Here is a 53,830-nt window from a genome sequence, read left to right as displayed (position 1 = left end):
GAGAACACCTTTAGGGAATTTCTACAATCTTAATACAAACATTCAATTAGACCCAAAGAAGAACTGGTTCGATTTTGGTAGACAGAGGTCAGAGGTCAAGGTCGCTGATACCTGACAAAACATATCTTTGGTTTTGTGAACACCACGGCTCAGATAGACCTTGGAGAAATTTCTTCAGATTTGACACAAACCTTTTCTTACACTCACAGATGAGAACTGAATAGATTTCAGTGGGCAAAGGTCACAGTGACCTTATATGAATCAGGAATAAATGTATGCAAACTGTGCTGGTTGGCAGAGGCATATTCTAGTTTTTTAACATAATTACGTGATACTTTACATTTTGCTGTGGATATCGCTTTTAATTTTTACTGAAGTAAAATTTTAAATGTTATATTTTTTGCTTGTGATGGAGAATTTTACATGATGGTATTGCAACTTTTACTCTACATATCTCTATACTTCCTCCACCACTCCGCAATATCAACTGAAACAGTAAAAATAAATTTGACAAGAAACCAGAAGCCACCCTCAGATCCTGAGCATTTTAATTTATGATGTGCATCAATTTATTTCCTTTGAATAATGATAAAGAAAACGGATTCATCACATCACCAAAAAGTCTTGGACCTCCTCTAAGTTTTTCTCTCCACAGGCGCCTCTGCTTTCCCATTGTGGAAACTGTTGTGTTTCTCTATAATGTTTGAAGGCCTCAACCTTAAGTACCTTGAGGAAATGTATGCCGTGATTTGGCGCTATTCACATACAAGGAAATTGAAATTGAACTGAATTATGAAAGCCTAGTGTTAGGTGGGGCGTCTGATGTGCAGTGGCTCTGCAGCCCTTACTGGGTGTCACCGTTTTCCAATACATGTCTGAAATATATTTAACAAGGGTCTTGTGCAGGTGTCGGTCAGCACTCCATCATGTGCAGTGTTGGTGCTAGATTAGTGTGAAGAGCAAAGCCTGAGGCACATGCATTGTAAGGGTGTTTCTGCATGCGTTTACCATGTTGTGCGTTAATGTACGTATGTAGTGGGGTGTCAGGATAGGTGAGACTGACAGTGACAGTGGTGGTGAGAGCAAAACATTTTAACCCCCACTGCTGGTGGTGGAGCATCTGAGCACCACCTTATTAGTTTCTTACAACAGTCTCACAAAGGGGGGGTGGGGGTGGGGTGCTTTTCATTAAGTGAGATTAATCAAATTAAATGCTTCAACATCATGTCCTAGAGCCAACCCCCCCCCCCCCAAACATACACACGCACACCCCAGAGCCACACTTTAAAAATAGACAAATACATTTCAGAAAAGATTTGATCTCTTTGTTGGTGGCGGTGGTGACAACCTGCTTTAATGCTCCAGCAGCATGACTGGGATGTCACAGCGTGTGGGAACAAGAGGACATGTAAGGCGATGGTCTTGGACGTTGCCCTTTTCTTGATTCGACACCCACCTCCCCTTCACCAGCTCGCGACATGTTCTGAAGCAGTGCTGCTATGCACCCGTCACGGCCGATCACCGGCCGAGAAGGGCTGAATATGGCACCCTGGGATCTGCAGTGACAGCCTAGAGCTACGGTGGACAACGTTTCGCTTTGAGTAAAAAACAACAGGACAACATCAATTCCAAAGAAAAATAAGAAAGAAAAAAATAGGTCTATTGTGATATCTTGTCCGCGAGCACTGTTGCATAAGTGAGGCTAAACATAAAGAGAGAGGCAAGTTAAATATTCAGTTCATAAATTAGATTTATTTTGATACAGTATGTAGTTATACTCATTCAAAATGTTTATTATTTCAAAGCTGAAATTAAATGTCTTTCTGAAACAAACATCCGTCTTGAGGAAAAACCCTGAAGCACCAACATTTTCTAGCTTCTAGTATGTACAATTACATAAAGTCATTATTATTATTTTTGCTTACAGTAATTTATACTGTACATAAATATTCCACAGGTTCCTCTTTGCATTTGACTCTGCATGTTTTTCTTCTCACCATGCACAGGTTTCTTAAACCTTAGCATAGGCACTGAGTTTGTCTTTATTTCAAAATGAAAACAACAAACCTCTAGACTGTGATGCATATGTTTAACCCTTTCCCTTACACTGTTTTGGCAAAAATCCAACAATCAAAAAAAAAAATGTTTCATCTAAAATATTTTCATAGAAAAAGACGAACAGTTCATGAGACAGACATTTCAAGAATAGGCAATACATTCATGAGAACATTAACCCATGCACATGACATCAAAGGTGATTTTCTAGTACGGCTTGAAGCCTTTTATATGTATATTTGTTTTTGCTCAACCTTATTGATAATATTAGGGAATAAAGAGTCAGTGTTGCAGTGCTGACTCTTTTGTCGGGCTTCTTAATGGGTTTGTGTGTGCGCCCACAGAGTTACAGTAGAGCTGAAATACAATGGAAGGCAAACAAGGTGCTTTGTTGGGCTGATGAGCATCGGGCGTGTTTGTCGGTGCAGCAACACTAAACAATCAGAGATACTGATTGAAAGAACTACTGCTAACAAAACTCTGGCTGAAGTAAACACCTCACGTTTGGTTTGGATTTTCTGCTCTAACGTGCAGCCGCAAAAACTCGTCTTTGGCAAATGTAACTGACTGATAGTCTTACATTCATACATTCTGATGAAAAATAGAACAATCCATTTAAAGTAGGCTGTAAAATAACTGTTGTGCTACTCTTTAAAAAGGAGCTGTGTGCAGCTATTTCAGGATGTAAAGTAAACTACTGTGAGATGTTATTAACTTGTGTCCTGTTTGTTTATTATCTAACGACTTATCAATTTTACGTTCAGATTTTGCAATGCTCAGATATTTTGTTGCTTGCACTCAGATCAGCCTTCAGCTCTTCTCCTTGCACTCACGCTGCCTCTGTGACGGGTCAAACGTCTGCTCTCGGATATTTCCTCTGCTCTCTGGTTTTGTCTTCTGTTCTTGGATTTTTTTTGTGCAACAAGTCTGTCAAAATTCCCCAACCAACAGAGCACCAGGTGTAGTAATGACAAATGAAATTGTTCCACCCTCGTTGTTGGTGAGTAAATAAAGCCATGGAGGGCGGCAGTGCATGAACTTATGAATGTATGTATGGGACTCTCAAAGACATAAAGCTAACACACCCACAACGATGGCAGCACAATAAAATCAGCCAAGCTGTCCAAGAGCTGAGGAGAAATCCGAGAGCAGACGTTTCATGCGTGAACAGAAGCAGCGTGAGCACAAGGAAGAGAGCTGAAGCTGGAGCTTGGGAAATCTGTCCAAGCAACAAAATATATGAGTGCAAGCGCAGTTTGAGCACAAGCAAAGCAAATACCAGCACAAGCAGGGGCTATTTGAGTGTGAGCGGAGGGTATTGAGTGAGAGCATTACAAAATCTAAACGTGAAATCAAAGTCCTGCTCTCAAACTTAAAGACCACACTCTTAAATAGAGATAGGCTGAAAGAAACCCAGATACTAAACCCATTTCCACCAAACTTGGTGGACGGATGGGACCTGGTCCTGAAAAGAAACAATAAAATGTCAGCGGATGCAAATTAAGGGCGATTTAGGTTTTCAGACCACTTCCCTGTGTCTTTATTATTTCTACTATAAGAAATTGATTATCATGTGTAGGATTGTTCAGCCTTGGCAGAGGTATGGACTCTCCTAGTTAGCAGTGGAGTTTCTTAAATGTATGATTATAAACTCTGTCATGACTGATATTACTACTTGTCCTTGTGTCTTTACTGTAAAGGAACAGAACATGTCTGAATTCATTGTTCTGCCGTTTCTTACTGACCATTATCTATTATTAAAATATACAATCAAGCCTGTTTGTCACCAAGTCGTAGCCAGTGCCTTCTTTTATGACATTTTTTGTGTAGAGCTCTGACACAGGAGCCAATCTTTATTACACTGGTCCTGAGTTTTAATATTAATAATACCAAGTATGCCAATTTAACCTGGCAGTCATATACTGATTAGAAAATGCTACACACAGCACCTTAAAACTACATTCTCCTGTCTCTCCCTCACCCACACACGTGTATGTGCATACACTCGCACATATATACACACACACACACACACTATATTGACATCAACTAGTCAGTGCTGAAGACAGTTTAGCATGCAATAACTGCTTATGTCCTGTTAGGTACTGTAGCATTCATGCAGTTTCTATCTCAGGCACATGATTGTGGCCTAGAGACGATAAAGACGGACAAAGACGATAATGCTAGCTCAGGTTCAATAATCTTATTTTTCCTCTTATCCAACCTTCTTATAAAAGGGTAGCATTTTTCATTATAGAAACAAATGAAAATCAGGACTATGTCAAAGCAGAAAACAATAATTTCAACATCTGTTGTTCATCTTTTATATATCTATTTTGTTTGGATATGGTACAATAGCTATTCTTCTTCTGTAAGAAAAGTGAGTGTACAGTGAAGCCTTTCCCTTTTCGTCCCTCCACCCACTCACAGGAACAGTAAGAGGAGTTGTACAGGCTGTACCAAAAAAAAAAACAATACAAAGTAAAATATTTTTATGGACAACTGCTTTTGTTGGTCACATTACAGCATTTCCTCATAAAAGAGCAAGTATGCCTGAGAGTTGAGTACCCTTGACTCTGGTACTGTTTGAACGGTGGTATCACTGACGTACACCCACTGGCCCTGGGAGCTGCCGCTGGCCTCCCTCGCACCTGAAAAATACACAATGTGTCAGTGTCAATGTCATGGAGCAAAAGCTTCCACCAATGAGAGAACACTAAATTGGCATTGTGTGTGTCTTGAAGTTGGGATGTCATGGAAAAATATTGGAAAAAAAACAAGACAAAAAAACATCAAGTAGTATTGCACATATTGTTTGGCAATCGTGGTTATACAATCCTGTTCACAGAACAGAGACGTGCAAAACACAGCAAAGCAACAGAAACTTTAAACCAAACCTCACAAGTGTTCTGTCGATGTGTGAGTGTGTGTATGTGGATTAGGTGAGCTGGCAGAGAGCATGGAATCAGCTAAAGAACTGTGTGCTGTCACTAGGCTGGGAGTGAGGTTTGGCAGCTTCTTGCTGGGCTTCAACAAAAAACACACTGAAATTCTTTGTACACATTTTTGCATCACCAATTGAGGTAAATGAGACCTGAGTACTTTGGGTAAGATGCTACTGTGGATATAAATTTGCCACCCTTGCTCATTAACAGACCTGATAGTTCTGCATTTTATTGGCTTCAACATAATGTTGAACTGAGGTGAAGATTTTATTAAACCTAGTCAGCCTGTCAGGAGTTATTATAACATGTCTGAACTTTCTGTCAGCACCAACCAATGGTTTCAATTATAATGTGTCAAGTCTGACAGTAGCTTGTTAGTAGCAACTGCATCCTGGATTTTTCCAACTACCTTCCAGCTCTATTCTGTAAATCTGGACACTCTGAAGAGAAAAAGAAAAACAACATGGATCTATAGAACACAAAACCCTGTATTCATTGTGCCCTTTGACATCTTCAAGCTTATAAGAAGTGAGGCCTCTGACTGCTTTCATCAACTTTACACAAACGTGCGGATGCAGAAAACAAATAAAAGTTCTTAAAAGAGCTCAGGAGAGCTGAACCCTGACCTGATAGGTTTCTGAGGTGCTGATCTGTTTTCCTCTGGGTAGAGCGCACTTTTACATATGCAGTGTAGTGCCCCCCCCTCATCGAGCCACTATGTTCCACAATCCCATACAGACTGTAGAGGACACGCTCACCAGCCGCCAGGTTCTAAAAGAAATGTAAAAAAAGGATGAGAAAAAAAAGAGCTTAAAAAGGAACAGAGAATGACATCTCCAGAAACAGCACCAACCGAGGACATTTATTATAAACTGGAATGGCAGACAGCTTTAGCATGTTAAAAGTGAAATATATGGTAACTGGATGAGAGAGTTTAAAAACCAAGATCCATTCACTTTTGAATTTGTTGCTTAATACCTTGCAGGATGCTGAACAGAACGGAGCCAGATCCAAGACCAGAGGGAAGTCAACATGACGATTGACCTTTCGTAGGTTCATCCCTGCCTTGAAAAACAAACACAAAACAGTGCACACTTGGGCTTGAAGACCAAAACACAAGCCTCTATATCATTGTGTAGGATAAGTAAACAAACAAAACAAAAAAAACATGGATAACTGCATCAAATACTTTTAACAGCATTTGAATATCTGCTTGCTAAATTGGCAAGTGATGAAAAGGCTGTGTGTGGCTACTAACCTGGTGGAAGCGTTTAAGATGCAATGTGATGACTGGAGACAGCGAGGATATCAGCATTTGCTTCCTGGCACTGGTGTATATCTTCTCCAACTTCTTATCTATGCAAACAAGAAAAAACACACGGGAATGACGGGTTAAACCTTTAAAACATCAATTCTGTTTTGTCCAAACAATCAAAGTGATGAATCTTTTTTTTAAAGAACAAATAATAATCACAGGATCATAGAAACTAGGTCGATTTCACGTTTCCCACAGCTGCAGTGCTCCATGAAGGTTAAAACTACTTTACGCAGCCAAAAATCAAGCCTAAAGATTATGATATCTTGATATTTAAAAGATGGATTTTGGGTGAAGTATCACTTTGTAGTTTCCTATAGAAAGCCTGTGATGTAATAATCAGATGTGCAGTGTAAAATAACTAACAATGGTATTACATGAAACATCAGTCATTTACAGGTAGACGACACTGACCCTGTTTATACCTGATATTAACATCCATTCTGAGTGGTCAGATCACAAGTGGTCAGTGCCAAGTGGCCACATTCTTTTCACTGTGTGAACGCAAATACATCCTGTCCATTGATTTGTTTTTAGCCACTGCCACAATATCAACACCCATCACCACACAATTATTAATACTTTCCTTAAATTGGTAAAATCTTTCTTCATAGCTGCTCGTATTCATTCAGTCATCCATTCAGTCCCTCCTGACTCAGCTTTCCCTTTCTCTGACCACTTCTCTCAGGACAAATGTCAATACCAGGCCTAAATAGGACCACTGACTGTTCATCCCCATAGTTCTGCACCGTGGTTCCGGATGTTCGGTCTTACCAGCTGAGCTACTCTTCCGCAGCTGTTTCTGTCTGCGTTCAGTGCAGCTCTCACACAGCAGCTTGTTGTTGCCCATCAGCAGCTCCACAGAGGTGAACTGGTGGAGGCAGGACTGGATGGAGCACTCCTTGGAGCTAGGGGTGTAACTGTGGGACAGCGACTGGAAGGCCCCCTGGTGGTGCTGGTGATGGTGTAGGTTATCTCGGGACTGTGCCTCTCCCTGCTCCTCTGGAGAACATTGCATGGTGGAAGGTGAGCAGTCCCCAGAGCCGAAGCCCAGGTTGACTTTAGACACTGCAGTAACTAGCTGCTCCACAGTGCCACCCTGCCTCGTGGAGTACGATGATAAGGGGGAGGAGGCAGAGACGGGTGTAGGGGATGGAGTGAGGGTGGAAGTGGACGATGGGGTGGACGCGTGCCCGTGCCCGTGGCTGGAGGAGAAGGTGTGTGGGGCCCACTCACTCTCTGAGGCCTCACTGTCAGCGTCATTACTACTGTCCTGAGCAACGGAGTCTCTTTCACTGCTGTCTGATAGGCTGCCGGCAGTGGCCATCTTGCAAACTGTGACACTTTGGGCTGATCCACCAGCGACCCCCTCCTCCTCTGGTCGCTCCGCACCACAGCCTGCTCCCTTCTCCTCCACAGAGCTCGATGCCCTTCTGGTCTGCTGCTTCTGAGGAAAGGAGAACAGGCACATTAGCCTTTTTCAGAGATAGCAGACTGCCAAATTTACTTGTTGGCCTCATATTTAAGAAAGATATTGATTTATTTTGCCATGAAAGTTGTTTTGGTCACCTACTGACACAAGACTTTTGTACACAATTTTTGACACAGCTCAAATGTGTAGAAAAGCTCCCACACTGAAAGTATTTTCACAAAAGAAGAGGAAGGGTTGTTTTAAATACTATGTCTTACAAAAATCCCTTTACAAATCACTACAAATCTACAGTCTACTGTGAGCGCCACTAAGGATGAAGAATCTATCAATGAAGAATCTATATAAAGCTGCTTTCAGACAGGCACTGAAGTCCGGACATTGTCTTGAAACTTTCTGGAGACATGCAAATGTCCAAGAAGTCAGTTGTTCCTGACATTTTCCCAAACTTTTCCCGCCCTTTGTAAAATGTGGGAGTGAGCCCATGTGAGAATGCAGCTGGAAAATGTCTGCAAAATTCCTCACAAGCGAGTGGCCATGTTAATGACATTTCTAACAGGTGACGGATGCAAAACTTAAAAGAAACAAACAAACAAAAAAATTGAATACAAATTTCTAATGACGAAAAAGAGGTGTCACAGAAGTCGCACAGAACACTGACGCTAGTGTTTATGTGCCATAAACAAAAACACATGGTTTCAGAAGCGGAATGTAAATGTTATGTCCGGCCTCCTGCATGTTCTACTCAGACACCACCCCTTGCCTGATTATTTCAGACATGTTCCTGTTGTTGTGAATGCATCTGATCTGGAGAATCTCCTTCTGCATTCTTCATATGTGAAAGGCAAAACACAGAAAATGTGCAGACCCAATTTTCCTGACATTGTCTTGAGTTCATGTCTGAAAACAGCTTCTCACAAAGATAGAAAAAGACAGCTTGGTAAAACAAACAAATCTCCTTCTTGTAATTATTCTATGTTGCTCAGTCTGATGTGTCATATGTCAAATATATGTGCAGTTTAAATCCATGTGGAAACTGGAAATAACCATGGATGTGAAATACTTCAGAGGTTAAATATCACATTTGATAAATATTTACAAATAAGATGGGGTACTAACTTACCACTACCAACACCATGGTTTATTTGACACCATGTTTTTATTATTACAAATAAAATGTCACTTTAAAGCTTTGTATGAAGTAAGATGCACAAAGAGATGAACAACAGATCTAACAGGCAAACCAACAAGATAAGAAGCCTGACTGTGAATAGAAAAGATACAAACATTTTCATGAAAAAAGGGTGCACAGCAACTAGTGCACCAGTACATACTATACACACTCTGACCTGTCCACTAAGCTTCCTGGTGTTTCGGTTGGAAGAGTGAGCTGCAGAAAGAAGCTGGTCAGCGTGAGCCGAGTGGGCGTCCTGCTCTTTGCTGCCCTTACCCAGCCTGCCAGGATTGGATGGTTTTGACATCTGAACACAACAAAAACGCATTATCTGTGAAAACACTGCACACATCCAATTCTACTGTTTATTCTTGAAAGCAGTTTTGACAGCTCACCCTCTCCTCTATGATGGGTAAGGAGATGTCTATGAAAGCCTCCTTCACTGTGGAGATCTGGAAAAAGAATTGCATCTTAAGTCAGTGTATGCATATATTATCTTTCTTAAAAGTCAGAAATTATAGGCAGCAAAACGTCTGCTGCACATTTTCAACAGGTCTAAGAAGAAATGTGGGAAGCAGCTGTTTCTCTGCTTTTTCCTCTCCAGCTCCACACCTGGTACTCTCTACCTTCAAGGATATTCTAGTTTGCATAGTGCTTTGTTAACAACCCACAGCTCAGACATTTCATTGTAAACGCCTGCTGCAAACAGTTGGTGTTTGAGCTGGTCCTTGAAGTGCTTCTTTTTTTTTTCTTCTGTTTATTTCTGTTCAGTTCTCTCTGACAGATTTCTTGTTGTTTTTTTCTGGTCTGCGTCAATGTGAGAAATGGAAACTTAATGTTAGTTGTATTAAAATATGCACAAATTTAAGACTATAATGGAGAATGCCAGTGCATCTATACACACACACACACACACACACACACACACACAGATATTTACGTACATACTGCACCGAAACAAGAGACTTATCGACCCTGCTGTGTTCCATAGACAACAATACTGACTTTTCAGATGCTTTGTTATAATTCACCCATACATACTTACATGCTCACACTCTTCACACATAATTGTGTTGGTCAGCTCGCCTACAAAGATGCGGTCAACAAAGTTCATCTTCACACCTTCCTTCCCGTATGCTGGTGGAAAAGAAAGACAGTTATAGATTAATCATAAATGTGAACAATGGTTGACTACTAATTATATGTTACCAATTTTACTTGTTGTTCTATGATCATCAAACACTATAATTTAACCGACAATGTGACCATTCTTTCCACGAAATGCTGTGAATCAGTGGCATTTACCAAGTCAAGACTAAACAATGTTGATGTAGGACTACTTTTTTTTAAAAATTGTGATCACAAAGATTTACAAAATAAATCGTTTTAATTCGTAGGTATGTTAAAAGCAAAAAACAGGCCAAAAGTCAAAGTTCATCAGGCATTAAGCAGGGTTATACACAGATTTTCCTTGATTATTCATTTTAAAAATTAGCATGTACAAGTCAAAAGATCATCTAACAGACTGTACTGTTCTCTTCTCCTCCTCCATTAAAACCTATCCTCTGCCCGATCAATCTCTGAGCTGTATTTACATTCACTGCCACAAGGTGGAACTGTTGATCTTGGTTATCAGTGGAGTGCAGAATGCATGTGAACCTTTGACTTGGCGTTTGGTCTCATCGTCTGCTGTCTTCTCTGTGGGATTGTTGAAGGCCTTCAGAATGCCTGCCCTCACCCGCTGGACAAAGAAAACACACAAAAAACGGCGCAGGGTTTAAGTGACATTCATTAATGCAAAAAATAATTATATAAATTAAAGGAAATTTCACTCTGCAGGTTTTACTGCATCTCTATAGAATTCTCTCTATTACATCCATTACTGACATATCACAGTATGGCCGATATCTGAGACTGACAGGTTTACCTATAATAAGCATCATTTGTGTAAAATAATTATTGTGCTGTCTAAAGACATTAACATGTAAATCTAATAATTAACTGTGCATGTTTGTGTGTGTGTAGAAGTTCTTGACAGGGCCTACTTATTGAAGGTGACATGGTCAGTGAGTGTGTTGGTGAGGGAGCTGTGAAGAGGCACAGCCACAGTAAATCACCAATCAATAGATAATTGGCCATGGTCTGTGTCTGCGGTCGAAACCAGTCAGCCCCATTGTCCCGGGACCCACGCACTGGACTGGCTATTTAGGTCAAAAAGCCCTGTTAATCCCAGCCCGGCCAGTCTGCACCCCACTCAGTCAGCACAGCCAAAACCAGGCGGAGGCTCTCCCACTAATTAATTACCAGTAACCCCCACGCTGCCCCTTTTCTCCCCCTTCCCCAAAGTAGCACTGTGCACTGCCCCACACAGGATGGGCTGTGGGGTTGGGGGAGGGTGGATAGGGTTGCTGGTATAAGGGTGCAGGGGTGGAAACTAAAATTAAGACGGGTGAAGAAGGACAGTCCATGCCCTGAGAGAGTAAGACCTACCGTCTCAGCTAATTGGTGATAATTGACTGGGGCCATATTAGCATATTTAGATCTCTGATACTAATGGCCAATCAACACAAACACTTAGGGCATCTAAAAGGTTGTTACCACCCAGTCTCTCTATCTGGCGATCACATACACACACACTAATACACACAGCCCAGTGTGAGTATATTCATTTTTCTGCATTTGTTTTACTTCATGATTCTATTCATGATCATAGTCTTTTTTTTTTTTTCAAGCTTGCAAGTTGGATGAATTGATGCAGGCTTGAATACAACATGGTTGTGTCAGGTTTGCTTAATGCTTGAGTGGAAACTTTTTTAATAAAAATGATGTGTTCATTAAAAAAAATAATCATCACTGTATCTAAAATGTGACTGTATCTCTGAATGTGCTTGGTTGTATAAATTAATTTCTGAGTGAATGAATAGGGAAGGCCGTACCCCCTCCCTCTTCACCTTCTTGATTGGATTGGGAGACAGGCTGATGAGTATGTGCGCGTGTGTTTTTGTGTGTGTACAGGAGGGGGCTGTGGGTGACCCTCAAGCACAATGGGACAGCCCTGGAGCTCATTCAGCAGCTGTGGGTTTCCCAAGATCACACAATGATGCCGGTCGTGCCACTTGCAAGTCCTCTAAGTGGCACAACTGTCAGCGTTCACAAGTTTGAATGGAAGAGGCGAGCCCAGCCTGCGGCCCCTCCTGGGCCTGCGGCTGACCACTAAACACACCCGCTAACTTCTCCTCCTTGGTTCACGTAGCCACTGGTGGGGCCACAGGGGCCAGCTCTGCTGTGGGGTCTCCTAATTGCCCTGTGAAGGGTCGGGGTGGGGGGTGGTTGCTCTCTGTGCTTGCCAAAAAACATGGCACCATAAGGTTGAAACACAAAAACTGGCAAGCCGTGTAAAAAAGAGCCACTGGGCTGTGTGAGTGCACACAGCCACCCACAAACACGCAGTCGCACGTCTTACATTATGATATTAAATGGCTTTTAATGTTTAAGGGACAATACGATCTTGACTGATCTTCAAAAACATATAAATTGTCAAAATTGAGGGTTGATGAGACTAAAAATGTCAGTGATAAGAATCACAGCTGAGATTACTGGCTTTGAAAAAAGATTATACAGAAAAATAGATATACAGTCTGTATATGTTTGATAATTCTGCCAATTCATTATTGGTGCCTGGTCAATGTAGTCCATAATAAACATGATGCTTTGGCATGGCTAAAAAATGAAAGCAAGTTCAGTTCTAAAACCCTGGACTGCCTCATGTTTATAATGACCTGACTTTGCATGTACAGCACATACAGTATCCTCTTTAAATGTATCTGCAAAGAAACTTCAAATACCATGAAACAAGAGAACCTAAAGGATCTCTCTGTCACAAAGAATGAAAGATTAGCAAACACCTCAAAGATTTTAAAAGGTGTCGAAAGATCCCGGGCAAGTTTGAGATGTCATCATATCAGACATGCAGTGTGTGTAAATTGTGCACTGGATGTATGCTCACTTTAGTTTCCTCTACTCGTATGGAGTCCAGTAAGTAATGCAGAAGCTCCTGGCTGTCTTGTTGCTGGTAGCCCTTGAAACGCGGAGCTCTAAAACAACAAAAGAAAAACAGATGAAAGCCAAGAACGAGAGATGCAGCAATTCTTGAAATGAGAAGGAGAGGAATCTGACCATGTAAATCTCTGTGCAGGGAGGAGACATAAATGTGCAATAATGTACTCATGCTATCATTCTCCATGCACAGCACGTACGTATATTGTTGGGATTTTACAAAAAGAGCAAAATTCAATAAACATACTTAAGAACAAAATGATTATGAATAGCCTTTGTTCCAGGCTGACAATATAAGGGTTCAATACAAAGACAGAACACAGACAGGAATAATCAATAGTTAAATCACAGCTCTCCCATGCTCCTTATCAGCATTTATTTCCATGATCACTTGCTGAGCAATTTGTCAGGGTTGGATCTCCATCCTGTACATGAATGCCAGGGTGGTTAGAGGGGAGGCTCTCCTTGGGTCCGTCCCCTGGCCGTCCACGCTGAAGCAGATGTGAGGACAGATGCCAGGGCCAGATGGGCAGCCAAGGCTAGAGCCACCGCAACCTGTTGGGCCAAGCCAGCCACATAACCACAGGACAGGTTGGTCCGACAGGCACAGTACACAGTGAAGGACCACGTTTGTGGTTAGAGGAGCCATCAGTCAAATGTTGATGATGTTGGGAGGGGAGGGGGGAGGGGGGGTTAACTCCATCTAACAGCTCTATGGAGGTCCTTTACTGGTACTTCATGACCAGTGGTCTTCAGGGTCCACAATTAATGGATCGTCAGTCATCTTGGCAAGGAAAACACTATCCTCTTTGGTTTGACAGGACAGTTGTAAAAGGGAATTCTGATGACCCATTCTTTGACATAGCAGAAGACTGGTAGCAATCAATCGATATATTCGTTTTTTTGTCCATGATGTCTTTTCTGAACAATTAATATTGGTGGGTAAACAAAAAGTAACTGACTTTTGCTGTAAATTTATTTCTCCATGTCCCTGTTTGTTTGTTAATTAGCAGGATGGCACAAAAACTACTGGACAGATTACCACAAACTTGGAGGGATGAGGTATGGGTCAGGTAAGAACCCATTCAATTTTGGTGTGGAGCCGCATCAGGGGTGGATCCATGAATTTCTTTATCCATTTCTTTAACATCGAGATGTTAAAATTAAAAATTACATTGACTGATTTTGTTAATAAAACTCTTATAACAGAACTTTCATTTTAAGCATTCTAACACAATGTATATGCATAGCTTAAATTAGGGCCAAAAATTGTATCAAGAGAAATATTTTAATTCAATATCGATAATTATCAGGATAAATATCAAGTTATTATTTCTTTTCAAGTTTCAAGTAAGATTTTTGCTCCTCCTGACTGACGGTTGTGCATTTAAACTCTTATTTACGAGAGGAGAATGATAAATACTCAATTAACACCAAAACAATTTGCAGATTTGAGGTAGATCAATTATGCGTTATCCCTCCTCACTGTGCTTACAAAATACCGAAGCAATATATCGATATATAGTGAACCGTTGTTATATTTCTATCTGTGAAAGTTATATATTGATTATCATTGAAAATGTCCAACCTTAGGATAAATATATTAGTTGTCTTTTTATATGACGGTTTGGATGCAGTGTTTTGTAGCCAAATAATTTCATTCTTAAGCCTACTTATGAAATATAATTCATATAAAATGAATCCAGTCTTTGAGACAAGCTGACTTGTGGCCCAAGAATGGACATCCGAGGCTCGGGGAGAGACGGCCAACCACCTGCCCTCAACACAGGTTATAACCAGGAGGTCTGGAGGAGCCTAATGCCCCCCCCCCCCCTACATGCTGACACGATCTCCGACTCTTATGCCCTGTTCGTGCAGACACATGGAGAGGGTTGGATGGAGGGGTGGGGAGCACATATGCCATTTATTCGCCGGCTCTAAAAATTAACAGCATGTGAAGGAATGTCTCCCTCTTGTTCCGCTGACTAGTCGTCTATTTCCCAAGAAAGAGACACTCACACACACACAGACTTATAAAGGAAACAGAGATGAAATGAGTGAAACGGGGGAAAAAAGGAAAAACAGACACAGAATGAATGAAAAATCTTGGTTGGGATCAGTGGGAATGAGGAGGTCTGGAAGCTCATCCCCGTGGAGAGAAGCAGAAGGGCCCTGTAGCGCTGCTCGCAATCTGGCCAATGCAAACAGCTGCGGTGTTAACACAATTAATAGCCGGATGAGTTAGTACCAGACACAAGACCACACAAGCCCCTCCTCAAAAACACACACGGATGAACAAAACACTGTACCCGCACAACAGTTCACAAAAATAAATTCATCCAACATTTACTCACTTACAGCCATGAACTATAAAAATGTGACTCAAACAATATGTTCATAAAAATATTTTTGGGATAAATAGTGGCATGTGCTGGGCATATCTGACTTAGTCTGCATATCAATATGTAAATAGAAAAAAAATGCACGCAAAGTAGTTTATTAATTTCTTCTTTTAACTAAATCCAAAAACAAAACACTGTTAACCGCTGTTACATTTTTTTTTTTTTTAAATAACATTTACCATCAATAAAAACATTACAACTGTGAAGAGTGTGAGTGAGTTGGTGATCAGCAGAAAAAAACATGAAACATCAGACATATCTAAATGTTTGAATTTGAGTCATTAGAAATGACATTGGTAACCAATGACTACATCAGTAACCAGTGACCTCATTTGTGTCTCACCCAAGGGAGACATGCCAGGAAATAAATAAAAGATGATGAATAGTAAAAGGTGTAACAATAGGGATTTCATGACACCAGAAATGACAGCACACATGCACACACATAAGTTTCGGCGACCTGTTGCTGCATCCAGACTTCCACCCATCCATTATTTACACTGCTTATCCTTTTGAGGGCTGCAGCGGGGCTGGAGCCAATTCCAAATCTCCAGCACTTACAACATCCGACGGAAGTTAAATGACTTAGTACTTTTTAAAAATGTATTTGTTTTCACAGGTTTTATTTTTCCTCATCAGCAGACTGGCCCTACCTCGGTGTGTGCATGTTATCTGTATTTATGTAGGTATGTGCCAGCATACCTTTCATTTTTTGTAATATACAAGTCCAGTGGCCGTCCTAATAATTAATCAGTTCTTGAGAGTAATATGTCAATGTATACATTTGACATGCATGGAGAGCACAAATAATTAATTTACCTAATATAGACAACCTGTACGAGACTATGAACCCTGACTTCCTGTTCCTATAGGTGGAAAATTATTTGACCCTGTAATTAAATGATGTTTTCCCCAGATGAGCTTAGACTGCAGACCGGGACCCTCCCTGGCACCAGATAGAGAGTGTGGTGCTGACCATCCAACCCACATAGCTTGGCACGAGTGTGAGCACAGACCAGACCACTTCCGCAGGCCAGAGGAGCAGAGGAGGCAGGCTGTGGGGTACTCAGCTGGTTGAGGTCAAACACATGTGCACACACACATGGGGAAACACACATACACTTGCACAAAACTGGGCTCGATCAGGCTCCAGTGTTGCACATAAACACTCAGACTGACCCTGATCTGAGCCAAAAAAGCTTTCATTAACCTGCCTGCCAGCACAAACACACTGGATTACACAGTAAAAGAGAAATGGAAAAGCGCTGTCGCTTTCCTCGGGTCAAGGGCGGACCCAACCCTCTTGGAGCGACAAGAGCTAGCGGTGACAAGTAAAGATGACAGGCTACATTTACAGAGTGCAGCCATCTTAAAGGTCACTACAACGGAGAGAAATGTCCCAGTCCACAGGAGCAGTTCTTGACCCTGTCATTTCAACACAAAGCTTTAGACATGACTGAATGTGGACTAGCTGCTGTGTGGAGGAGTCTAAAAGAGAAACATGGAAAAGCTCAGCCTCGTTCAGAATGCAGCTGTAATCACTCACACTGTGTGGATGTTAGTATATGAGTGAATGAGACCTTGAGAGACGTACTTTCGTAAACTGAACTTTCAAAATACACAGCTTTCCCAGCTTTCACAGTCCTGTTAAAACTGAAGAGCCAATCATTGTTACAGAGAGGTAATAAAAACAAACTGAATGGTCAAAGCTGTCATATTTATATTTAATCTAAAGATCAATATTAACGCATGCATTGATTTAGTAACATGCAAGAAAATATTCCAGCCTAAAAGTTATTAGAGATGCCAGAATTCATCCAAATTGTTATAACAAGCAGAATTGATTGAAACAGTATCACTAGTAAAAAAAAATTAAAGCCAAGATTTTGTGAGGTTTTTCATCTTAAAGTACACTGTCACTCAGCAGAGAGCATACCTCCACCAACAGCTCCCTTATGAAACCACATTTAATTAAGTCAGATCAAATTAGACCAAATTATACACACTCAAAAATATCAAAATATTATGATGATGATAATGCTCTACAGTACAGTTTATTGCCATTCACACATACATTCATACAGTAAATCTGTGGGCAGCACTTTTTCTTTGAGGGGCAATTCCGGGTTCAGTATCTGGCCAAAGGAGAATTCAGCATGCAGATGGAGTAAACCGGAATCAAACCGCCGACCTTCTGCTTCAAGATTTCATGTTTTTTTTCTAAATCTCAAAGAGAATTAACAATCATGTAAAAATAAGACATTTTTGAATAGCTTTTGCAAATAACAGTCTATTCGAGAACCCAGTAACCCAACACATTGTCCATCCAGATTTTGAGGTACTTTCACAGTGAAAAATTACTATTTTTTTTCCCCTGCTGCTCTTTTCCTCCTCAGCGCTGCTCTCTCGATAAAACTACACTTTTCAGGAAACAAACAAGGTCAAAGAGAAACACTCACCACTGATGAATTTTTGGCAAAAGATGCTAAATGAATTGTACCACCCGATATTGACTTGGATGTTTGCCGCTCCAGTGAATAACTGAAGATTAAAGTTTAAAAAATGTTTTGTCGATCATCATTATCAAACCAGCTCTATATCTGTGACATCAACTTTAGGAAAATGCTGAAAAAATATTAAAAGGGCGTGTATCAAATGTTTGAGTTAATTCTGAAAACTGTTCTTTTTTCTTCAGCATATTAAGTCTTGATTTTTACATTTACTGTAAGGAGGATCTACAAAATGGCCCTAACAATTGGTCACTTGTGGTACCATATGGGTAATAGTCACATCTCTATTCAAATGCATGTCAGTGGAATAGATTAACCCTACTTGAAATACCACGCGTGAGTGCTTAAAGGTGTGTGCGATGCTTGCTGTCTGAATGCACAATTGCCTGCATGTGTTCTGTACGCTGAGGTGGTACCAGGTGAGGTGGCAGCGCGCGCGCACACACACACACACACACACACACACACACACACACACACACACACACACACACACACACACACACACACACACACACACACACACACACACACACACACACACACACACACACACACACACAGAGAGAGAGAGAGAGAGATAAAAGCTCGGTACCAGAATAACTTTCAAAGCCATACCAGAGATGTACCCAGTCATCCAACATTAAATGCCCTGCTCACCCACCTGCACTTCAACAGTGCACAACACCCCCACCAACCCACTATCTCACATACACACACAAAGGGTGGACCCAACCAGCAGTGCACCATGCTCAAAGAAGAACCCAGCCGACCAAACATTCACACTGTTCATAAAAGAGAGAAAACCAACTGCCCAGTACACAAAAGTGGAGCCATGATTCTGCCTGTCACACAGCCTGTTAGACCTTGTGCTGGATCAAACATGACACAGGTGGTACAGCAGTGTGGCAAGTAGCAGAAAGAACTACAAATACCTAGCTGCTGCTCAGCATTTACCATGGTCCACTGCTGTATGTTGAGATTAAAGTGTGTGAAAGGCATTCAGCTTGCGACCAGGTGCTTCCTGGGTCTGGCTGGTTGAAATGGTCACTGCCACAGTGAGGGGGTGTTAAGCTGTGGCTCCGCTATTATGTGTTGCTGTTGTTATTATGGGGAACTGCAATGGCACAGTTTGACGACTTCACTGACCCTGAGGTCAAATATCTGCATACAGATTCAGGGCTTTCTGAATCTGAATTCTGAATCAACCAGCCACTGGGGTCCGGGGGCATGACCCTCCAGAGAAAAAAATGAATGCCACTATTCTTCATATACACTGATGTTAATTATGACATGTGTAAACATGCAGTGAATTATTTCAAAGGAAAATGCCTCTATACTGCTCCTGTGGTGTCATCCAAGTGTCGGCAAGGCTTAAAACTCGGTGTAAATGACCGTGTTTCGAGTCGAATATGAATGTCGGGGCTTGCAGACACTTTGGATGACACCACACAAGCAGTTTGAAGGCATGTTGTGTTTTTTCTGTTTTATTACGTCTGAATTCTAGGTCACCATTGACTTCAATTGTATTGGACTCTGCTTCAATAAAGTTTACCCCTGAGAGTCCAGAAATGTTTTGTGGACTCAAACGCTTCACCCACCCCTCCATCGGCATAGTGGTGAGTAGATGAGTGAGTGAATTTTCATTTTTCGGTGAACTATACCTTTAGGTAGTCTTGAGATATCACAATCAAAAGGCCAAAACATGTTTTTTGAGTCCACCGTGACATTTACCTTTGCATCACATTCACACCAACGTGAGGTCACTGTGACTTTGAACCTCTTACAACCAAAATCAAATGAGTTCATCCTCTTGAAGAAATTTCCTCTTGAAAGATTTGAGATATTGCATTCATGAGAATGGGAAGGAACAACCCCAAAACATAATGCCTTCAGCCAAGGGCTGTCGCCGGAGGCATAGAAACAGTTTTATATTAATAAAAAAAAAAACTGTTGACTTCCTACTGTTTAACCCTTCCCAATTAATGCCGCAGGTATCATCCACACTTAAGCTATGCATTAGGATACCCAAACATTTTCATTGCATGAGCACTTACAAATAAGTTGATCTATGGTGAAAGGAAGATAAGGAGTAGTGCCTTACTTCTGACAGAGCTGGTTGAAAAGGATCTTGGGATTGACGTGGCTTTTCCCTGGTTCTTTCATGGTCTGGAGGAAGAGAAACATGGCTGCCGTCAGGGGCTCTGGATTGGGCAGCGTTACTGTCAAGAGACTCTGGAAGACGTGGAGACAAAATTAAGAAAAATTTACTTCTAAATTGGATATTATGGCAGGAATGACAAACAATTAAGCATGGCTTCTACGACTCCTTTCCACACAACTGGACGAAGACCCCTCCTCAGCCTACAATCAAAAGAACGGAGAAAACGGACTCTTCTCAACTTAGAGAAAGTTTCTACAGTAGAAATCTACAACTTGGAAAATATGCAACGAGCAGAAAATCTTTAAAATAAAGAAATAGCCAACAAGCTTGAAGATTACAATTGAACTCTTTAAAAGAAGAATTTTGTACTGAGTTTGGAATTTTCAACAAAATAAGGTTCTGGTTGGAAAAGGGTGTCGGCTACTTCTCACTAAATTTATGCTAGTTCTCTTAAAGCTGAAGTATATATAATCATAATTACTGTTTTTATTAATTTAACTTTTTACTCCTTTATACATTTTTACTTTTTACTATTTTTAGTACTTTTTACTCTTTTAAATGTTTTACTTTTTAATAATTTAGTTTTAACTTTTTTCATTAAATTGTACTTTTGAGATTTTAATCATTGCTGTATGCTTGCACATGCTAATTAAATGCAACACATAAGAAATTCAGATTCAATTAACAAGTTGTGGACGTTAGTTTTATGCTTTCAGTGTGATAGTAAATGGGGAACTTGGATGTTTTATAACAACTTACTGATTCTTAAAGGTTACTCTAGCCAAATATTTTAACAGATCCTTGGGGCTTACAAAGCCACTAAATAATTCCCTAGCACCTACCAAGTGCACTGATCATGAGAGGAGAGCTGCCATGATGGAGAGGGAGAAATTGTGGCAGGAGTTGGTGATTGATTTGGGGCCAATGAGGATTTTCAGATTTGACGCTGTTGAGTGTGAGAAAGTTATCTTGCATTCAGGTCTTTATATCTGTGAGGCAGTTTGTGAGGGTGGAGTAAGTGGTGGGTGTGATGGATTTGGTGGAGATGTAGAGTTGGGTGTCGTCAGCATAGCTATTCAGTATAATACTTTTCCAGTGGAAGTAGGGTAGATGTTTGGATGAAGGCAGTTAGAAGCTAGGTGTGTCTCCTACCAATCAGGTTAAATGGAGCGACGCCGGCGAGCTAGTTCTGGCAGGCAACTCGAGCTGCACTGTTTCAATCGTGTGACACTCATCATGTGACATACATCATGTGACACACTTCATGTGACATACATCATGTGACATACTTCACTCGCCACTACCATCTACAGTACTCATCCACCTCATTAGGCGGTCTATTTAAGCAGAGGGAATTCCCATCCCTCTCTCTGCTTCCTAACTACTACGCAGTATCACAGACAATTGTCTCAGCCCCTCCACCACCCCAGCATCCACCTGTAGGCTCCGACGGGGGGTTACAGTATTAGCTCATCACTCCCATCATTCCTGTGTATCATATGGGGGAGTGATTAAGTCGGAGCCTAGACGCCAAACACTAAACCTGTTCTACTGTTGAATAAACAAACATTCAAACGTGAGTTGTCTGACTGAAATAAGTTACAGTGAAATTCTAATTGGGTAAATTCCTCTAGAGCCAGCAATTAGGACCCTTATAACAGAGAGCTGATCAGGAACCCCTGTACTGGGGGACACTGGGATCTAACACTGGGCACTGCAGAAGTGGCACCCTACACTAAATAATTAGTGTTTGCCCTCTCTGTGGTCTGGCTAAATAAGACTAAACTTTGAGAGGAAAACAATACATTCTAGAAAAATGTACCAGATTGGCGTCCACAGCGGGGCAGATCCTCAGCTTGTACCCTTTCTCCTTCACTTCCTGGATGAGCTCAATCAGCATGTGCGTCTGGGATAAATTCTGTGGGGATAGAATACTATTATTTTCACCATGTCACATAAAACTTAATTATGAATTAACAATGAATTGAATGGCATTGGGAAAAGGTATTCAGGTATGATAAGACACTGAAGTTGAAAATCATTATGAAATCAGTGGAGCATAAGACTGGTCATATCTTACTATTTATCAAATAAAAAGTGCCATCAACAATATCTTAGACAAGTAAAATACAAACACTGGTACTACAAAAAAACGTTTATAATCCTTCAAAGATAAGAAACCGTTACCACACGTAGTTTGTGGCAATTCAATGGTCAATTAAAATATCCTTGTTGAGAGTTACCTACATTTTAGTCGGAATTAAAAATCGTGTGGTGAGTTCATTACTCTGAAAGAGGCTTTCAAATCTGTCTAGGATCTGTGAGTTTGAAACGTAGAGATCCTTGGTGAGGAGGTAGCCTGAAGCAGCCATTGTCCCTTCATGTTAGAGGAGCATCTTTTCCTTCGCTTTCAAGAGATATTTGTTTTGTCACATCCTGGCAATGAAGACAGTTGCTATGGAAAACACACAATGGAGCTGGCATTGTGAATGCAGACACAACTCATCCTTTGACAATTATGTGTTTTCACCAGAAAGATTGCAATTTTCAAGGAAACAATACAAACAGACAGGGTGAGGGAGGGAAAAGCATGTAAAGCGCGCTCACTCGAATTTCAATCAACGAGGAAGGCCCTGAGGGTGATTAACAAAATGGAGGGAAAAAACAGCTTCATTGTTGAAGAGGCACGTCAGTTTGCAGTCACCATGACACGACCAGAGAAAGACTGGGGAGGCTCTATAGCTGTGTTGTATGTGAACATGCTCTGCACCAACTGAGTGCCACTCATGCATGGGCAGGTGAATGTGTCCAAGCCAGCACTGCTTTTACTGCTGCATTGAATATACTCCAAAATGATCTCAAGGTCTAACCTGTTTACAATCAGTCATTGTGAGAACGTAATCTGGTTCGTATTGGCCAGACTCCTCAGAAGCACTGTGTGGGATGTGTTTATGCTTTGTAAAGGCAAACATATGCATATTGTCATGTTAGAATGGAAATCCCTGTGACTCATTAGGCTATCACAAAGTCCATTGAGATAAAGCAACGACTGAGAAGCAGGTTATCTTCAGTAAGAGATCCACTTAAAAATAATGAGATCATGCAGAAGATTTATAATGACAGATACAAGCAATCATACCTACTTATGTTATTTCATAAGGTACTGGGTCTAACCTAATGGTGTTGTACTATGCAGCATCTATCTGCCAATCCACAGTATGTAGTTAATGCAGAAATCTCTCTGTATGTGCCTCGCATATCGAGAGAACTGTTCATCTTATCAGCTTTACACTCGCCATGTGTATTGTGCATGTGGCCTGAGGAAGTGGTGCTGATCTCCGTCATGTCAGCTAGTATTTAGAAAAGTTGTGAGCTCGGATCTGAAGACTGTCATTTCCTTATAGCCGACATGCAATGTAAAAGAAAAACACCAGTTAAGTATATTATTCAAACTTATATCTAAACCACAGAAATTAATAAAAAGCTCTGCACAAAATGTACAGCAAACAAACACTAAAAAGTGACAGTATGTTGTAGAACTGATTGAGGAGAACTCACTCATGACAAGGAATCATTCTGAAGTAGCTCAGCAACAGTACCACAGGCCATGCGAACAGTACATCCCAAACCATCAGATTCAGAACAGTCACTGCACTAGTATTTCATCATACATGACAAAAATATGTATGTTGTTTTTTCCCCGTTACTGTTCCTTTTTTATAAATTATAGCAGACGAACACAACCAGGAAATTATAATGTGAGTTAGTAATACCAACCTGCATGACAGCATTGAAGAAGCAGGTGTTGCCAAGGTTATTGATGCCTTTGACAGGAACCAAGGTGCTGTTGATGGTTGGATTCTTGCCTCTGGCTGGCTCAGAATAATCTGATGCTTCCTCTCGCAGCTTGATGATCTTGGGTGATGCTGCTAGAACACAGTAGCAGGTTCTCATAAACCATGTATAATGGTAAAATGCAGCAAAAGACGACAGTGTAGCCTGCAAGTTAGAGAAACGTTTTGAGGTTAAGGTGTGAGGGAAATCTCTGCAACTGACAAATGATTCAATTTCTAAACCCTGTTTTCAATTGTATAGTTATTTTTGTGCCACGACTTGGCAGCCGAGCCTGAAGCTGCAGCTGAGATGGTGGCTGGGTTGTCAATTTGGTTGAGATTGAGGGTGAAAGTCGACCTTGCAGCTTGAAAAATTTCAGCTTCCCTTAAAAATGGGATTGCAGCTCGACGCAGAGAGAAAAAAAAAAAGGGCTTGGCCTTGAAGCGAGACAGGGGCTGGGAGCAGGCTGCTGGGATGGCAGCTGGAAGGAAAGCTGGGTCATTTGGGGAAGCAGATGACAGCTGTAGAAGTTTCCGCTGGTTAGTGAGGGAGGGGTGGGGGAAGGGGATGGAGAGAAGATTCTCCAGAGCCAGCTGTTTGTCCCGATCACCAATGAAAACTAACCTTAAACAGCAAATAAGACACAGATGGTCCAAAGCTAACGGTGTCATACAGTGTGCTGGGGCAGACTAGAGTAGGTACTGTAGCTGTGTGATGGCGTGCCAGCAGCTAACAACAAAGCTAACACCACAATGACGCAATAACAATAATTCTTTAGTACCATGTGATAGCAACTACTGATTCCAAGAAATGGACATTAGATTAGAAGAGGTTAAAGCTTTCATGCAGTCTGTTTAGTTAAAAAGAATGGAGTGTATTCTGTCTACAGCCTGAACTATCAGCATGTATAAAGCCAGGTTTGGATAAGACAGACACTGAACCTTTGTGGCAGATAACAGATACTTTAATTTTCCTACACCTTGCATTATGCCATAAGAACAGATAAGATCTAATGAAGCTTTGAGCACTGTTATAACATGCAAACAAATATTATAGATTAGATAGAGCTGATTTTTCATCTGACCCCAGAGTAATTTAATAATGAGTAGGCATACTAAAAAACACAGCACTTAAAGTACAACTGAGTTTGGAAAACAACAGCAGATTCCAAACAATGTAATTACCTGCAAAAAGGAGGTTATGTTTCGTATGCGTTTGTTTGTTTGATATTTAGCAGGATTAAGAAAAAACTACAGGACAGATTACTCAGAAGCTTGGTGGAAGAACATGATATGTATCAGGAAAGAATCCATTTTAAGATCAGCACCACTACTACTCATGTTGTATATAACATGTCTAATAAAGCAAATATCTCTATGTGTTAAGCTGAGAACTGTTTTTTTCTCTTTGACCGCGAAAACTGGATGATATCTTCATTTAGAGGAAGAAAAGCATTTGGCTAATGTGCTGGCAAAATAAAGTAATTTGGTTTCTACTTTTGTGAACTGTGGCTGTTCTGGTTTTCAAGATAAAAAAGAAAGTAAGTTTGCAAATATGGATGATGCACACAGACTGAGTTGCCTGTTTACACATGAAACATATAAATTAGACAGTTATCTGGAAAAAGCCTGAACGAGAAGAAAAAAACTCTTTATGGAGTCCACACATAGATTTGTAATAGTTATACATTAGATTTTTTGTGTGCTTTTCTATTCTATTTCTATTTATCAAAAACTGAGTCTGTTAGTTAGCAGGATTACAAAAAAACTACAGGATGGATTACCACGAAACTTGGTGGAAGGGTGTGGGATAGGACAGGGAAGAAGTCTAATTCGGATCAGGGGGCGGATCCAGCAATTTTTTCCATTTTCTTTAACATTACAAGATGTTTTTAGAGGAATTTTTAAACATTTTCCTGGATTAAACAATAATTCATGAATATTGATTCTAAAAATTAGGCATTTATGAGTGTGTGTGTAGTTTGTTCCAGATCCAAATAGAAACTGGATAGTTAATATATATGTGGTTTCATAAGGTGACTTGGGCCTTGGCAGAAGAATACATCTCTGAGTGCCTTTCTCGTTACTATCTGACTGATTTGACTTAATTGGTAGGAGGGGATTTTATTTGATTAAGGATGCAACATTGTGTACTCTTGTTAATATTGAATAGAAGTAATTTTTTCAGAGCAAAGTAGTAAGCAGAGCCTTTATTATGTTTATGTGATGTAGGTTACAACACTATTCACACTTCACCTTGAATTATTATTGTTTACATGGGAAATTGATTTTTCTCAGCAGCAATCTCCAAACTATCGCATGTTGGGGCATCCTTGAATACACAAGCATGCGAGTTTACACTGTGTAGCTGCTCCATTGCAACAAGATACCTAAGTCACTATGAATGCCTATGGTTCTTTAATAAACTAAAGAAAATGGCAAGTCAGTCATGGTAATACACGTACAATGATAAAAATGCTATCATTGTCTTAAAGAATACAATGAGGTTTGTACTATATAGTAAATAAATTGTAATATTAATACTTTTTATTAATATGTATTATTTTCTGATTTCCAATTTTACTGGGCATGTATTGATGCCCTAGGCCCATCCGACTGGTAAACAATCATATTTTCCTTGAGCACTTCACCCACACAAGCCAGTCAAGAGAGCAGGCTGGCAGAGAGATCACTGGCCAGGACCCACTTATGTCCGAGCCAAAGAAATTCAATTGACCCATAAACCATCACAATCATCATAACAACCTGCACTTTTACTCTCACCATTCTTCTCCTGAGCACAAAAATGACCTTGTCTTCGCACATATTCCATTCACAAAGCTACTCCTTGTGCATAACACATTCATTGAAAAAGCAATCCAACCTACAGCTTTTCCTCCTCAAGGCCAAGGACATCAGCAGGATTGCCCAAGCCACAGTCGGTGGAATGTGAACCTTGGGCTTTTCACTCGTGGCCTGGTAATTTACATGTTATACATTTATACATTTTCTTTCAACCAACTTCCACTCAAAAAAGGTGTAAAAGTGTAACTTTTCTGTCAAACTGAGTAATTTTGCCTTGAATTGAAATTTCTTTGATGACATGTGGAGAGAGCATTGTCCTGACGGTTGTGTTCTAGTTTTGGGATCGAGGAGGCAAGGGCGAGGTTCAGCTTGCCGGGACAACATGCCGTTGTGGCACTCCACCCAGTGGTGCTAAATACATCTGGCCCTCCATGCTGGCAACATCTGGAGGCCTATTTCCATCCTCAATATGTAGCCATAAGGGAGTTCCCATATGTCAACACACACAATGCATGGACAAGTGGAGAAGGGGAAAAGACTGTAACCCCCCCCCAAAAAAAAAAATCAGGAAAAAACAAACTGTGTATTATCAGATTTGGTGTGAGTCTGGGAAGGTGTGAAAACATGTGTCTACGCAAGTGTGGACAACTGAGCCAAAGAGAAAGTAACCGAGAGAAAGACTGAGTGCGTTCATGAATGAGTCTGTTTACTTGTTGTGGTGTTTTTGAGCAGAGACCCAAAATCAACAGACTTAATGCAACTCAAGTCGGAGAGCTACAACTGACACTCAAGTTAAGAGGCAGCAGAGGAATGAGGAAACTAACTGGGCGGAATGGGGATGCCGACGGACACACTCTGCATCTGGGACCGTCACCCAAGGTAAACAATGTTCAGGGAGCCATCTGGTTAAGAACGGGGAAAGGGGGGGCTTAAGAGGGCAGTGGAGGGGGGATGCAGTGGGTGGAGGGAAGGGTTGCAACGAGCACAAGCATATGGAAAAACAGATTTTTCCTCTCCCTGCAGCAGTCAGTGAAGGCAAATGTCAGCATGCGCTGCGTCCACGCTTGACTGTGCTGCACTCGGCACCACCACCTGGCCCTCCTTGCTCAGCCACCGAGTATGGGCAGCAGTGACACTGCGGAGCCTTTCCCCAGGGTAGGAGGAAAAGCATCACGGTGCTCAGGCTCATCCCCATGCATGCATGTACACCAACACCTCCTGCACTCCCTGCTCTTTTTCACACAAGAGATACACAAAGAAACGTGGGACTTGTTTACTTTCACTGAGAACAGAACTCGAGCACTTCAGAAAGACAAAAACAAGCAAGTTTAGCTATATTATAGATTATTCTGTCTTGCTTGTGTTTTTTGTCTTTCTGTCAAGCTGACGCAAGGCCAACACCAGACTTCATGAAACGTCATAAACAAAATGCATTCTTTTCAAGTTTGTTTTGTTTTACAATCTAATGCAATGGTGTTTTGTAGTTTACCGGCTGCTTGTTGTAAAAAAAAAAAAAACTTTACTGATATAATCAACACAAAAACAAGGATGAGATAGAATACACTTTTATAGCCCTCTTCATGTGGTTCACAGTTGGGCTGAGAGAGTATGAAATTGTATGGCCAGTGGGCAGTGCAGCAATGTGGAGGGTCAGCTCCCTTCATGCAGAGCAGGCAGTCAAGAGGAAGGCCAGGCAACACCAAATGTCTTATTAATTCGCTAATTTGTTGTGACTGCAGGGCATGAAAAGCCTGTTTCCTTGCCATCTGAGGCCAAGAGAACCCAGTGCCATGTTACTTAGAGACACACACACACACACACAAACACACTAATGTACACACACAGCTTTTGCTACCCACTATCTGGCCTACTTTCTTGTGCGGTGGTGGGAATTAAGACGAAATCACCCTTGATTACCTCCACGAACGCACCACCAGGGGACAAGCAGCTTCCTGGCTACTGACTCAGCTAAGCTAAACTGACAGTATACTAAAGACTGTGGTTTCCAAAAAAAAAAAAAAACCAGAGGCAAGAAACCAGGTGAGTAAAAGTGTAATGATGATACAACACTATATCCTCCACTTCAGCCTTTCACCCAGGTCTCTAAGAGGAAAAGTCTACAGAGATGTCAGTCCTGGAAATATTGAGCCCAGGAGCAAACAAGACACAGGGTTCACCCAACCAACGTTTTCTGTCCCGATACTGATACCTGATCTATTATCAGATATTACTGATTTACTGAGTAAAGATCATATACAAGAGTTTGATTGATCAGAAAAAAAAAAACTTTGCTAACTTGGTAAAAATAAATGTAACAATTCAAATAATATAATAGTCTCCCCACTGTATATATTCTTTAAATTTAAACAAATTTATTATTAGAATATATAGTGCACAATCATCTTAACATAAAATGTATTATTGAGTATAGATTTATTTCATTTCAGAGGATTACTGAGTCCGACTGATGACAGTGGTGCAGATAACCAACTTGAGTAGGGATTAATTTGTATCCATATGATTCATAATTTTTCATCTTTAAATTATCAATATTTATTTAGAATGGGGGATAAATAGTTTACAGATTTACGTTGTGTTCTCTATCTCTCCATCTCTAAGACTAGTGAGGTCAACCCTCACCAAAATGACACTACTTTGTCGCATGGGGCGCCCTCTCCTTTAAGGGAAGGACAAAAGTTAAAAAAATGTCTGGTTGGTCAAGCCCTGCCACCACACATGCACACAGTACATCTCAATCCTTCCCCATTCCAATATGACCCAGGCTCATCTTGTCACCCAAATACCAAACGCACACCTTCACCCTCCCTGTGCAATGGACATTTAACTGCGCTTTGCACTTGTGTGTCTAACCTGATAAAAGCTACACCATGTGAATAACTGAAATGTTTCACCTTCTTCAGTTTCATTCACAAAATCAGCCAAGAACAGATTTGTCTCTTGTGGCCACACAAGAGACAAATCTCCCTCCGTGCTATATTGGCACTCCTCCTATAAATGTAGGGGTCCACCAGCACACTGCTTACATATGATATAGAACGCAAAAGCAGATATAAACAAAGAATAACATAAACATGAATTTAATAGAGCAGCCATATTTGTCACACTTAATCCAGCTTTTGAGTCAGCATCAGACCAATGTTCAGTGGTAGTATCAGATGGGAGCATCCCTACTGAACACACAGACACACGTGTGCGTGACCTCACAATCTAAGAGCCGTAGTACATACATTTGACTAATGACTTGCTGTGATGACTTAAGGTGTCTGGAACAGCACTTTGCAGGGACATACAAGTATTTTGCCAGAAACTAATATTAAACACTTCTGCTTCTAGTGGAAACTAGGATGAAAATACCACATCAAATTAACATTGATAATGTTAAATTAAATGTTTACAGGAGTCTAGTCTAAGTTATTTTTCTTAGTAAAGACAATTGAGAAAAAAATATTTAGACAGAGATATTTCATTATGATTGAGCTACCATACTGTCAAAGGGCTTAAAACTGTCATAATCTTACTCACTCTTCCTCAGATTTATTTGAGGAAGAGAAAGGTAATAAATCTTTCATAAATACACCCTCTGTCTCAAAACAAGAATTCAGATTTTTGGAATAACAATATTCATAAACTATAAAACAAGTATACTGTATGTCTTCTAAGACAGTGGTAATCAAATTTTAATTTGACCATATAGCTTCAAAATAAAGGAGAGTTTTTGATGATTTAAATTGTATAAATAAAATATGTATTATAATACCAATTCCACAGAGACACAATGATGCAGTAAGATAGAGAATGAGGACAATAAGTAACATAAAACAAGAAAGAATTGACAGAAACAAGCTCCGACGTCTATTCAGAACCAACATTTTAATTTGCTCCACAAAGACTCCCCAGCTGTGTTACAAGCTGAAGTCTAGCTCTCTGAGGTCAATTAGCTTTTTACTGGGACTCTGGTACTTGAGCTGAAGGCCTTGATGGTGAGAGAGCACAGTTAATCGACTTTCTTTCTTCCTTGAGCTGTTGTTGTACAAAATTATTATGGATTCTGAAAAAAATACTTGCTGGGCCTCTTTTGTGGTTGGGGTCTATGGGAAAAACAGAGCAGCTTTTTCTGAAAAACCTGGCCTTCACACTGAAATGCAATTTCTCAAGCTCCTCCAGACAACAACCACCTATTCCTATGCAACAGTGGCTGCCCGCTTCTAGACCTATTTGGCCGACCGGTGTGGAACAGTTGGGTGGTGAGAAAGGTGACAGGTAATTTAAAGAAGCAGGAGGAAGCTGTAATGAAACTAGCAACTGTCCAGCTCGTCAGATTGTTTCCTAACAACAGTGGATCCCTAGTTGCCCACAAGTACACAGCATTTATACATTTTACACAACATATACATGACACCACATGTGTATATATGGAACAAAACACACACACACACAATGCTTAATCAGAGTCTTTTTTGTCATTATATATCGCACATTGTCACTGGAAAAACGACAAGGAACATAGTAATGGTGAAAATGTGTAAGTGTCAACCAACTTTAGATCTTATTTCTCAATGCCTAATCTACTTCTTGTACTCTTGGATATCCTGTTTGCCCCTAAACAAAACACACACTATGTCAGATTTAGAATGTGCAAATTCCTTAGGTATGTAATGCTCTTCTACTATCAACGTTAATCTGATTCTGCTTTAAGAAGAGCTCAGCACCCAGTTGACTTATGTTGGCATGATTTTTATTACTGTTACATATAAATCATATGTAAAAGGCCAGAATATTAGATAGTGTTAAAATGAGATATTATAACAAAGATTAAGAGAAAACAGTATCTGCTTGAGTTGAACATTTGTTCCAATATTCTGTGTATGTGTATCTGTGAGTGAGTGTCCACTGAGAGTTAGTGCGTTCCAGCTGTTAGGATTTAGTCACTCTGACTTGTTGAGGACCCTGGCTCTCACTAGTGCAGCTCACAGGCCCAGAGGTGGTGAGACGTACAGCGGCGCGGCGGGGGAAGCAAGGGACAGAAACAGATAGTGATGGAAAGACAAAGAAGGACAGAACAGAGGCTGTACCCCACACAGCTGCTCTTGTTCTTCAGGGAACCCAGCCGGGAAGCATCACTCAAGCGCCTAATTCCTTTAATGTGTGCAGTCATGCGACTTGCAGGGTGAGGATGAGGGGTGGGGGGGGGTTTGCTGCAGTGTATATCCCACAACTCTGCAGCCATGGCTGAGAGACTAAGGGTGGACCAGCCTGACTGGGCCTGGGTGGTTGGCCTCTGGCCACAGGCAGCTAGGCACCGGGCAGGGGGCTAAGCTGAGTCAGCCAGTGAGACTAAAAGTGATAAGGCCCACCACCCTGTTCAGCTACAGCCTGTTGAGAGGCTTCTCAGCACTCCAGCACAAACTACGAGCACCAACAGAAGGTGTATGCATGCGTGTTGAAGTACAGTGAGGGGGTGGGGGTGTAATATATATATGGTTGACTGACTGGGGGGGGGGCTCAGGTGGTCTGAGTAAGGTGAAAGGACATGAGGCTACGACAAAACTCAAATTCTCCTCAAACTCAAATTCTTCCTCAAACCCTGATAAATCATGCAAAAATAGCTAAAGTATATCAAAAAGAAATCATGCCTGTGATGCAGGATGTTCTCAACCCATCACACTCAATGTAGAAACAGCATATACATACATATGCATCAGGTTGAGCTGCAGTGTGAAGTCCTGGAGTTCTAATGACCACAGCCACCAGGGGGAGCAGGTGTACTGCTGTCAACTCCTGGTGTGTAGGTGATTCACTGGCAATCATAAACGTGACCCTTTGTGACCAGGGGCCTGTACTACAGTTCTAAGTTCTACATACCCAGGATATATATTCAATAACCGGGTGAACTTAACCTAAAAAACACAATCAGGCTAAGCGGTCACAGGAAGCTGGTTATCAACTCGATAAGTCAACCCAGGTTTGCCTCATGAAGATCTGAGAGGGTGCAAACACATTATCCAGACTAAAAGAAACACAGTTAGAGCTGCTAAATGCAGGAAGGACAGCAGGTAAAACATCTCTTATTGTGTGAATGTGTAATTTACCAAGCATCTATAATGAGCTTTAGTTTTACACACACTATCTGCACTGACTCTGAGGACACACCGGGGTGGAAACATTTGCAATTATTAGTCAATAAAAACATATGGACCTAATTTTGTCCGCCATGAACCTGACTGTGCGCACCTAATTAAAGAGACGGATACAAGTATTTCACTATGTCTGGTTATCCCGCCGCTAACACACCCATTACATCAATATCAGTAATTTAAGTAAGTCTAAGACAGTCTGTGGTACTGTGAGCACATTGCTCCTACGTGTCAAGGTGGTTATGTTCTGCCCCGGCAGCTGATAAAGGTTTATCATTCTCTCCGATGAGGATCTATATCTTTCATTTAGATACTCATCAGAGAAGGTCAAATGATTTTGTGGGTCTGGCCTGGTCCTCCTCAGAGAACAATCCGCGCACCGAGCTCCACGGGATCCTTTTTTTTATAATTATAATTTTTTTTTTTTGCTCCATGGGATGGGATGTCATGTTTCAAAGGAATTGATTGGTCAGTGTGCAGAGATTTTATACGGGTTGAAGTGAACTAGCTTCGTAGGACTGAAAAGTAAACCTGATTACTACCCCCAAAAATGCAAATCATGCTTCATAGTGCAGGCCTCTGGTAAATCACTTCATCAGTATCACTTTGTTCAACACTCAATGATTTGACGATAAAAAGCTGAGCAGGAGTAGTCTCGTATGCAGTGATGGTGTTATTGCATTCACAGCCTCGGGTGAAAAGTACCTCTCCACTTCACTTTCTGCTATTATCACATTATATTCTCGATATGTCTGTTGTAACTCGGATACAAAAGCTCATCAAATCTTGTTTGAGATTCACCAGTGGGAATTATTACACATAATTATGCAGCAATAATATGTGATTCTCATAACAAGTAATGTGTGTGTTAAAGGTCAACTATTTTCTACTTTAAATGAAGACAAGGTTGCTAAATTAAATGAACGCTTTAATAAAAATGCAAAATGAAGTGACTTCTTGCCTCGCTGAAAATGCATTGAGGATGGACACGTCTCATAATAAAAGCTTAATTCAACAGCAGTCAGTGGCCAGACCTTTGGAATGCTGCAGAACTCCTCACCTGACGTTGCCTTGACTGAGTGCTTTTGTAAAAAGTCCAGGGACTGAGCCAAAGCCTTCTTGTTGCAGTGAGTGGAGAGCTCCTCATTACATTCAAAACACCTGTTACAATGAGAGGGGGGGGGGGGGTCATAGACAGAAACAGAAAGGCTTTAGGTTACTGTGGAATTTAACAGCCCTCAAGGAACTAAATGTTGAAATGAAGCATTATTTGACGACATAATTATTTGGCTGAAGTGGAAAACCATCACCTTCAACTATCAGAATGGAGTGAACAAGCATTCATACCAGATTAGTGCACCTAAAATGAAGTAAAAAAATTTATATAAAGGATTCAGAAGCTGGCTGGAAAATTGTAGTCGCCAGGATCAAGGACACTTCGGGACAAAACGCACCTTCAGTGTATGATGTATGTATGTATGTAAAAACACTGGGCAACTATTGTTTTCTATATAAACCCACACACTGTCGGCATCTTGACATGTGACAATACAGGTTGACTAGCACTGTGTGCAGTCTTGGCTTTTTCATCACAGTTCAAAATGAATGCAGTTCTTAGGTTTCTCACCAAGCCTTCCATGTGCTCAAGCTAATGGTGATGCAGTGAGACTCGGGATGGAACGCTTGATAGTGCTTGACAGCGTGCTGGATACCAGAGTGGTTACAGCCCTGCAAGATAGATACATTAAAAAAATTGTGTTAAAAATCTTAACTAGCACAAAACATACATGTCTATTTCTAAAGACCATGACTCATTCCCACCTCAAAGACAAATTTGCATGTCGAGAAAAAAAGGACATTCATATTTTCAATGATTTAAAACTGTGTTTAAAACTATGTTTTTATCTCGGTTTGTTTGCTTGTTTGTCTGTTAGTTAGCAGGCTAATGCAAAAACTACAGGACGGATTCCTACGAAACTTGGTAGAAGTATGTGGTACCGGTCAGGAAAGAACCCATTAAATTTAGGTGCGAATCCATATCATGAGACAGATCCAGGACATTTTCTTCCACTTTCTTTCACATTGTGAGACGGGTATTTTTCCACATTTTGTTGATATCTCAGAGAACAATTAATGAATTAATGAAAGAAAAAAAGCAGGCATGTTTAGAGGGCTGATATTAATTAGTGTGCGGAATTTGGTGCAGATCCAAATATAAAATCTGGATCTAGTGAAGTTAAATGTGGTTTTATAAGGACACTGTTGAGCCCTGGCAGTGGTACACACTCTACTGAGTGCCATTCTAGTCTGTTATATCAATGTAGAAGAAAGTACAGCTTGGATTCGTCTAATACATACATACAAAACTTGTCTTTTACATGAATATACTGGTGACTGACACAGTACCAAACAGTACACACACACTGTGTTTTGAATCAAAAGTTGAACATGAGAGAAGAGTTCAGAATTTCATCTTATATTTCCTGATGTATAAATCTTGATGTGTTAAACAGTATAGGACATAGCACCTTAGCACAGTTGATGAGAGAAACATTGTGAGAATGGTGAAGAAAAAACTAAAAACAAAAGTCAGTGGCATCGCCACCAACCTACACCAGTCTTAACCTGACACACTCATCTTGATGAGATCTTGATGCTGTAATGCATGATGATAGCAGAGTTCAGAAGTCTACAAAAACTACAGAGAGATGCAAACTACTCGGGAGGAACTTAATAATGCATCAAAACCATGAGCAAAAACACACTGTCAATGCAACACAGGACTTCATTAGGAGGAAATGCGGAAGGACTTAGACATAGAAGTCAATCACTTCCGATTTACCTCACAAGAGCTGAATTTATAATGCATCGAGATTAAATACAAAGTCAATGCAAAGACGAGTCTAGAAGCGAATTTGCGTCTCTGGCCCTGGGCTGTTCCAAACCATGTTGGAGTTCAAATATTTGAACTCGGCCATCAAATTAGCATGACGCAATGTTGCGTCATCGCTGAGAATGAAAATCAGCGGACTCAGTCCTGGCACCGAGCTGAGCCAGAGGGTGATAAGACCAGTCACTGCTCAGCATCAGGTAGCCCTGGAAATGTCATCCAGACAAAGCTCCTGTAGGAGCCGGTGATAGTCCCCAAGCTGTGTGCTTTTCCAGGTGGGCTTGTGGACCAACAAACAACGGTGCTGGCTTCTCCGGCATTTCCACGTTCACCACAGCAGATATAGTTACTTCAGCCAGTACTTCTCTTCTCCTCTTTTCCGCTGGCTTCCACATCATGTACAACGCAGCAACTTGATCGCTTGAGCCAGGAGTCCTACTCCTCATATGTGTTACGCATGTTACGTACAATTAACCAGAATAAACACATATGATCCCTAGGCGCGTTTAGGGTGTCACGAAAATTTGCGCCTTGTTTGAACGCACATGTTCCAGTGAAAGGCCGGGAAAACTTAAAAAAATAATGCAAAAGTTTGTGGATGTCAGTTGGTCACAGTCTTGATGTAGTTATTGCAAGCAAGGGCTGTACAAATAAAAACAATAAATGTTATTTACTTTAAGTTACATTAAAATCATCTGTTCCCTTACTTTTGGTCATTTACAATACATATATTTGAAATGTACATGGTGAATATCCAGAAATCAGCCCCAGTGTGTCTATGCATTGTTCCTGTTTGGGAAAATTCACATGAACGCCATCTCAAGTCTTAAGAAGAACTTGGTAAATGAGATGCTGATGTCATCACTTATAAACCAATAAACATAATTGTAAAATCAGCTTTAGTAGCTCTTAATGTGAATTTGTCAAATGTTGAAATGTTTGTAAATTACAAACTGTAAGTCCATTTCTCACAAGTGCCAAACATCAGACTTTTATGCTTAACGTGCATGTTTTGAATTACCTATGTCTGTCACACTTGATCCTTTTTCTTTGTTCATCGTTATTATGCAAATATTGTAAAGACAAGTCCAAGTGTTGTTTAAACACATAAATACAACACATTATGTTTACAGTGTCCATGTTTTTTCCACATTATGACTTCAAAGCACATGAACCCACTAAAGTCTGAACAGCGACTTCACAACTCGGGAAATGGGACCTTCCAAGGAGAACGTGAATGCACAGTGTGTTTTCACCATTTATTATTAGAAAAACAAATCTTACCTGGAAACCACACTTTAAACACACCAGGATGTCATGTGATGCTGCTGGTTCTCCGTCGATCATGGTCCTCTCCTTTAGGCAGTCAGAGCACACAAACCACACGCTGGACAGGACCGACTTCTTCACTGAGCTCAGGTCCACTGCCTTACTCACATGCTGGCAAGTCAACCCTAATTTAAAAACAACACAAAATAAACTAGTGATAAAAACCATGTGTTCCATTCATTGCAAGATAAATCCTCTCTTATGGATATTCCGCCATACCCACTAACATAAACCCGTCAGTCCTGATTTAGGAGGAGAAATAATAATACCCCATTGATAAACAAAACAGACAAAAATGACAAGTTAATGTTCAGCTGAGACTTATGTTGTGTTTCCTGTGAAGAACACTATCATTTGCCGTGAATCAATGTATGTGGAACATTACTTGATAAAGAACACATATCTTACTAAGAACATAAGAGTTGATCCCATTCACTATGCACATGAAAACTCACGGCCCTAACTTTAACAGCCTGGTGTCCAGCACTGCTTCAGTGACCTACCACTGACTTCATCGGACGACTCTTCGTCTCGAGGTTTCCTCGGTTTATTCGTCCGCTTAGTCATATCGACGGCTTTCAAAGAGAAAGGGTCCTTTAGCCGCATCTGGAGCTCTGGAGGTGAACACAGAGGACAAACAACTGTTACAGCACAAAATAAAACAACATGAGCATGACTGTGTTTTAACAGTGATACTTAAACTCGTCTCTATCTTCCTGTATCCTGTTACATTACATTTAGCTGACGCTTTTATCCAAAGCAATTTCCAACAGGTGCATTTACATGTTACTTATTGTAGCAGGTAACCAGCAACACAAAGCAGTTCTACAGTGACACAGTTCTGTTGTACCTCAACACAAACCAATGTGGGGTGTCATGTTTGAGGCCATTTCTACATTGTTTACCTCATAAAGACGTGACCACCCCTAAGTATCTTTAGAGCTGATAGTTATTAATCCCACTCTGATTGTCATTTCAATGTCACCGTACAGGACTATTGAGACAAAACAATAGAGACTATCTGACTGTGTAGATACTCACAGAGATCACAGTATGTATATATATATACTGACACTCAGATTACACGTGTTACTATATTCAGGTTAACGACCGGGTAATGCACAATAATACGATTAAGAGGCCTCAATTAGACCAGAGCATCGGGTTTAGATGGATCTAATGGGCCTTAAAGTTGTTCATCAAACAACATGTGAGTTACTTAAAATTTCTAAATGTTATTTCTATATTCAGAATTGAAGAGAAGGCGGTGTGGACTCACCTCTTTATTGCAGCTCCTATGTTGACTGTGTTAGCTAACCTGAAGCCAACAGTGAGATGTCAACTCTTCCTAGCAAACAGGCTAGCTACATTAGCAGAATAAATAGAACATTATAGGGTGTGTTTATCCGACAACACACGGAAACATTAAGACATTTCATGGGACAGTTCCGTCAACAACTGAACGGTGTCTCAACAACTCCTCGTGTTTTGCCTTTAGTCAAGCTGTGGCTAGCATCGACTAGCAACACAAGTCAACATGTGACGCACTACGGCGGCTCGGTTAGGCCCAATGCTGCATTCAGGGACAGTGGACCTAAACTGGAGAAGGCGAAAATTCACAGGGCTGCGTTCAGGAGCGCGTTTGTAAAACATGTGATCGGTTTGTTGTGATATTCAATTCACCTAGGAATAAAAATGGAAAGATGGACTCCTAGAAGAAAATCATTATTTTATGTCATAAAACCGAACAAATATAACTTGATGTAATAGGGTTTATGTTATAGGAAAGTTAGTGTTCAGAGAGGCTGAAGCAGTTACCTGCTTCCTCTGAGATCAGCATGGCAGCATGAATTACTCTCTCAAATTAATCTGATGAGATGTGGACATAGTTTATGTAATAATAATGATAATAATATTAATAAACTGTATTTATATAGGGATTTTCTTTATAATGCTATAAAGTTGTTGAGTGAGGATATTAGCCACAAAAGAGATGAAGTATGTGAAAAACACTTCACACATCACTTCTTTTCCCACGACCTGGAAGGCATCAGATACAATGTATTGAATAACCCTGAGCCACATGAACATGAACAGCTTTGAGCTCGTGCTGTTTATTTATGCTGATGATGCTCTGACCTCTGGAGCGTTGGGTGAATGACTGGGTTTCATTTTGGCACGCAGTCGAGCGCCACACTATTTTGGTCCTTTCGGTGATCCGTACTGTAGCGCAGGCGCAGGTCACCAGTTTGAGGGTGAACCTGACCAGTGTGACTCTGCCACTCAGCTCCATAGTGACGCTGGGGCTCCATGTTGATTCTGTGCAGGTATAGAGGCTAAAGTCACCACACATGGCTCTCACACGGTGCTGGAGGTTCACGGGAGTGGTCCCTCGGCTGCTGTGGCGGAGGAGCGTCCAGCCCGGTGCTTCTGTGCCGGGAGGAAGGAGCTCTGTGTCCGGCATCGATCACACTCCCCCCGGCTGCAGAAGTGAGTTTCACATTTAGAACTGTGTTCATTTGTCAGCTTGTCCACCGTCCACACGAGTGTCTGCTCACTATCAGGTTTCATAATGTTTCACATCACAACAATAACAACACTCGTCTCTATCCTTGCAAGTCAATGGCTGACGTGCAATCCTGTTTCACTGCATATATTCTGTGTACACTGTATACTGTTAACACTGTAACTGTTAGTACTGGTTATATTGCCTAGCGTTTATATTGCATTTTTACCTATTTATTACTTTTACTGATGTCTATTTTCTGACTGTCTTATTTGCTGCTGTAACTCTTCTAATCTTATCCTATACATATTTGCATACATGTCACATGTTTTGCTTGTTTTGTTTTCAGACACAGAGTTGCTTCTGTGCAGGGGGTTCACTTCAGCGCCACCCAGCACAGATGTGACCTACGAGCAGCTGAAGCAGCTCCTGGCCGGCAAAAAAGCTGTGGTTATAGATGTCAGGGAGACCTGGGAGCTCAGAGAGTACGGCTTCATCCCCGGGGCCATTAACATCCCCCGTGAGTGTTGATCCAACTAAATTACACTAATAGTTGTTGTAGAATTGGTTTATCCAATGGTTTATGTTGTCTGCAGGTCATGATCACATCTGGGAGGGTCCTTATTCATAAAGTAGGTCTCATAATGCATTGATTAACCTCTACTGGTCTGTAACAGACAATGGCCTTTATTGCAGCATGTTTATTAAAATGCAAAATTCCCTGCATTTTACATTCAGTGTCAAATTAAAATAACTAGTTACTGTTCTAATCCTACCTGGTTTATCTGTAATCATTTTATAGTCAATGTATTTCATGAAATGAAACTGAATTTGCTTTATTACTGTTCACGTGTTGGTCTTTTAAGTTTAATGATTTACTTAACTGGTGCTATTTTTTCATTCATTACATGTCAGCTATATAGAACTATTGACGCAATCGATACAATCTTCAGATCTAACTTCGCTGAAGTTTGCAAGATATGAGTTCCACATACAGTCAAACAGACCGATAGACAGAAGGACAGACAATTTAAGAATTAGTAGGTAGATATTGAATATGTTATATTCTGATAAGTGTAGATACACTGCTTTGGCTCTTCTACTATAACAGTACCATCAAACATCAAACCCTAACAGCACATCTGGACCACTCTGACCTGTCTGTGCCTCTTTGTCATCGCAGTGGGACAGGTGAACACTGCCCTCCAGCTTGGTCCGGAAGATTTCAGAGAAAAGTATGGTGGTGAAATGCCCGAGCAGACGGACAACATCGTGTTCACCTGTCTGGCAGGGATTCGGAGTGAGAAGGCAGTCAAGGAAGCTGCGTCGCTGGGATACAAAGAGTGAGACATTTCTCCTTGACATATGTTTGTCAGAAACATTCTCACCTCAACACAAAGTCCAACAATTATTGAATTATTGTAGCGATGTACAGTAAGTGTGGGTCTGGATAAAGGTTAGAGTAGCAGTACACTTTTATGGCTGACTTTGGTAGACTTTTTCCCTCACTGACTGACTTTTAAATTCTTGAGACAGCAGCTTGAGGTTATTTCCCTGTTGTTGCTCAATGCCAACCCACCGTGCTGCCACATCTCTACTAACAAGTAGAAAAGAAGATACACTAAAATTGCGAAATGCAGTGTAATATATTTTGTGTGTAAGATAAGGTCAAACACAAATTCAGTTTTATTTTCGACACATTTTTTCAAGCAACAGTTCATTCTAATTCCTTCCTTTTTTCGTTTTCTCCTTTTCAGCATTTATCATTACCCGGGTGGATGGAAAGACTGGGCGACGAATGAGCATCACAACTGATCCAGGGTTAAAAGAAGACATAAAACATATGAATCTGTTTTTTATGTATCTGACATCAAACTGGAGATTTTTCCAAGGTTCATTCACTTTCTTGTTAATTTAGATGTAAGTTGTTCTCCTCATGGGTGAATCCAGAGGACTCAGCAAACATCAGCAATCGATCCATTTCAAAAGTGTTGACTTGAAGTTTCTTGTAAATATGTTTCACCATAGAATACTTGCACACCCTTTCCACTCCTGCACAAACACATCCAGAGTGATCCAATCACTCTGGATGTGTTGGTCAGCGCTAAGTACAGGTGTGAACACACCCTAATGCGTCCTCAATGCATCCTGAGATCTGCTTACTGGAGGTGGTGTGGGACGCATGTGGCCACATATGAAGGACTGCCTACTCAGCTGACTTCCTCTGACCTGCTGCAGTTTAAACATATTTTTACACTTCTCAGTGTCCGTACATCAATTTGTTTATAGCCAGCAACACAATATCAACACTGACCACCACATGATGACTGATACTTTATTTATTATTGGTAAAATCATTCTTCGTAGCAGAGCTGCACATTCATTCAGTCCCTCTTGTCTCCTCTTGTCTGTGACTGTAATAATCAGCACAACTATAATCGGACGATATAAAACATTTTATTTTATTTTACAGACTAGCTATGCAAATGACTACTTACCTGTGTATGATTGTGGGTTAATGAGCCTCCCATAACATATTTTGAACAGTTTTCAATGTGATGCATTGTAAATATATATAATAGTGTATTGCTCAACAGTTTGTGCAGTTGTTGCCAACATCATTCAAGAAATAAAGTTATAGTTTTGATTAAAATTGATATTTATTGTGTGATTTTCTTTTGTTTGTGAATAAAATTCACATTTTTGATTTTGTGAAAAAAAGCGATGGAAGTTTTAAACACTGATATTTGTTGGAAATAGAATCATTTCTACATTCAAATGAAACTGCAAAGTTTTAGAAAATGTAAGTTGTTGATTTGGTCCAGAAATCCAATTGAGTCTAAAGTTGTGTTTACTGAGGGACCCATATTCGAATAAAGTGCATTTATATAATACAGTTGTTTGGTTGTTATAATACTGGTTTGCTGAATTATTTTAGGACAGCAGAAGACAACAAAGGCTCCACAACTAGTTCAAGTATCTTATAAATGTATGCTGATTAGAATAAGTGGTGTTTAGGGAGAGGGGGTATCTCCCCTGGGATCCATTCTGGGTTTATACTAAAAGTGAAGATGAGCCTAAATGATCATGCATTTTGCTGCGACTATGTGATTCTGTGATGAATGAGGATTTATTTTCCATGTGTTTTCTCTTCTCCTTTGTTTCCTTCCAGACTTTTTTCATTAGCTCCACCATGGAGGTTATGTTTTCATCCCTGTTTGTTTGTTTGTGTGTAAGCAAGAATGCACAAAAACTACTGGATATATTATCACAAAACTTGTTGGAAGGATACAGAATGGCTCAGGGAAGAAGCCATTCAATTTTGGTGTGAATGCAGGATCAGGGGGCGGTTCCAGGATTTATTTTTAACTTTCATTAACATCTTTAAATTAGGTGTTTTCCAACATTTCCATTGATTTCTCAGAGAATAATTCATTAATATTGATGACAAAAATGTATGGTTTAACAAGGGGACTGTTGGGCTTTGGCATAGGTATGTGCTTTCTGAGTGCCCTTCTAGTTTGTTTTTCTCTATGCTTGTTAACTCTGTAGTATAAAAATACACCTTGTATTCCAGAATCCGCATGTATGCCATGTACCAAGTCTTTCAAAAATGATTTGGGATATAAATATCCACAGGCCTGCTGAGGTGACAGCTGCTGGGAACATGATGATCTACTGTATTGAAGGGTTATGTCTAATACCCATGCTTTCTCAGTATGAATTTGCCACCGACTCTCTATGGAACATTAACAGGTTCCTTCGTCATCCATGATAATGAATGTGTTTGTTTTCAACTGGGAAGAATGCAGACCACACACACACACACACACACACACACACACACACACACACACACACACACACACACATACACACACCCAAATACTGAACTGAGAGTCCAAACAGAACTGAAATAAAATATCTCATCATCGGATTAGGTAACATTTATAAAATATCTAAGCGCATCACTGATCTTAGATGGAAGACTGACCTCAAATACAATAATGACTTGAAAAAATGCATCATGTCTGTACGATATTCTTTACATAGTTTTATCACCGTATACTTGATGACCTTTTTATTATTTTGTCAGAATGACAAGCAAACATGATCTGATGATTTGTTTTGCAAATCAGAAGCTATGAAAAATTATTAATTCTGTTTTGGGTGAGATCCCAGCTATAAAACCAGGTTAAATGCATCGAATTTTCATATGCTCTATAATTGGATGGCTGAGACGCAGGAGGTAGAGAGGGTTGTCCACTCAGCAGAAGGTTGGTGGTTTGATCCCCAGCTCATCTAGTCTGCATTCCGAAGTGTCCTTGGGCAATATACTGAACCCCAATAGTGTGTGATAGAAAAAGTGATCTGTGTAGAAGCGCTGTATGAATGTGTGTGTGAATGCAACTTGTACTGGAAATGTGCTATATAAATTCAGTCCAATTACATTTACATTTCCAGCACTATCTCTAATTGACTTAAAAAATAAATAACATCACTATATAGCATAGTCTACTGTATATTATATAACATATATGTATATATATATATTACAAATAATAAGCGTTTCCTTGTTTGCTTTCTGTATTTACAGAGGTTAAGTAAAACGAAATGTCGAAGTCATGCTGACATGTGAGATGAGACATAACAAATACTGTGACATTCTGAAGTGATGAGTGATGTTATTTGTTCGCTACATGAAAAGATTTAGTGGAGACAGATTGTTCATGAATGAAATTTTCCTCTTCTTCCCAAAGAAAGTCCCACACTGCTGCCAGATCTGAGGTCAGTGGAAAGAACAGATGTTCACATAATCCATCAAGTCAATGCATTTGAAAAAGCCTTTTAGAAGTTGAATTTGATGATTTATCATTTGGCTTAAAGATGGATTTATTCTTTATTTTGGTCATTCTGTTTTTTTTTCTGTGTGAGAAGCTTGAAAGTTAGGTTTTCTGTGAAGGTTAATGTTTACAGTAAACTTTAAGGACAGTGACAGTGTTTACTGACCCTCGACCAAGTGACCCTGTAGGTGTCAATGAAGACCACTGTTTTCTCCCCTCATATCACTGTGCCATGTCAACCGTAAACTCCAGACTACAGCCGCCCCTCCTCCTTTTTTTCCCGGCCTCCATATTTTCCCTCAGAAGCGGTTGATTCCAATTTTTTTCCCCTGCATACTCCTGTTTTAATATGTTGAAAACAGACCGGACTAATAAGTACTAATTTATGTCAAATCTCGCCAGCGCCCTTTGTTCCTCTGCAGCAGCCGCAGCCTCATCAGGTCACCCTCCAGCCTCTGCTCAGCGTTCAATTAAAGTCCCTCGTCCCATCAGAGCAGATCACATCAGTGCTGCACCTACTGGCTGCCATGACTGAACAGACCCTTCCTGCCTGCCTGCCTGCTGCCCAGTGCTGTTATGGACACTGATGTGGTGCATGTACCATAATCCTGGCAAAACCGTTACTGGCTGTGATAAGACTTAGACTGATATATTGTCTGTATATTGCAGAGAGACTAATAGGTGAACCCTCCACTGATGCCATCAGCCACTGTCACAGCCCAGATCTGCTCCTCACAAGCTGCTGACAGATATCTGAGCTGCAGGTCAAGCCTGCATTGGTGCAGAGGTTCGAGATTCCACAGGTGTTGGCTCATGCAATGGGCTGTCTCTGACAGGGAAGGGGGATGAGAAGCAGTGGGAGTTATAAAACCTCACAACGGGCTGACGACCAGAGTGCAAATCAGGAAGCTGGAGCAGCAGTGAAGAGCAGTAAACCACAGATAGTTGCCTGCCTGAGTAGGTATCTCTTTCGGAGGAAACACAGTCCCTGCCGCCATCATGAGCCGCAGCCCGGAGAGAATGTCGTCCTACCGCCGTCACTTTGAGGACATCAGCAGCTTTTCCCATCAGGTCAGGGTGTCCAGCCCATCCCCCACGAGGAGAGAGGCCCGTCATGCCTCCGCCGGCTACTCCTGCAGAGCCGGGGCTGGCAGCATGCGTGTGGAGTCAGTGGGAAGAAGGAACGTCTCGGCTGCACGCAGGTCTCGCATGGTTGGAGCAGGGTAAGCTGGGTCAGAGCAGTCCCCTATGGACTAAGGTTTGTGAGCAGGCTGTACACTTAGCTTATTATTTTCTAAGGTGAGCTTGTTGCAAAAAAAAGCATTTGTGAAAGTTCCACTTCCTCAAGTGCCCTCTCAAGCCATTTCCCCTCCTTTAAAGGAGAGTTCCGTGGCTTTGCAGTAAATGTGTATTGGTATGTGTTGACAGTGTGAGTGCAGGGGCCATGGTGTGTATTGGGCCTAACGGAGAGCCTGCCATGGACCTAGATGTGGCTGCAGCTGAGAACCAGGAATTCCTCAGCACACGCAAAAGTGAGAGACATGAGATGATCGTCCTCAATGATCGACTGGCTGTATACATTGACAAGGTAAAAGCATTCATGCTACACTCACTATTTGTTTCCATCAGGGCAGATAGATTTTTTTTGTCAGGACTGGCAAAAAAAAACTTTAGCTGGAAAATGGGGGCACATTATTCTCACCTGTGTGATCACATAGACAGGAATACATATTACAGCTTACTTGAAATATCTGAGCTGAGGTTTTCCTGCACTTTTAGGTTCGGTCCCTGGAGCAGCAGAACCTGCTACTGGAGGCAGAGATCGAGGCCTACCACAACCGCTTTGAGAGGCCCACAGGTCTGCGCCTCCTGTATGAGGAACAGCTGAAGGAGCTGAGAAAGATCGCTGAGCAGATGAGAGTTCAGCGGGTGAGACAAGATTATCCAAGCTGCGCATTGCTTCTGTTTCTTTTCTTTCTCTCTTTTTTGTACGATGCTCAAGAGCAGAAAGACTGAATTCTTTGCTTCTGGCGAGCTTTACACCTCACTAATCTGCATAAGACCCATCCAAGCAATGATACAAGACGTCAACTTGGTGTTTTCAAGGTTCCTTACCTGGTAACAGGCTTATTTCTGGAAGGCAAATAGAGATGTGCCTCAGCATGTTACGGTGTCATGGAGTACATCTGTCTGTCACACACACACACACACACGCACGCACACACACACACGGTCAGGTTTAAAGACATGAAATGCAAAAGAGGCTGATCTGCATTTTTCACACAGCCATGCACACACCTTCAGATCTCATGGACGAGCAAATTACTTATGGCATTTTGGTTTTCAGGACGTTTCCTTGGCGGCGAAGGAGTTCACAGCTGCTCAACTAGAGTCAATCAAAATCAAATACGAGGAGGCAGTGGAGCTGAGGAAGAAAGCTGAGTTGGACATTGAAACCTTCCGTCCAGTAGGTTCCATTTAATTAGGGAATAATACAATCTTTACCATATTCATTTAAAGTTGTAGTAATAATGGTGTGCCTTCTTTAGGATGTGGACAAAGCCACCTCCTCACGCATTGCCTTGGAGAAGAAGCTGGAGCAACTGGAAGTTGAAATTGAATTCCTAAAACGTGTTCAGCAACAGGTGCATAACATCTTCATGTAAGATTTACATATTTAGTTTGAGTACTTAGTTTACATTTCATTTTGATGATAACATTTTTTTCCCCAGGAAATTGAGGAGCTCATGAAACAGATCTATTCAGCTCACGCTGCAGCTGAGAGTGCGTTCACACTCCCTGACCTGGCAGCTGCTTTGAAACAAATCCAAACCCAGTATGACGACATTGCAGCCAAAAATCTCCAGGTAAATAATTACACTTTAGCACTGGAGTATGCAGTGAAATCCTCTATTCTATGTTAATTTATGGAATTATTTCCCCTTTCATTTCTAGGACATGGATTCATGGTATAAAAACAAGTTTGAAGATCTAACAAAGAAGACAACGGGACATGTTGATAGGGTTCGAAGCTTTAGAGAAGAAGTGGCTGGTGCCAAAAAGGATGTGGGTGTCAAAAGTGAAAATTGATATATAAATATTCATTGAGAATCAATAATGAATGGCTATAATAAACAAAACCATGCTAAACTATCTCCAGATCCAAAACAAAGAACGTGACTTGGATGACCTGAGGACCAGGAATGAAGCTCTTGAGGCTCAGATCAGAGAATTTCAGGAAACGTACAGGAAGGAACAGGAAGACCTGCACGTAAGTGTAGACTCAGATGCAGGGTGCGCACCTCGTCACACCTGAGTCAGTCATGAACACAAACCTTCACTTTCATGAATGCAGACACAAAGCCACAACAATGGTTCAGGTAATTGCATGGCTTTGTTAATAGGCTCGGATTGAGTCCCTGAAGCTGGAGCTGAAAACCACAAAGGAGAAGATTGCACTGCACCTGCGTGATTACCAAGACCTCCTGAACATCAAGATGGCTCTGGAGATTGAGATAACAACTTACAGGTAAAGGAATAACAACCTAAAAATTGACAAAAAATTTGATTTCATCTTAGTCTGAATTTTGTCATCGTTTGTATTTTCTTTGCAGAAAATTGATTGAGGGAGAGGACCTGCGGCTGGCTGGCATGATGCAAACGCTGTCCCTGACCACCTGTTCCACGAACGCTATTGGTGCTGGGGTGAGCTTTGGTGGAGGGAGCATGGGCGGAGCAGGTGGTGGTGCGAGTGCAGGAGGCATGGGGAGTGTAGGAGGAATGGGTGGGGGCATGGGTGCAAGAGGCATGGGTGCAGGTTCAGGCAGTTCTGCTGGGGGTATAGGTGGAAGAATGAGCACTGGAGGTAGGGCAGGTGGGGCAGACATGATTGGTGGTCATGGATTGGGAGCTGGGGGTGCAGGTGGAGGAAGTGGAGGAGTGGGTGCAGGTGGAATGAGTAGTGTTGGCACTGGTGGGCTGGGTGCTGGAAGTGCTGGTGTTGGTGGTGGCTCTGGTGTTGCAGGGCATGGTACTGGACCTGGAGGTGCGGGCTTGGGTGCTGGAGGAGCGGGAACTGGAAACTTCAGCGCTGGGGGCAAGGGTGACAGCAGCATGGGTGGTGTTGGAATTGGTCCAGGTAGCGGCTCTGCAGGTTCTGGTGGCATGGGGTTCAGTGGAGGCGAAGGGAGGGGTAATGGAACTGGTGCAGGAACTGAGGGTGTGGGTGGGGATGTTGCATTGTCAGGCATTGGTGGGAAGGGGAAGAGTGGTGGAGGGGGGGGTGAAACCAGCGGACCCGGGCTGGGATATGGATCAGATGCATATGACGGCAACATTGAAGCCTATGCCGATCAGGCTGTGGAGCTGACGGAGAGAAGGACAGTGCTCATTAGGTAAAGGTACCAGGTGTCATCTATGTTCTCCTAAACAGGGCCTCTGCATATCGTAGCATTTAAACCCAGATTAAGAAGCAACAACTTCAAGAATCTTAACCTACTTCATGACAGGGTTAGGACCAGCATCCACCTGCCTAGATGTCTAACCCTCTCTTTGTTCTTTCCTCCCGGACAGAACGGTGAAAAAAGAGGGTGACGTGATGGAGACGGACCGCCAGGAACAAACATACACCATCACCGGTGCAGCCGATGAATCTGACGAAGAGTGAGCAAGCCAAATTCCCAAGTGACCTCCTTTCACCCTTAAACCGCCACGCCCCTCTGAGCTTTGCACTGACCAAACGCCATGTCTGGGCACTGACCTACGACCTTTGCCCTGGACAAGAAGACCATGAATGACCCTTTGCTACAAAGTTAAACCTTCCCCTTACAGAGTTTGAATATGCCTAAGAACACTCAACATGCTCTCTAAACTTTTGTGTGCCTCACACTCCCTCTGTTTTCTTCCCACTGCAAATAAAGCTATCAGCATTCAATTACCTTGTCTTTCTTTTATTTGATGTCTCTTTTAGGTTTTTCGCTGAGGTGCCCTTTAAGGACACTACATTTAATCCAAAACTATAATTACATGAAATGCAAAAATATAGTTTTGCTCAGCAGAGAAAAATGATGCTGTTGTTCAAAGCTTTGGCTTGGACGGAGGAAGAGTGGAAAAAAGAAATAAGCAAACGCAAACATAGAGAGAGAGAGAGTCACCTGAGGGTCAAGGCGGTTGCCCTGACACTTTCTGGAGGCCTGAGGAATCCATCAGTCAAATTCTGCTCTGCAGCGGACTGACGGAGCACAGCCGTTTTCTGTCCTCATTCCATCCACATCCACACCTTTTCCTCCCGCTGCTGATTGGGAGCGACTGGATCTGGCCAGCAGATGCCAAACACTCTCAGTGTCCTGCTCAAGGGCTGAGAGCAGAAACATGCAACACACCAATCCAACAAACACACAACAAAGATATAAGAAGAGTAAGATGGCCAATTGAAATCTGGCAGAAATAGCAATATTGTTACAATGGAACACAAGTGACTCACATTCAAATCAACAAATATAATTCTTAATGACCTTATTTAAAAGCCTCTACATTAAATATAGTGGGACCTCAAAGGGCTGTTCTTTTAATGAAGATGGAAATGTTCTAAGTAATAAAAAAACACTTTTAATGTACACTTTTTTATACATTTTATTGTTTCTTGTTTCACTGAAGCAATATTATTAACAAACAATTGAATGTGCTGATTTAACTCTGTTAGAACATTCTATATTTTGCGTAGTTTTAGTATTCTTCTATTTTTATATTTTGTATAGTGTGCTGTGTGCCGGATACCTTGCTGCTGTAACAGCCCATCCCAGATTGGGATCGATAAATAGCATCAATCTATCTCTATGTACAATATGTGCATCAAAATGTATTGTATTTCCCACCGAGATTAAGTGTTTTCAATTGCCATTAAAATCCTAAATATAAAGAATTTGTTATTTTTAATTCATCCAAACTTGTAATTCAACATAGTTAAATAAGTAAATGATAAAACTATAAGAAAGGGTTATAAATAAGCTCACATCGTTCCATGGAGCCACCAGCATCTTCTAGCCACATCACCACATGATGAATAATTTCTTTAACACTATAATATAATAATCAATATTTCTCCCGGACATCACTTCCACAAGCTCATCCCACCCGAACACGCGGGAGACAATTAGTCTGAACCCGAGACTGTCAATCGGAGAAATAATGAGGAGCCGCGAGACGCTCGTATCATTAGATCACATTTTGTTACAGCAAATTAATAATGTGCATCCAACCCGAAACATGGGTACAGCTACATATATCATAAATCAGCCTATGTACACGTATACGTATATATAGGTTTCAGTTCAGGGAAATAGATGCAAATTGGGTCTACGTGAAGGAACGGAATAGATTTTGAATAGAATTACGCAGGCAAGAGGGAGTGTGTCGGCATGTGCGTGTGCGTGCGTGTGTGTACGTGTGTGTGTGTGTGTGTGTGTGTGTGCGTGTGTGTGTGTGTGTGTGTGTGCGTGTGTGTGTGTGTGCGCGCGTGTGTGTGTGTGTGTGTGTGTGTGTGTGTGTGTGTGTGTGTGTGTGTGTGTGTTTTAATACGATATGGAGCTCTCCATGGTGCTTCGTACTCGGAGTGGAAAAGAACGGATGCACCAGAGGAAAAGACGAGTGTAGAGCATGGTCAATAAAATAAATAAATAAATAAATTGTAGACACAAGCAGTGATTTGGCTAAATCCTACCCTCAAAATTACATTTTCAATTAATCAAATGGTATGTAATTTTTATTTTAAATAATACGCAAAATATTATATTATATTAGTAGTATCAGTATTGCTATCAGTATTATTTTTATTTTTATTATTATTATTTGCTGTGAAATGGTCAGAGAAAATGACAAAACTCCATTTAAATGATTAAATGATATTATTTAAAAGAAAATCCATGCGAAAAGTACTACAAAAGAAAATAACCATGACTTCACTTTAGATGTTGTTTGACCTTATTCAAACATACGGGCCAGTCAAGGTTAGTCCTTCATGTCTTCAAACATGCTCTTTGCCATCTTACTTGTTTTCCTCACACTCTCAGTTTGCAGGAACACACCGCGCAGCCAAGTGGGTCACTAACCTTCATCCTGCAAGAAAAATGGTGTTTTACTCGGAGCCGAGGGAAAGAGCTGCCCATATTCACCGCGGAGGGCAAAAGTTGGGACTCTCTTTGAAACTCTGCGCCTCTGTCACTTTGTGCACATGCTTTGGGGTGGCTAAATCCCAATTAGGGTCGGCTGACACGCTGCTCTATTCATGCGCGGCCCTGCCTGCATACATTTGCCTAGGAATGAACTCCTCAAATGGATCCGCTGCTAAATGCGCTCCGCAGCAGAGAGAATTGGCCTGAGTGACACTTTCTTTCTGAGGCGCTCGAGTGAGAAAAGGTATGAATTTATAAGGTACACCGAAACATATCAATTCACGCAACTCGGCGCGCCTTTATCCGCGTCTGCTCATGCGAGACAAAGTGACTTTAAGTCAGGGAAATGTGGCCCGGAGAAAGAAAATAAAAAAGCTGGGCGCAAAACTTCAGAGACTTTGAATACCGACATGGTGCAGCCCCTTTCTGAAGAGGGGAGGAGAGAGAGATAGAGAGAGGGGAGGCATTTTGAATGAAATCACGCATGAACAGCGTTGAATCAGGTGCCGTTTATTCGGCTCCTCACTAATGCGATTTTGAATATTAGTCTGGGTTAAAATCCCAATCATGTCATCTGGTGGGAGTCCCATACAAGCATCATTACTATTCAAACGCGTCGCAAATGTCCCACCCGCACAAAAGCAGCTGGTCAGGCCTCGGTGCAGCCTGCGTCTTTCCCGAGGTTTCTCAGAGAGTATGAGACACCTCCGATACTGACCAGGCCGGGTTTAAATACAGAAAAGGAGATGAAGAAAATGAATATCAGCGCATCAGTCTGAATATTTATTTCCTTCTGTTTCTCTCTCATATTTTATAGTAAAGTCAAGTTCTGTGGCCGGATAGAGTTCAGGCTGCCCAGGAAAAAAACGAAGATTTAGCTCTTCTTCTTCTTTTCTCTCCTTCTTTATGAATTGAAGGAAAGTGTGACCAAATGAGTGTGAGAGGCGAGGAAGGTGTGGGCTTACACATGTGGAGAAATAGATGGATGCAGACAAACACACGGCCATTTCTGAGACGTGGGAATGTGTGAGAAATAGGCCACATTGCTAAGTGGGACAATGATTTCGCGGCTTCTCTTGAATAGAGCCAAACAAAGTTTATGGGTCGACATAAAAAATGTGTTTTCTTCGGAGCTCGGAGGGGTCCTAAATGGAGGGGCCATTGAAACCAGTCCAGGAGAGGTGGTGGTGAACCCTTGGCACCCCTGAGGTATAGTCAGGGCGCATGAATGGTGATCCCTGGTGGGGCATTGCTCTCTGTATTTACCGCGTTGCTTTGCAGACAGGTTGTTCCTCTATATTCATGGCTCATTAATGGCCAACCAGTTAAATCAGAGCCCCACCGTTTAGACAGTTGAAATCCCCCCCCCCTCCCCTAAAAAAAGAAAAGGAAAGAAAAGAAAAGGCTGGCAAGAGTCAGGCAGAGCCGCCCATAAAAACGTCTCCCTCCTCTCTCCGCATGCGATTCTTCTCAGGTCGTTATTTAAGTTCATTAAGAGACGCGGAGTTCATTTAAGAGAAGCGCACTTGCAGAATTCGTGTTGATTGACTCCGCAATATTGTCCAAGAGCAAAGATCCGACCATGTAATTAATGTCTTTTCTCCTTTTAGCAGGGAGGAGGGACAATACCGCCGGTCAAGCCATTTAATTTCATTTAATTTTCCATCCCATTTGCTTCCAACACTGCTTTCACTCTGACACCGTCTTTTGACTTTACGCACAGTGGATCGGGGAGGAGGCGGCGGAGGGGGAGAGATGGGACTCACCCCCAGCGACTCCTCCGCGAACAGAAAGGAAACGTCTTCGCCTTCGACTCCGGAGAATAATGAATTTCACTGTGGAGAAGTGTTTCTTAAAGCAGCGCAGGGGTGGATGGGAACCAGCCGCAAATGCCGAGGCGTTAATAAATAACCGCTCCGCACAGCCGGGTGCAAACCTTGCGCCTATTGATGAGATTGTTCGCGTGTCGCTCAGGCTCTTTGACTGTGGAGGAGCGTGGGGAGCCGAGAGATTCATGGATCACCTGAACCGTTCCGATGCTCTTAGTTAACGCAGCTGTAGATTGTGATTTAGTGTCTCGTCTGTTTGATGCATTCTTTAAATAAATAAATCTGATCCGCATGCAGGTACAGCCTGTCCATATTTTCGTGTGAGGACATTAGGTCAGAGGTTAACATGGTCTGAACTGATCGCCCACATGTTCTTGTTCTTCCTCTCTGTTCAGACCCCAGCAACTTTCAATAACCTGC

At 41.4% G+C, this 53,830-nt stretch overlaps 3 protein-coding genes across 6 annotated transcripts; 2 read left to right on the top strand and 1 right to left on the bottom strand.

Annotated features, from left to right (window-relative positions):
• Positions 1-1,732: 1,732 nt before the first annotated feature.
• On the bottom strand, positions 1,733-38,617 carry usp45 (ubiquitin specific peptidase 45). Of its 4 annotated transcripts, none has more exons than XM_034611402.1 (18): positions 38,342-38,617; positions 37,566-37,676; positions 37,018-37,187; positions 34,471-34,571; positions 33,904-34,004; positions 23,828-23,979; positions 21,873-21,968; positions 19,991-20,121; positions 12,925-13,012; positions 10,578-10,659; positions 9,964-10,055; positions 9,314-9,370; positions 9,079-9,225; positions 7,090-7,762; positions 6,259-6,356; positions 5,979-6,065; positions 5,627-5,771; positions 1,733-4,706 (listed from the first exon to the last, which is right to left on the bottom strand). In XM_034611402.1, exons 2-18 carry the CDS (start codon positions 37,666-37,668, stop codon positions 4,576-4,578), a joined length of 2,454 nt encoding a protein of 817 aa, XP_034467293.1. In that variant the 5' UTR covers positions 37,669-37,676; positions 38,342-38,617; the 3' UTR covers positions 1,733-4,575. The 4 variants fall into 4 exon arrangements, with proteins under 4 accessions (XP_034467293.1, XP_034467295.1, XP_034467294.1 ...); XM_034611404.1 differs by having other exon boundaries at positions 9,094-9,225; XM_034611403.1 differs by having other exon boundaries at positions 23,828-23,976.
• A 675-nt stretch (positions 38,618-39,292) lies between these two features.
• Positions 39,293-42,266, top strand: tstd3 (thiosulfate sulfurtransferase like domain containing 3). The gene is made up of 4 exons (XM_034611982.1): positions 39,293-39,552; positions 39,918-40,088; positions 40,752-40,911; positions 41,326-42,266. Exons 1-4 carry the CDS (start codon positions 39,414-39,416, stop codon positions 41,381-41,383), a joined length of 528 nt encoding a protein of 175 aa, XP_034467873.1. The 5' UTR covers positions 39,293-39,413; the 3' UTR covers positions 41,384-42,266.
• Positions 42,267-44,046: 1,780 nt separating this feature from the next.
• zgc:172323 (uncharacterized protein LOC564165 homolog) lies at positions 44,047-49,336 on the top strand. Its single transcript, XM_034612040.1, has 11 exons — positions 44,047-45,635; positions 45,841-46,000; positions 46,192-46,341; positions 46,760-46,879; positions 46,962-47,057; positions 47,145-47,279; positions 47,368-47,478; positions 47,573-47,683; positions 47,817-47,941; positions 48,027-48,117; positions 48,985-49,336. The coding sequence occupies exons 1-11, from the start codon at positions 45,412-45,414 to the stop codon at positions 49,003-49,005; spliced, it is 1,344 nt and encodes a 447-aa protein (XP_034467931.1). The 5' UTR covers positions 44,047-45,411; the 3' UTR covers positions 49,006-49,336.
• Positions 49,337-53,830: the final 4,494 nt, after the last annotated feature.

The sequence above is a fragment of the Hippoglossus hippoglossus genome, chromosome 16, assembly GCF_009819705.1.
Source record: "Hippoglossus hippoglossus isolate fHipHip1 chromosome 16, fHipHip1.pri, whole genome shotgun sequence".
Taxonomy (NCBI): Eukaryota; Metazoa; Chordata; class Actinopteri; order Pleuronectiformes; family Pleuronectidae; genus Hippoglossus; species Hippoglossus hippoglossus.
This window is presented reverse-complemented; position numbering and strand designations above follow the sequence as displayed.

What these genes read in the sequence shown, in the direction of transcription:
- tstd3 (XM_034611982.1), top strand. Translation starts at nt 39,414, where the DNA reads ATGGCTCTCACACGGTGCTGGAGGTTCACGGGAGTGGTCCCTCGGCTG. An exon ending in CGGGGCCATTAACATCCCCC is followed by an intron (nt 40,089 to 40,751) that starts GTGAGTGTTGAT and finishes TTGTCATCGCAG; the next exon opens with TGGGACAGGTGAACACTGCC. An exon ending in GCGTCGCTGGGATACAAAGA is followed by an intron (nt 40,912 to 41,325) that starts GTGAGACATTTC and finishes TCTCCTTTTCAG; the next exon opens with CATTTATCATTACCCGGGTG.
- zgc:172323 (XM_034612040.1), top strand. Translation starts at nt 45,412, where the DNA reads ATGAGCCGCAGCCCGGAGAGAATGTCGTCCTACCGCCGTCACTTTGAG. An exon ending in AGCAGATGAGAGTTCAGCGG is followed by an intron (nt 46,342 to 46,759) that starts GTGAGACAAGAT and finishes TTTGGTTTTCAG; the next exon opens with GACGTTTCCTTGGCGGCGAA. An exon ending in TTGCAGCCAAAAATCTCCAG is followed by an intron (nt 47,280 to 47,367) that starts GTAAATAATTAC and finishes TTTCATTTCTAG; the next exon opens with GACATGGATTCATGGTATAA.
- usp45 (XM_034611402.1), bottom strand. Translation starts at nt 37,668, where the DNA reads ATGCGGCTAAAGGACCCTTTCTCTTTGAAAGCCGTCGATATGACTAAG. An exon ending in GACCAAACGCCAAGTCAAAG is followed by an intron (nt 10,056 to 10,577) that starts GTTCACATGCAT and finishes CTTTTCCACCAG; the next exon opens with CATACGGGAAGGAAGGTGTG. An exon ending in GCACCTCAGAAACCTATCAG is followed by an intron (nt 4,707 to 5,626) that starts GTCAGGGTTCAG and finishes TGTATTTTTCAG; the next exon opens with GTGCGAGGGAGGCCAGCGGC.